The sequence below is a fragment of the Triticum aestivum genome, chromosome 6A, assembly GCF_018294505.1.
Source record: "Triticum aestivum cultivar Chinese Spring chromosome 6A, IWGSC CS RefSeq v2.1, whole genome shotgun sequence".
Taxonomy (NCBI): domain Eukaryota; kingdom Viridiplantae; phylum Streptophyta; class Magnoliopsida; order Poales; family Poaceae; genus Triticum; species Triticum aestivum.
The window spans coordinates 187,800,635-187,872,723 of record NC_057809.1 but is presented as its reverse complement, the minus strand read 5'-3'; positions in this window follow the sequence as shown (position 1 = coordinate 187,872,723).

Below are 72,089 nucleotides of genomic sequence, written 5' to 3'. Positions count from 1 at the left end.
CGTCCCCGACCGCCACTCATAAGGAAGACAATCAATAAATAAATCATGCTCCGACTTCATCACATAACGGTTCACCATACGTGCATGCTACGGGAATCACAAACTTCAACACAAGTATTCTTTAAATTCACAACTACTCAACTAGCATGACTTTAATATTATCACCTCCATATCTCAAAACAATTATCATGCTTCAATCTTTTCTTAGTATTCAACACACTCAAAAGAAAGTTTCACAAATCTTGAATACCAAGCATATTATTATTAGGCAAATTACCATGCTATTAAGAGACTCTCAAAATAATTTAAGTGAAGCATGAGAGATCAATAGTTTCTTTAAAACGAATCCACCACCGTGCTCTAAAAAGATCTAAGTGAAGCACATAGAGCAAAATTATCTAGCTCAAAAGATATAAGTGAAGCATATAGATCAAAATTATCTAGCTCAAAAGATATAAGTGAAGCACATAGAGTATTCTATCAAATTTTAATTCATGTATGGCTCTCTCAAAAAGGTGTGTACAGCAAGGATGATTGTGGCATACTAACAAACAAAGACACAAATAATACAAGATGATCCAAGCAAAACACATATCATGTTGGTGAATAAAAATATAGCTTCAAGTAAATTACCGATGGAAGTGGACGAAAGAGGGGATGCCTTCCGGGGCATCCCCAAGCTTTGACTTTTTGGTGTCCTTGGATTATCTTGGGGGTGCCATCGGCATCCCCAAGCTTAGGCTCTTGCCACTCCTTGTTCCATGATCCATCAAAAGAATTCACCCAAAACTTGAAAACTTCACAACACAAAACTCAAAATAGAAAACTCATGAGCTCCGTTAGCGAAAGAAAACAAAAGACCACTTCAAGGTACTGTAATGAACTCATTCTTTATTTATATTTCTGTTAAACCTACTGTATTCCAAATTCTCTATGTATTATAAACTATTTTACTAGCCATAGATTCATCAAAATAAGCAAACAACACACGAAAAACAGAATCTGTCAAAAACAGAACAGTCTGTTGTAATCTGTAGCTAGCGCAAGATATGGAACCCCAAAAATTCTAAATAAATTGATGTAAGTGAGGAATTTATCTATTAATCATCTGCAAAAAGAATTAACTAAATATGACTCTTAAAATAAAAATTACAGCAGTTCTCGTGAGCGCTAAAGTTTTTGTTTTCTACAGCAAGTTCAACAAGACTTTCCCCAAGTCTTCCCAACAGTTCTACTTGGCACAAACACTAATTAAACACAAAAAACACAACCAAAACAGAGGCTAAATAATTTATTTATTACTAAACAGGAGCAAAAAGCAAGGAATAAAAATAAAATTGGGTTGCCTCCCAACAAGCGCTATCATTTAACGCCCCTAGCTAGGCATAACGAGCAAGAATAGATCTAGGTATTGCCATCTTTGGTAGGCAATCCATAAGTGGCTCTCATGATAGTTTCATATGGTAATTTTATTTTCTTTCTTGGAAAGTGTTCCATGCCCTTTTTTAATGGAAATTTAAATCTAATATTCCCTTCCTTCATATCTATAATCGCACCAACCGTTCTAAGGAAAGGTCTACCAAGAATAATAGGGCAAGAAGGATTGTAGTCTATATCAAGAACAATGAAATCTACGGGCACATAATTCCTATTTGCAACAATAAGAACATCATTAATTCTTCCCATAGGTTTCTTAATAGTGGAATCCGCAAGATTCAAGTTTAGAGAGCAATCATCAAAATTACGGAAATCTAGTAAATCACGCAAAGTCATAGGAATAGTAGAGACACTAGCACCCAAATCACACAAAGCATAAAACTCATGATATTTAATTTTAATTTTAATAGTTGGTTCCCACTCATCATAGAGTTTTCTAGGGATAGAAACTTTCAACTCAAGTTTTTCTTCATAAGATTGCATCAAGGCATCAACAATATGTTCGTTGAAGGCTTTATTTCGACTATAAGCATGTGGAGAATTTAGCATGGATTGCAACAAGGAAATACAATCAATCAAAGAGCAATTTTCATAATTAAATTCCTTGAAATCCAATATAGTGGGTTTAGCAACATCTAGATTTTTATTTCTTTCAATCCCACTTTCATCAATTTCATCATTAAGATCTAAACACTCCGAATTTTTAGAACGCCTTCTAGGTAAAGGAAGATCATATTCAGTTTCATCAAGATTCATATTGCAAAATAAAGATTTAATAGGGACACATCAATAACTTTTATATCTTCATCTTGATTTTCATAGGTATTGGAAGAACACGCTTTAATAAGGGCATCTTTGGAAGCACGTATCCTACCGATTATTTCCTTGCACTCATCAATGGAAATTCTCATGGTTTTTAGAGACTCATTAATATCATGCTTAGGTGGAATAGATCTAAGTTTCAAAGCATCAACATCAAGAGAAATTCTATCAACGTTCCTAGCCAAATCATCAATCTTAAGCAACTTTTCTTCAATCATAGCATTAAAATTCTTTTGCGAAGAAATAAATTATTTAATATTAGATTCAAAATCAGAGGGCATCTTATTATAATTTCCATAAGAGTTGTTGTAGGAGTTCCCATAATTATTAGAAGGATTACTAGGATATGGCCTAGGATTAAAATTCCCTCTATAAGTGTTGTTACCAAAATTATTCCTACCAACAAAATTCACATCCATAGATTCATTGTTATTCTCAATCAAAGTAGACAAAGGCATATCATTAGGATCAGAGGAAACACTCTTAGTAGCAAATAATTTCATAAGTTCATCCATCTTTTCCTCAACACATTAATTTCTTCTATCGCATGCACCATTTTATTAGAAGTTCTTTCAGTATGCCATTGAGAATAATTAACCATAATATTATCTAGGAGTTTAGTAGCATCTCTGTCGTGGTTTTGTCACAGCAGATGTCCTCATGAAAGGACTTAGTCGTGGAGCCATCGCAACGGGTTAGCTTGAAGGGGTTAAAGCGGACACAGGGACGCAAGAGAGTTTATACTAGTTCGGCCCCTTCGATGAAGGTAAAAGCCTACGTCTAGTTGTGATGGAATTGATGGGGTTTCGATGACTAGGGAGCAAACAAGCTTCGCCTAAGTCTCGAGCTGTTGTCTGTTGTCCTGAACCGCTGCCGGGTCGTCCCCTTATATACATGGGTGACGCCTGTCGGTTCACAGACTCCCAATACCGGCTCATAGATGTGTCCGGTTTGGCCTCTACTTATTCCTAACTTACAATACAAGTTACATACCAACGTCGGTTTACGGCTACAGGCCTTGAACCGACTATGGGCCTTGAGCCCTCATCTGCCTTCTTGGGCTTTAACATAGTTAACTACTGACGAAGTTAACCCGGCCCAAATAGGCTGGTTTACGCCCAGTAGTGATATCCCCAACATTAGGCCCCAGATTGATTTGAACAGGTTCATGTCAATCCTTAGCAAAAATCTTCATCTTCAACATCTTCTTGTAGTTTGTTGAACCGCCGTGATGTCATCTTCTCCGGTCGTTGTAAACCGGCGTGACGTCACCTGTTATAAAGAAACTTATCCATGATACCTTTTTGTTTAATAGGTCTGCGACAATCGAGGCGACAGCTTCGTTTCCAACCCACGGTCCCTTGATTTTCGCGCCTGACACATGTCCCTTGCCTTATAAATAGGACCGAAGGGTCATTTCTTTTTCCCCTTCATGCCCTTCTGCTTCGTCTTCCCTGCGTCGTCCAGCTTCGGAGCTCCGCAGCCGTCGACGACCTGTGCTCCAACCTTGGCCGCTGCATCACCCTGATTGTACCAGAGCATCGCGGCGACCTTCTGCTTATTCCTTGGCTCCGGTGAGTTCTTCACCTTTTCCTCCGTAGATCCGTTCTAGGGTTTCCAAGTTCTTCAGTGTTCATCGTCTGCTTCGTACTCATATGATAGATCTTAGATGAACCTGTGAACCTTTGCTCTGTGTAGCGGTAGTTTTTAGCATCCGCCTTCACTTACATGCCTCAAGACCATAGATCTACCTGTATCTCTGCCCATTGATTCGGTACTGTTCTTTTTTGAACCTTGAATATTTTCCTTCTTTTCTGAACTTGCTTCAGATCCGTCGCTGTAGAGAAATCTTGTGAAATCTGTTTCTGTACACTTACCCATCCGCAATCTCAACTGTTTCAATGCTTAGATCCGGCGGTTTAACTTGGTGTAGAAAAAATTAACAAACCGGTATATACCATTAGTCCCCTTGTTGAACCGCCAGATGTTGTTGCTTCATAAAACTCCGGTTTAGATAGAGCTGTCTCCGGTTTAACATTGTACATACCAGTGTACTTTAATCAATGCATTCTTGAACCGGAATCACCTATCTTGTAGATTTCATCATGGCCAAGCAAGTATATGAGTGCAACTGGGTTCCTTCTCGCGTCACAGAGACTCAACTGAACAATTTAGTCCTGATCGGCGCTTTAGGCAGCAAAAACACCATCCATTGGAGGGTCCCTGGCAAAGAATGCCCTCCCACACCTCAAGAAGGAGAGGTTGTCGTTTTCGTAGATCACTTAGCCCGGGGCTTTAAGCCGCCCGGTTCTAAATTTTACCGGGATGTTTTGGCCGATTTTCAACTCCGCCCACAAGACACTGGCCCCAACTCTGTTACAAACATGTGTCACTTCCAAGTGCTCTGTGAGGTGTTCTTTCAAGAGGAGCCCACAGTTGAGTTGTTCAGAGACTGCTTCCATCTAAACCGCCGTACTGAGTTTACTGACGGTTCCAATACGGAATTGGGTGGTGTGGCGATTCAGAAAAGGAAAGAGGTCACATACCCTCACGCCAAACTGCACAGCCATCCCAAAGAGTGGAATCAAACATGGTTCTATTGCAAAGACACCTCCCCTGCTGGTGAAAATCCTTTGCCTGGCTTTCGTCCGGAGCGGCTTAGCAATACACACCCCTTTCCGCAAAGGTTGACTGCCAAGGAGAGAAGCAAATACGCTCCTCAACTGTCCAAGCTCAGAGCCTTCATGGCCAATGGTTTAACAGGGGTTGATCTCGCTCGCTGTTGGATATCGTGGAGCATACTGCCCCTTAGTCAGCGCTCCGGTTTGATGTGCGAGTATACTGGCAGTGTTGATGACCCACTGCGACATGCTAACATCCAGCTCACCGACGAAGAAATCACAGAGGCTGTGAATAAAATGCTGAATGAACCGGAACACGTCTGTGCTCGAACCGGCCTGCTTCCCTTCTGTGCCACCAACAAACCGCCAGCTGTAAGAGTTTGATTTTTCTTTTTACTGAACCTGTTATTGATATATCTGGTCATTGTTTAATATCAATGTCTGTTTAAACAGGGCGATGATCCGTTTTGGAGCAAGAAACTTTCACAGGAGAAGCCAGAAAAAACAGACAAACCGGAACGACCAACCCGGCCAAAGACTAAAGTCGTGAAACGGCCTGCTCATAAGAAGAAAACCACTGCATCTTCTGATCCGGCCCCTGATGATGATGTGGGTAATCCGGACCTTGAGGTAGAGCTTGACTCACTTGGCTTATTTTTCATGCGCCTTATTGATGATGATATTTGTCAGGATGATGCCGAAGCCAGCCATGCTGATGCTGCAGAGGTAATTACTCTCTCTTCCGATTCAGACCCTTTGCCTTCACTAAAAATCCGTCAGGCAAACCGGAAGGTTAAATTTTCTCATCCTCTTGCTTACTTGGATCCCAAATTTCTTATGAAGACCCAACAGCACGAAGCTCGCCGCACAACCCGGCACAGCGGCCAGGTAGTTACCTCCGCCGGTTTACCGAACAGTCCGGTTCGGAAACGCCGTTCAGAGGTCTCTAATTTGCTTGTCAGTGCTTGTCCTAAAGCGGGCTGTTTTCGTCAACCTCTTAATCCATCTGACTCCGATTATCAGGTTACTTCCCACTCATCCTCTGGCGAGTCATCGGCTACTCAGCTGCCACCGCTCAAAACGGTGCTTGGGTAAGCTATACTTATCATAATATTTCTGGTACATCACCTTGTAACATATGCTGTATTTGACTTTGTTATTCCTTTCAGGGCCAAGCCTAGGCCGAGCAAGAAGGCTCGCCTGGATAAAGCGGCCGAGGAGGACATCGTCCCTGAACCGGGTAAAACACCAGATCTTGAAGCGGCTATTCATGAAGATATACCCAATGATCCACCACAGCAGGATGATGATTTTATTGCTGAAGAAAGGCCTATTGATGCCTCAGGCCCTGTCAACCAGCCCACAAGCCCCATCCGGTTTGGGAGATCCACCAGTCCATCCCAGCCTGCTGACAAACCGACTGCGCCAGTGCAAACCGGTGATGCTAAGGATGATGAAGTTGTAATTACTGGTATTGGCCGTACAGAGCCCAGCAATCCTGTTGCTTTATCCAAGCATACCGCCAAAGAAGAATTTGCTGCCATGGGCAAAGGCAAGTGGAATGTTGACTTGGCGACCTATGCTGCTCTGAATGCCCAAGATCTTCATTCTGGCTATCTGAACCGGCTGTATACCAGCCGTGATTATGAAGCTGGTCTGGTGAATATGATGAAACAGAAATTTGAGGTAACTTCCCTGTGCTTTTCCCTGCTTGGACATTTCAATCTTGTTAATTCTCCTAGCCCCCCAAGGCCGGTTTAGAAACTTCATTCAAACCGGGACTTGCTAATATAAATCTCCATACTTCGGAATTTGCTGATGTAGCCCCCAAGGGCCGGTTCAACTTAGCATAGTTAAACCGGGACTTTAAGTAATTGTCATCTTTATTTGAGCAAATAGACATTAGCCCCCAAGTGCCAAGTTGAATACTTGTATTGATCTTGGGACTTTAGAATCTATTGAAAGATTTAAGATCAAATATACATTAGCCCCCAAGGGCCAAGTGCATAACTTGTTATGTGGTTGGTACTTCAATTGTTGTACTGCTTGCGGAATCATATATCTGTCTGTATGCAGGCTGAACTGAAGACAAAACAAAGCCAAGTCGCCGATCTCCGAGAAAATCTGAAATCCCAACAAGCTGAAACCTCCAAAGCAAAAGAGGAATTAACCAGCGCTTTAAGCGCCATGGAACAGCTTAAGGAGGGCTTCAAGAAGAAGCGGGCGGATTGGGCCACTGAAAAATCCGCTTTAACCAAACGAGCAGAAGATGCCGAGGCTGCACTGAAACCGGTGGTGGACGAACTGACCAGCATAAAGCGGCAAGTGCATGCCATGACCGCTGCTATCTTTGGTAAGCTGGTTTGATTCTGGATTGATTCGGCCGTCTTATAGAGCTGCCGGTTTGTTAACCCTTTGCAATATTTCAGGGACACGCATTGGTCACTTGGGGTCAGATGTGCGGAAGAAATTGAAAGCCGCCTACACATTGACCGAACAACTGTACACTGGTGCACAGCGGATCATCTCTGCTGCATCCCACAACAATCCGGCGCCCACTTTGATTCAGGACACTCTGAAGAGACTGTCGATGCTTCCTGCCCGGGTTGAAGAGCTGAAGAAATCTGCTGCTCGAACCGGTGCGATCAATGCCTTAATCCGGGCAAAAGCTTGGGTGCCGGATTTTGATCCTGTTGAAGCGGCTCAGGGCTATCCCAGCTTGAAGGAAGACGGGTCAGAGTTTAGTGAAGCGGATCTGCGAGCAATAAACCGGGAGGTGCGTCCGCTAGCTTGTCAATTGGTTGAAGAAGCAGACTTGTCTCATTATCAAGCCCAATATGACAACCAAAACAAGCGAGTAGTTGCACCAATTCCTGAAGCGGAAAATCTTATCCCTCCAATCCGTAAGCATACTTACGCTCCCGATATTGAACCGTCGTTGCTGATCCATGATGAAGCTGTCTTTCAAGCATTAATGGGAATCGACTGGACAACTGTTGATTTCCAGCCGCTGGGTAGAGAAGCTGAAGTTGAAGCGGCGCGGGATGACCCACAACCATCAGGCCAGGCTGGTGACCAAGCTTGAACCGGAAGCCGGTTTAAACTGCTTCTCCTTTGCGAAAAAACAATGATCTTATTTTGGGCACCGTGTTGCCTTGTAATAGGCTAGCCGATACTCTTGATTTTGATATGCCTTCGTGCATAATTACTGCAACTTGTTCTTCCTTTGGGTGATGAACTTTCCAAAGTATTTTCTGTAATACAAAAAATCTTAAAGCGCCACCGCGGTTGTACCGTCAGGCGGAGTATGATGTCTGCATATGTGAAATCAAAATATCTGAAATATGATCAAATCTTTGGGATACATAATACCTGCCATCGTTGGGCATGAAGTTGGCTTGGCCAATCTTGAAGCGGAGGTTTATAAACCCACACTGTTGGAGGAGATAGCAGCTCCTGTATATATATAATGCCGGTTTACCATGTAAACCGTGCCGGGTTATAATAAAACACCGTGTTACTCCGTAATAGGATGTTAAAAAAATCAAACCGGGCAAATAGTCTCCGGATTAAAAATGGACCGTGTTCCGTCAATTGACAGTTTGAACCGGTTTAAAACTTTGTCGGTTTAAAAAAACCCAAAAAAGAAAGAAATATCTATCAAAGAAAATTGTGAAGCAAAGGCAATGATAAAACCGTTTGCAAAAAGAGGCTTATTTGAGCCGATCAGATGGCGTTACCATGGTCGGACACGACCAAGCTCCCGATAGGTGTAGCTATGGTTCAAGTCAGCCAGGTCCCCAAATGAAACCGTGGCATTTATGCCGATCAAGAGGCGTGGCAATGGTTCGGGTTCGACCAAGCCCCCAAGTGATTCTGTGGCCTTAGGCCGATCAAGAGGCGTGACTGGTTCAGACTTGACCATGTCCCCAAGTGATCTGGTGGCTTTCGCCTATCAAAAGGTGTTGCATTGGTTCGGATACGACCAAGCCCCCAAGTGATATTACATGATGCTTTGAAAAGCTAACTCAAGGGGTAAACCGGAGGCCGCTTTAGAACAACTCCGTGTAACCACACATGATGTAAAAGAACAGATACCCCGCTTTAGCTGAGGTTCCGGTTTATTATATTAATCATAATATATACATCGTCGTAATATGTACATAAGTAGAGCCAATGGCTCAGGTATAGTAAGGCCGAAGATGAGCTATGTTCCACGGCCTGTTGGTCTCCTCCTCTGATGTACGTGAGTCTTTATGCTCTCGAATATCGATCAGATAGTATGACCCGTTGTGCAGATTCTTGCTGACCACGAAAGGTCCCTCCCAAGGTGGGGATAGCTTATGCATATCAGTCTGATCTTGGATGAGCCGAAGCACCAAATCTCCTTCCTGAAAGGTTCTGGTTCTGACTCGGCGACTGTGATAACGACGAAGATCCTGTTGGTAAATCGCCGAGCGGGCGGCTGCTATGTCACGTTCTTCATCCAACAGGTCCAAAGCGTCTTGCCGTGCTGTCTCGTTGTCCGCTTCAACATAAGCCGCCACACGAGGTGAGTCATGACGGATATCACTTGGGAGAACCGCCTCCGCTCCGTAGACCATGAAGAACGGCGTGTATCCTGTTGATCTGTTGGGTGTAGTATTGATGCTCCATAACACAGATGGTAACTCTTCTACCCAACAACCCGGTGTTCTCTGCAAAGGAACCATAAGCCGGGGCTTGATGCCTCTCAAGATCTCTTGATTAGCCCTTTCTGCTTGACCATTGGACTGTGGGTGTGCCACTGATGAAACGTCAAGCCGGATGTGCTCCCGTTCGCAGAACTCCTTCATGGCACCCTTGGACAAATTGGTACCATTATCTGTGATGATACTGTGTGGAAAGCCAAACCGGAAAATCACTTTTTTGATGAACTGAACCGCCGTGGCCGCATCACACTTGCTAACAGGTTCTGCCTCCACCCACTTTGTAAACTTGTCAACCGCCACCAGGAGGTGGGTCTTCTTATCTTTGGACCTTTTGAAAGGCCCAACCATATCCAGCCCCCAAGTCGCAAACGGCCAAGTAATTGGAATCATTCTCAATTCTTGAGCCGGCACATGAGCACGTCTTGAAAACTTTTGGCAACCATCACATCGTCTGACCAGATCCTCCGCATCAGCATGAGCAGTTAACCAATAGAAGCCATGGCGAAACGCTTTAGCCACCAAAGATTTTGAACCGGCGTGGTGACCACAATCTCCTTCGTGGATCTCACGCAAAATTTCACAGCCTTCTTCAGGAGACACACAGCGTTGAAACGCCCCTGATACACTGCAATGATGCAACTCGCCATTGACAATAGTCATGGACTTGGACCGCCGGATTATCTGTCGGGCCAGAGTCTCATCCTCTGGTAACTCGCCCCGGTTCATGTACGCCAGGTAAGGAAGCGTCCAATCCGGAATGACATGAAGAGCTGCCACCAATTGAGCCTCCGGATCAGGAATAGCCAAATCCGCTTCACCAGGGAGCTTGACCGACGGGTTGTGCAGCACATCCAGAAAAACATTGGGCGGGACCGGTTTGCGCTGAGAGCCCAGCCGGCTTAAAGCGTCCGCCGCTTCATTCTTCCGTCGGTCCACGTGGTCCACCTGATAGCCTTTAAAGTGACCTGCAACAATATCCACCTCACGACGATATGCTGCCATGAGTGGGTCCTTGGAATCCCAAGTGCCAGACACTTGTTGAGCCACGAGGTCCGAGTCACCGAAGCACTTAACTCGACTTAGATTCATCTCCTTAGCCATCCGGAGACCATGGAGCAAGGCTTCATACTCAGCTGCATTGTTAGTACAAGGGAACATTAAGCGGAGAACGTAACAAAACTTATCACCTCGTGGGGAAGTTAATACGACTCCAGCCCCCGAGCCTTCCAATTGCCTGGATCCGTCAAAATGGATGGTCCAATATGTGTGATCCGGCTTTTCTTCAGGTGCTTGCAGTTCCGTCCAATCATTGATGAAATCAACAAGTGCTTGAGACTTAACCGCCGTCCGAGGCACATACTTCAACCCGTGCGGCCCAAGCTCTATAGCCCACTTGGCAATCCGGCCAGTCGCTTCCCGGTTCTGGATGATATCCCCCAAGGGAGCAGAACTGACCACCGTAATGGGGTGCCCTTGGAAGTATTGCTTAAGCTTCCGGCTTGCCATAAAAACTCCATATACCAGCTTCTGCCAATGCGGATACCTTTGCTTGGACTCAATGAGTACCTCGCTGATATAATAGACCGGACGTTGAACCGGATGCTCCTTGCCTGCCTCTTTTCGCTCCACCACAATAGCCACACTGACCGCACGAGCATTAGCAGCAACATATAGCAGTAACGGCTCCTTGTCATGGGAGCGGCGAGCACAGGCGGATTGGCCAATTGCCGCTTTAAGTCCTCAAATGCTTCATCAGCAGCAGAACTCCAGACGAATTGATCCGTCTTCTTCAACATCTGATACAAAGGGATTGCCTTCTCACCAAGGCGGCTGATAAACCGGCTTAACGCGGCAATCCGGCCTGCCAGGCGTTGAACATCATTGATACACTTCGGTTTAGCCAGGGAGGTGATGGCTGTGATCTTCTCCGGATTAGCCTCGATTCCCCTGTTGGACACCAGAAAACCCAATAACTTGCCTGCCGGTACACCAAAGACACACTTGGCCGGATTAAGCATCATCTTGTACGTCCTCAGGTTATCAAAGGTTTCCTTCAAGTCGTCAACCAGAGTCTCCTTCTCCCTTGACTTAACCACGATATCATCCACGTAAGCATGTACATTACGGCCAATCTGCTTGTGAAGACAATTTTGTACACACCGTTGATAAGTTGCCTGGGCACTCTTGAGCCCAAAGGGCATAGACACATAGCAGAAGGCTCCAAAGGGAGTTATGAATGCCGTCTTCTCCTGGTCCTTAACTGCCATTTTGATCTGATGATAGCCAGAATATGCATCCAAAAAACTCAAACGCTCACAACCCGCCGTAGCATCAATAATTTGATCAATACGGGGGAGGGCAAAAGGATCTGCTGGACAAGCCTTATTAAGATCTGTGTAATCCACACACATGCGCCAGGTGCCGTTTTTCTTAAGGACCAGCACCGGATTGGCAAGCCACTCAGGGTGAAAAACTTCAACAATAAAGCCAGCTGCTAAGAGCCTGGCTACCTCTTCTCCAATCGCCTTGCGTCTTTCTTCGTTAAACCGGCGGAGGAACTGTTTCACCGGTTTGTATTTAGGATCCACATTAAGGGTGTGCTCAGCGAGTTGCCTCGGTACACCTGGCATGTCAGAGGGCTTCCATGCAAAAATGTCCCGATTCTCACGGATGAACTCGATGAGCGCGCTTTCCTATTTCGGATCCAAGTTGGCACTGATGCTGAACTGCTTGGACGAATCGCCAGGTACGAAGTCAACAAGCTTAGTTTCAGCTGCCGATTTGAACTTCAGGGCCGGATCATGCTCCGTAGTTGGCTTCTTTAATGGAGTCATGTCCGCCGGATCAACATTGTCCTTATAATACTTCAGCTCCTCGGTGGCACAAACCGACTCTGCGTAGGCCGCATCTCCTTCCTCGCACTCCAAAGCGATTTTACGGCTTCCGTGAACCGTTATTGTCCCCTTGTGACCCGGCATCTTGAGCTGCAAATACACATAACAGGGCCGTGCCATAAACTTGGCGTAGGCCGGTCGCCCAAACAGGGCGTGATATGGACTTTGGATTTTCACCACTTCAAACGTCAATGTTTCCGACCTGGAATCATGATCATCTCCAAAGGCCACTTCCAGAGCTATCTTACCAACAGGATATGCTGACTTGCCAGGTACCACACCGTGGAACACCGTATTGGACGGTTTGAGATTTTTATCTGTTAGTCCCATACGACGGAAGGTCTCATAGTACAAGATATTAATGCTGCTCCCTCCATCCATGAGCACCTTGGTGAACTTGTAACCTCCCACCTGAGGCGCCACCACCAGAGCCAACTGACCCGGATTATCAACCTGGGGAGGGTGATCCTCTCTGCTCCATATGATTGGCTGTTCAGACCAGCGTAGATAACGGGGCACGGCCGGTTCAACAGAGTTGACTGCCCGCCTCTGAACCTTCCGGTCTCGCTTGTCCAAGCTAGTGGTGAAGACATGGTACTGCCCACTATTCAACTGCTTTGGGTTGCCCTGGTAACCTGACTGTTGCTGCTGCTGGTTGTAACCACCCTGGTTGTTCTGATTATTTTGATTGTTATGTCCGCCCGGATTACCATTAAACCCTGAACCGGAATTTCCTCCACCGTAAACTGGCCCGGATCCTGAGCCACCGCCAGAGCCGTGATCACACCGGAAAGCATTATAATTCTTGAACTCCTGCATAATGAAACAATCCTTCCAAAGGTGGTTTGCTGGCACCTCCTTCGTCCCATGCTTTGGACAGGGCTGGTTCAATAGATAATTTAAGCGGTCCGGGTTAGGGTTAGGCGCTCCACTACGATTCGGCGGTTTACCCTTGCATCGCAGACCCTTGTCCTGCGCATTGGTATTAGCCACGAAGTCCATGCTGCCATCCGCTTTACGCTTGCCTCCGCTACCGTTACCTGCCGAGTGATGCTGCTAACCTTTGGAGTTGCTGTTCTTCTTTCCCTTCCCTGTCTTATCATCATCAGACTCGGGATCCTTGGTACTATCAGAATCAACATACTTTACCAAGGCAGCCATGAGGGTCCCCATGTCAGTGCAATGGCGCTTCATCCGTCCTAACTTCAGCTTTAGGGGCCCAAACCGGCAATTTCCTTCTAGGGTTATAACCGCAGTGTCAGCGTTGATGCGGTCTAATGAATGCAGAATCTGCGAGACCCGGCGCACCCAATGAGTCGTCGGTTCTCCTTCCTCCTAGACACAGGCAGCTAAGTCCACTATCGACATAGGCTGCTTACATGTATCCTTGAAGTTACTGATAAACCGGGCTCGTAATTGGGCCCATGAACTGATAGAATTGGCCGGTAAGCTTTTTAACCAAGTGCGGGCCGTTCCTTCAAGCATCATGGTGAAGTACTTCGCACATGCCGCATCATCCACATCAAGCATCTCCATGGCCATCTCATAGCTCTCCACCCATGTCTCTGGGGGTTGATCCGCCGTGTAATTTGGTACCTTGCGCGGGCCCTTGAAATCCTTGGGCAGGCGCACATTGCGTAAAGCGGGGACAAGGCAAGGCACCCCCAAAGAACTAGAAGTAGCACCGGGTTCGACCGAGATAGTTGGACGAACCGGCGTAAGCTGCCGAGCTTGATACTATGCGGCTAACTCGGCCTCCCTGCGTGCTCGGGCCCGGTCCACCACTTCCTGAGCGTTATCAGCACCACCCGCCGGGTTGTTGCCGTGGGGTGCTCCACGTCGTTCATTACTTGACACTGCCGGTTCATCCATACGCCTGCTATAGCTCCGGCTTGGACGAGGGGTCGAGTGGATCCGGTCGCGGCTGTACGAGTATGCTTCCTGTTGGACCAAAGCTGTCCTAAGAAGCTCCTTGACCCGTCGCGTCTCTACCGCCTGTGGGGAGTCACCTTCAATTGGAATGGCCTCCAACCGTGCAACAGCGGCAACGAGATTGTCCATTGGGTTGGAGTAGTGACCCGGAGGTGTTGAAACAGCCTGAGGTATAACAGTGTTTTGACGAGGCGGATTCATCAGATGGGGCTGAGCCGGCGCGCCGGTCCCCGGAACTTCCGCCCGGTTTCCCTCCAGCGGATTACTGGTTCCTGCTCCTGGGGTGTTGAAAAGGTATCTGGCCTCAAAAACCGAAGGCAAACTGGATCGGTACTTCCTCTTCATGACTTCATGCGACGCGTTCTGGTCCAACATGAGCCTGTAGGATTGTGTGTCTAAAGCGGCCCGCTCTGTGGTCATCCTGGCATTCTCAACTGCCAGGTCCGCCTTGGCCTGGGTGATCTGTTCCTTCACCTTTGCAATCTCCGCGTTGTGGACTTCCTGATCCACCGGGTTAGCTTCTGCCATAAGCACAGCCAATGCATCAAATAGATCTGATAGAACTTGAGCCGGCGAGCGTGCAGAGCTTCCTGCCCCGGCAGCTGTCGCCGCTACTGAACTGGAGGTTATTGGCGCAGCGGTCGAAGAATGAAGCGCTGCTTGTGTGCCGGCCATGAATATTCCAACTCGGTTGGGTAGATCAGAAGGGTCCGGAATACTGTCACCATCGGAACAGCCCCCAATCCGGCCATCTTGTAGCTGATATAGAGATTCGGTTTCTCCGGTTGATGACTCGTCACCGGAATAAACGACGGTCTCGCCGCGAGATTCCGACCCATCCTCATAACTTCCTCCATGGATGACTCCCACGAAGGCACGCTTCACGGCCGGTTTAACTCGGGCGGATCGCGCATGCTGAGCCGTTTCGACGAGGTCGGTGCAGATGTCCGGCTTAGGGCCCGGTTCACCGATCTTGCCGATGAAAACGTGTATGCCACCAAAGGGGGCCCGGTATCTGTACTCAACTGAGCCGGCCTCGGGGCCCCAGCCTGCATCATCGATGTAGAGCTTGCCGCGACGACTCTTAGTCATCCGGCCCACAACGTAGCCCTCGAGTCCTTCAAAGCGGCCCTCCAAGAACTTGAAACCATCATGCGATAGCCCCATGGTGGGCGCCAACTGTCGTGGTTTTGTCACAGCAGATGTCCTCATGAAAGGACTTAGTCGTGGAGCCATCGCAATGGGTTAGCTTGAAGGGGTTAAAGCGGACACAGGGACACAAGAGAGTTTATACTAGTTCGGCCCCTTCGATGAAGGTAAAAGCCTATGTCTAGTTGTGATGGAATTGATGGGGTTTCGATGACTAGGGAGCAAACAAGCTTCGCCTAAGTCTCGAGCTGTTGTCTGTTGTCCTGAACCGCTGCCGGGTCGTCCCCTTATATACACGGGTGACGCCCGTCGGTTCACAAAGTCCCAATGCCGGCTCATAGATGTGTCCGGTTTGGTCTCTACTTATTCCTAACTTACAATACAAGTTACATACCAACGTCGGTTTACGGCTACAGGCCTTGAACCGACTATGGGCCTTGAGCCCTCATCTGCCTTCTTGGGCTTTAACATAGTTAACTACTGACGAAGTTAACCCGGCCCAGATAGGCTGGTTTACGCCCAGTAGTGATATTCCCAACAATCTCCTAAAGTGATTTCCATAAAAGTGCCTCCCGCGGCCAAATCTAAAAGATTTCTAGAAGCAAAATTCAATTCGGCATAAAAATTTTGTATAATCATCCACAAATTCAAACCATGAGTAGGGCAATTACGTATCATTAGTTTCATTCTCTCCCAAGTTTGTGCAACATGTTCATGATCAAGTTGTTTAAAGTTCATTATATCGTTTCTAAGAGAGATGATCTTAGCAGGAGGAAAATACTTAGAGATAGAAGCATCTTTGCATTTGTTCCGTGAGGTAAAGACGAAAACCAAGCTTTAGCACGATCTCTAAGCGAAAAAGGAAATAGCTTCAATTTAACGACATCATTATTGACATCTTTTTTCTTTTGCATATCACATAAATCGACGAAGCTATTCAGATGAGTAGCGGCATCTTCACTAGGAAGGCCGGCGAATTGATCTTTCATAACAAGATTCAACAAAGCAGTATTAATTTCACAAGATTCAACATCGGTAAGAGGAGCAATTGGACTGCTAAGGAAATATTATTATTGGTATTAGTGAAGTCACACAATTTGGTAGTATCTTGAGCCATCGCGACAAACAAGCAATCTAACACACGGGCAAACAAAAAGAAAGCGGACAAAAAGAGGCAAACAGAGAGCGAGGATAGAGAGAGAGGGCGAATAAAACAGCAAGGGTGAATTGGGGGGAGAGGAAAACGAGAGGCAAATGGCTAATAATGTAATGCGAGAGATAGGGATTGTGATGGGTACTTGGTATATTGACTTTTTGCGTAGACTCCCCGGCAATGGCGCCAGAAATCCTTCTTGCTACGTCTTGAGCTTGCGTTGGTTTTCCCCGAAGAGGAAGGGATGATGCAGCAGAGTAGCGTAAGTATTTCCCTCAGTTTTTGAGAACCAAGGTATCAATCCAGTAGGAGCCCACGCTCAAGTCCCTCGTACCTGCACAAAGCGATAGCTACTTGCAACCAACGCGATTAGGGGTTGTCAAGCCCTTCACGGTCACTTACGAGAGTGAGATCTGATAGATAGAATATTTTTGATGTTTTTGATATAAAGATGCAAAGTAAAAAGTAAAGGCAAAGTAAAAAAGCAAAACAATATAAAAGTGATGGAGATTGATATGATGAGAATAGACCCGGGGGCCATAGGTTTCACTAGTGGCTTCTCTCAAGAGCATAAGTATTCTACGGTGGGTGAACAAATTACTATTGAGCAATTGATAGAATTGTGCATAAATTATGAGAATATCTAGGCATGATCATGTATATAGGCATCACGTCTGTGACAAGTAGATCGAAACGATTCTGCATCTACTACTATTACTCCACTCATCGACCGCTATCCAGCATGCATCTAGAGTATTAAGTTAAAAACGGAGTAATGCCTTAAGCAAGATGACATGATGTAGAGAGATAAATTCATGCAATATGAAATAAACCCCATCTTTTTATCCTCGATGACAACGATACAATACGTGCCTTGCTGCCCCTTCTGTCACTGGGTAAGGACACCGCAAGATCGAACCCAAAGCTAAGCACTTCTCCCATGGCAAGAACTACCAATCTAGTTGGCCAAACCAAACGGATAATTCAAACAGACTTGCAAAGATAACCAATCATGCATAAAAGAATTCAGAGAAGATTCAAATATTATTCATAGATAGACTTGATCATAGACCCACAATTCATCGGTCTCAACAAACACACTGCAAAAAGAAGATTACATCAAATAGATCTCCACAAGAGAGGGGGAGAACTTTGTATTGAGATTCAAAGAGAGAGAAGAATCCATCTAGCTACTAACTATGGACCGAAGGTCTGAGGTAAACTACTCACACTTCATCGGAGGGGCCAGGATGATGTAGAAGCCCTCCGTGATGACGGCCCTCTTTCGGCGGAGCTCCGGAACAGGCCCCAAGATGGGATCTCATGGATACAGAAAGTTGCGGCGGTGGAATTAGATTTTTGGCTCCTGTTCTGATCATTTGGGGGTACGTGTGTATATATAGGAGGAAGGAGTACGTCGGTGGATCACCGAGGGGCCCACGAGGCAGGGGGGCGCGCCCTAGGGGGGGCCACCCTCGTGACCACCTCTTTGGTCCCTTGCAGTAGGGTCCAAGTCTCCTGGATCACGTTCAGTGAGAAAATCACGTTTTCGAAGATTTTATTCTGTTTGGACTCCGTTTGATATTCTGTTTATCCGAAACACTGAAATAGGCAAAAACAACAATTCTGGGATGGGCCTCCGGTTAATAGGTTAGTCCCAAAAATAATATAGAAGTGGAAAATAAAGCCCAATATAGTCCAAAACAGTAGATAATATAGCATGGAGCAATCAAAAATTATAGATACGTTGGAGACATATCAGCACCATGAATAAAATGTGAACCACCATCAGTCATTGAATATCTAGGGACTCCAAACCTTGGAAAGATAACTTCTTTAAGCATTTTAATAGAAGTGTTATGATCAGCACTACTAGTTGGAATAGCTTCTACCCACTTAGTAACTTAATCAACAACAACTAAAATATGTGTATAACCATTAGAGGAAGGAAAAGGTCCCATATAGTCAAAGGCCCAAACATCAAATGGTTCAATAACAAGTGAATAATTCATAGGCATATCTTGACGTCTGCTAATATTACCAATTCTTTGACATTCATCACAAGATAAGACAAACTTACGGGCATCCTTGAAGAGAGTAGGCCAATAAAAACCAAATTGCAGTACCTTATGTGCAGTTCTATCTCCAGCATGGTGTCCTCCATAAGCTTCAGAGTGACACTTGCGTAGGATCTGTTCCTATTCATGCTCAGGTACACAACATCTAATAACACCATCTACTCCTTCTTTATAAAGATGTGGGTCATCCCAAAAGTAATGCCTCAAATCATAAAAGAACTTTTTCTTTTGCTGGTATGTGAAACTAGGTGGTATAAACTTAGCAACAATGTAATTAGCATAATCAGCATACCATGGAGCAGTATGAGAAGTATTTATGACATTTAATTGCTCATCAGGAAAGCTATCCTCAATAGGTAGTGGGTCATCAAGCACATTTTCTAACCTAGACAAGTTGTCTGCAACGGGGTTCTCAGCTCCTTTTCTATCAATAATATGTAAATCAAATTCTTGTAGCAAGAGAACCCATCTAATAAGTCTTGGTTTAGCATCTTTCTTTTCCATAAGATATTTAATAGCAGCATGATCAGTGTGAATAGTTACTTTAGAATCAACAATATAAGGTCTAAACTTATCACAAGCAAGTACGACTGCTAACAATTCTTTTTCAGTAGTAGCATAATTTCTTTGAGCATTGTCTAGAGTTTTACTAGCATATTGAATAACATTTAGTTTCTTATCAACTCTTTGTCCTAGAACAGCACCTACAACATAATCACTAGCATCACACATAATTTCAAAGGGTAAATTCCAATCAGGTGGCTGAACAATAGGTGCAGAGATCAATGCTTTCTTAAGTATTTCAAATGCTTCTACACAATCATCATCAAGGACAAATGGTATATCTTTTTGTAATAAATTAGTCGGAGGCCGAGAAATTTTTGAGAAGTCCTTAATTAACCTCCTATAAAAACTGGCATGACCAAGGAAACTTCTTATACCTTTGATGTCCTTGGGACATGGCATCTTTTCAATAGCATCAACCTTGGCTCTATCAACTTCAATACATCTTTCAGAAACTTTATGCCCCAAGATAATACCTTCATTAACCATAAAGTGGCACTTTTCCCAATTCAAGACAAGATTAGTTTCTTCACATCTCTGCAAAACTCGATCAAGGTTGCTCAAGCAATCATCAAAAGAAGATCCATAAATGGAAAAGTCATCCATGAAAACCTCACAAATCTTTTCACAAAAGTCAAAGAATATAGCCATCATGCATCTTTGAAAGGTAGCAGGTGCATTACATAAACCAAAAGGCATACGTCTATAAGAAAAAGTACCAAAAGGGCATGTAAAAGTAGTCTTTGATTGATCTTTGGTTGACACAGGTATTTGAGAGAAACCAGAATAACCATCTAGAAAGCAAAAATGTGTATGTTTGGATAATGTTTCTAGCATTTGATCGATAAAAGGTAAGGGGTAATGATCTTTTTAGTAGACTTATTTAATTTGCGGAAATATATTACCATCCTATAACCAGTAATAATTCTTTGAGGGATCAATTCATCTTCATCATTAGGGACAACAGTAATACCTCCCTTTTTAGGGACACAATGGACATGACTTACCCACTTACTATCAGCAACGGGATAAATTATACCTGCCTCAAGGAGCTTTAGTATCTCCTTTCTTACCACTTCTTTCATTTTAGGATTCAGACGGCGTTGATGATCACAAACTGGTTTAGCATCTTCTTCCAAATTAATTTTATGTTGTCATAGAGTGGGACTAATGCCCTTAAGATCATCAAGAGTATAACCAATAGCAGCACTGTGCTTCTTCAGAGTTTTCAATAATCTCTCTTCCTCATGCTCTGAAAGGATAGCACTAATAATAACAAGATATATCTTTTTCTCATCAAGATAAGCATATTTAAGAGTATCGGGTAACGGTTTAAGCTCAAACACGGGATCACCCTTGGGTGGAGGAGGATCCCCTAGGGTTTCAACAGGTAAATTGTTTTTTAGAATAGGTTCCTGTTTAAAGAATACTTCATCTAATTCCCTTCTTTCATTCATAAACATATCATTTTCATGGTCTAGCAAATATTGTTCTAAAGGATCACTAGGAGGTACGGCAATAGAAGCAAGACCAATAATTTCATCCTTACTAGGTAATTCTTCTACACGTTGTTGTCTACTAAATTTAGAAAAATTAAATTCATGATTCATAGCATCTAAACCGACAGTAACAACATCCCTTTTGCAATCTATGGTAGCATTAACAATATTTAAGAAGGGTCTACTAAATATAATGGGACAAAAACTATCTTGTGGGGAACCAAGAACAAGAAAATCAGCAGGATATTTAGTTTTCCCACACAAGACTTCGACATCTCTAACAATTCCCATTGGTGAAATAGTATCTCTATTAACAAGTTTAATTGTGACATCAATATCTTCTAACTCAGCGGGTGCAATGCCATGCATAATTTCTTTGTATAAGTCAATAGGTATTACACTAGCACTAGCACCCATATCACACAAGCCATGATAACAATGATCTCCTATTTTAACAGAAATAACAGGCATGCCTACCATAGGTCTAGGTTTATCTGTATCACGGTGTTTAGCAATTCTAGCAGTTTCATTACAGAAATAAATAACATGCCCATCTATATTATCAGACAAGAGGTCTTTAACAATAGCAATATTAGGTTCAACTTTAACTTTAGCACGGTGTTTTAATATTGCTTTTACGAACCACAGTTGAAGCTTTAGCATGATCCTTTATCCTAACGGGGAAAGGTGGTTTCTCAACATAAGAAGTAGGAACAATAGGATCATTATAAGTAATAGTCTTTTCTTCAACTTTAATGGGTGCAGCTACTTTTACTTCTATGGGAGGATGATATTTAAACCACTTCTCCTTGGGGAGATCAACATAAGCAGCAAAAGATTCACAGAAAGAAGCTACTATCTCAGAGTCAAGTCCATATTTAGTGCTAAATTTATGAAAAATATCGGTATCCATAAAAGATTTAACACAATCAAAACTAGGTGTCATACCTGACTCCTTACCATTGTCAAGGTCCCATTCTTCGGAGTTGCGTTTAATTCTTTCCAATAAATCCCATTTGAATTCAATATTCTTCATCATAAAAGAGCCAACACAAGAAGTATCAAGCATGGTGCGATTATTACCAGAAAGCCGAGCATAATTTTTTTGAATAATCATTTCTCTTGAGAGCTCATGATTGGGGCATGAATATAACATTGATTTAAGCCTCCCCCAAGCTTGAGCGATGCTTTCTCCTTCGCGAGGCCAAAAATTATATATATAATTGCGATCACGATGACCAAGATGCATAGGATAAAACTTTTGATGAAATTCCAATTTCAATCGTTTGTAGTTCCAAGACTCCATATCATCACATAGCCTATACCATGTCGATGCATCTCCCCTCAAAGATAAAGGGAAGACCTTATTCTTAACAACATCTCCGGGTACACCTGCAATCTTAAATAATCCACAAACTTCATCCACATATATTAGATGCTCATCAGGATGTTTTGTTCCGTCTCCTAAAAAAGGATTAGCTAGCAGTTTTTCTACCATACCCAAAGCAATTTCAAAGCAAGCATTGTCATTTTCAGCAGGTTCAGTAGGTTGAGGAGCAACTCTTTGCTCTACTGGTCGGGGTGAAGATACCGCGAACAAGCCCCTTAGAGGATTACTTTCCATAGTAACAAGTGACAGTAAATTTCAGCACACTATATAAATTTTTCCTTACCAAATTCCACCTACCAAAGGTGCTTCACTCCCCGGAAACGGTGCCAGAAAAGAGTCTTGATGACCCACAAGTATATGGGATCTATTGTAGTCCTTTCGATAAGTAAGAGTGTCGAACCCAATGAGGAGTAGAAGGAAATGATAAGCGGTTTCCAGCAAGGTATTCTCTGCAAGTACTGAAATAAGTGGTAACAGATAGTTTTGCGATAGGATAATTTGTAACGAGCAACAAGTAACAAAAGTAAATAAAGTGCAGCAAGGTGGCCCAATCCTTTTGTAGCAAAGGACAAGCCTGGACAAACTCTTATATGATGTAAAGCGCTCCCGAGGACACATGGGAATATCGTCAAGCTAGTTTTCATCATGATCATATGATTCACGTTCGGTACTTTGATAATTTGGTATGTGGGTGGACCGGTGCTTGGGTGCTGCCCTTACTTGGACAAGCATCCCACTTATGATTAACCTCTATTGCAAGCATCTGCAAATACAACAAAAGTATTATGGTAAACCTAACCATAGCGTGAAACATATGGATCCAAATCAGCCCCTTACGAAGCATCGCATAAACTAGGGTTTAAGCTTCTGTCACTCTAGCAACCCATCATCTACTTATTACTTCCCAATGCCTTCCTCTAGGCCCAAACAATGGTGAAGTGTCATGTAGTCGACGTTCACATAACACCACTAGAGGAGAGACAACATACATCTCATCAAAATATCGAACGAATACCAAATTCACATGACTACTAATAGCAAGACTTCTCCCATGTCCCCAGGAACAAAAGTAACTACTCACAAATCATAAACATGTTCATAATCAGAGGGGTATTAATATGCATATAGGATCAGAACATATGACCTTCCACCAATTAAACCAACTAGCATCAAATACAAGGAGTAATTAACACTACTAGCAACCTACTAGCACCAATCCCGGACTTGGAGACAAGAATTGGATACAAGAGATAAACTAGGGTTTTGAGATGAGATGGTGCTGATGAAGATGTTGATGGAGATTGCCCTCTCCCGATGAGAGGGGCATTGGTGATGACGATTGAGGGAGTCCTGGATTAGGGGGTGTTCGGATAGCCGGACTATACCTTCAGCCGGACTCCTGGACTATGAAGATACAAGATTGAAGACTTTGTCCCGTGTCCGGGAGGGACTTTCCTTGGCGTGGATGGCAAGCTTGGCGATACGGATATGTAGATCTCCTACCATTGTAACCGACTCTATGTAACCCTAACCCTATCCGGTGTCTATATAAACCGGAGGGTTTTAGTCCATAGGACAACATACACATCAACAATCATACCATAGGCTAGCTTCTAGGGTTTAGCCTCTTCGATCTCGTGGTAGATCTACTCTTGTACTACCCATATCATCAATATTAATCAAGCATGATGTAGGGTTTTACCTCCATTGAGAGGGCCCGAACCTGGGTAAAACTTCGTGTCCCTTGCCTCCTGTTACCATCCGGCCTAGACGCACAGTTCGGGACCCCCTACCCGAGATCCGCCGGTTTTGATACCGACATTGGTGCTTTCATTGAGAGTTCCTCTGTGTCGTCGCCGTCAGGCTCGATGGCTCCTACGATCATCAATAGCGATGCAGTCCAGGGTGAGACCTTCCTCCCCTGGATAAATCTTCGTCTTCGGCAGCTTTGCATTGCGGGCCAATTCACTTGGCCATCTGGAGCAGATCGAAAGCTATGCCCCTGGCCGTCAGGTCAGATTTGGAAGTTTAAACTATACGGCTGACATCCGCGGGGACTTGATCCTCGACGGATTCGAGCCACTGCTGAGCGTGCGGCACTGTCACGACGAGCATGGTCTAGCTCTGCCGCCGAATAGTGCCCTAGAGGCCGCACCCGCATCGGCTTTGACCCTTAATTCGGAGCCAACTATGTCGATTGAGGATGGGTGGTTGGACGCCGCCTCGGGGGCTGCGATCCCAACGGCGATCGAGCCGAACACCAGCCCGCACTCTGCGAGACTCGTGACTCCAAGGAGCCGGACTCCTCTCCAGACTCCGAACCCTCCGTGCCCCTGCCGATCGAATCCGATTGGGCACCGATCATGGAGTTTACTACCGCGGACATCTTTCAGCACTCGCCTTTCGGCGATATCATGAAGTCACTGAAGTCTCTCTCTTTATCAGGAGAGCCCTGGCCGGACTACGGTCAGCAAGGTTGGGGTACAGACGATGAAGAAATTCAAAGCCCACCCACCACCCACTTTGTAGCCACTGTCGACGACTTAACCGACATGCTCGACTTCGACTCCGAAGACATCAACGGTATGGACGCCGATGAAGGAGATGATGAAGAACCAGCGTCTACTAGGCCCTGGAAAGCCACCTCATCATATGACATATACATGGTGGACACCCCAAAAGAGGGAGATGGCGATGGAACAACGGAGGATGACCGCTCCAAGAAACAGCCTAGGCGCCGGCGTCAGCGGCGCCGCTCAAAATCCCGCCAAAACAAACAAGGTGATCCCCGCACGGGAGATAATAATACTCCGGAAAGCGCTGAAGAAAACCCCCTCCAGCAAGATTTAGCACAGGAGGATGGAGAAATCAGCCCTCATGAGAGAGCGGCAGACAGAGAGGTCGAGGACGATAATTATATGCCTCCCTCCGAAGACGAGGCAAGCCTCGACGATGATGAATTTGTCGTGCCAGAGGATCCCGTCGAGCAAAAGCGTTTTCAACGCAGGCTTATGGACACGGCAAGAAGCCTCACGAAAAAACAGCAACAGCTTAGAGCTGATCAAGATTTGCTAGTCAACAGATGGACTGAAGTCCTTGCGGCCGAAGAGCATAAACTCGAACGCCCCTCCAAGAGCTACCCAAAGTGCAGGTTGCTACCCCGATTAGAGGAGGAAGCACTTGATGCGGCCGACCGGCCACCTCGTGGTCGCGACAGAGAGGCCTCTCGGCCCTCCACTCAAGCTGCACCCCGTACCAAGGCACGGGAATATGCGCCAGACTTACGAGACATGTTGGAGGACAAGGCAAGGCAAACAAGATCGATCTACGGATCGCGTGGGCGTCCCACGGCTCGAGACGGTAACCGTCACGCCGGCCACAAATTCGGCGGGGCCGAACACAGTAGACAAGGCTCATTGGAGCTACGTCATGATATAGCCCAGTATAGAGGCGCCGCACACCAACTCAGCTTTACAGACGAAATAATGGATCATCAAACCCCCAAGGGTTTCAAACCTGTAAACATCGAATCATATGATGGCACAACAGATCCTGCGGTATGGATCAAGGATTATCTCCTTCATATCCACATGGCCCGCGACGATGATTTCCATGCCATCAAATACCTCCCACTCAAGCTTAATAGACCAGCTCGGCATTGGCTTAACAGCTTGCCAACAGGATCAATCAGTTGTTGGGAGGACCTGGAAGCCGAATTCCTCGACAATTTCCAGGGCACTTATGTGCGACCCCCAGACGCTGATGACCTAAGCCACGTAATTCAGCAGCTAGAGGAATCGTCCAGGCAATTTTGGACATGGTTCCTAACAAAGAAAAATCAAATAGTCGACTGTCTGGACGCTGAGGCCCTAGCAGCCTTCAAACACAATATCCGTGACGAGTGGCTGGCCCGGCACCTTGGACAGGAAAAGCCGAAATCTATGGCAGCACTCACGACACTCATGACCCGCTTTTGCGCGGGAGAAGACAGCTGGCTTGCTCGTAGCAACAATATGTCCAAGAACCCTGGTAATTCGGACACCAGGGACAGTAGTGGCAGGTCACGTCGTAACAAACAGAAGCGCCGCATTAACGGCGATAATGCTGAGGATACGACAGTTAATGCCGGATTCAGAGGCTCTAAATCCGGTCAGCGGAAAAAGATATTCAAAAGGAATCCTAGGGGCCCGTCCAGTTTGGACCGAATACTCGACCGCTCGTGCCAGATACATGGCACCCCCGAAAAGCTGGCCAATCACACCAACAGGGATTGTTGGGTGTTCAAGCAGGCAGGCAAGTTAAACGCCGAAAATGAAGACAAGGGGCTGCCTAGCAATGACGACGAGGAGCCCCGGCCGCCGAACAACAGTGGACAGAAGGGTTTTCCCCCACAAGTGCGGACGGTGAACATGATATACACAACCCACGTCCCCAAAAGGGAGCGGAAGCGCACGTTAAGGGACGTATACGCGGTAGAGCCAGTCGCCCCAAAGTTCAACCCATGGTCCTCCTACCTGATCACCTTTGATCGAAGGGACCATCCCACTAGCATTCGTCATGGCGGATTCGCCGCATTGGTTATAGACCCAATTATTGACGGAATTCATCTCACTAGAGTCCTTATGGACGGCGGCAGCAGCCTGAACTTGCTTTACTAGGATACAGTGCGGAAAATGGGCATAGATCCCTCGAGGATTAAGCCCACCAAAACAACCTTTAAAGGCGTAATACCAGGTGTAGAGGCCAACTGTACAGGCTCAGTCACACTTGAAGTGGTCTTTGGATCCCCGGATAATTTCCGAAGCGAGGAATTAATCTTCGACATAGTCCCGTTTCGCAGTGGTTATCACGCACTGCTCGGGCGAACCGCATTCGCTAAGTTCAATGCGGTACCGCATTACGCATACCTTATGCTCAAGATGCCAGGCCCTCGAGGAGTAATTACGGTCAACGGAAACACCGAACGCTCCCTCCGAACGGAGGAGCACACGGGGGCCCTTGCAGCGGAAGTACAAAGCAGCCTCTCCAGGCAGTTCCCTAGTCCGGCCACTAAACGACCGCACACCGTCAAGCGCGCCCGGAGTAACCTACAACAAGACCGCCTGGCACGATCCGAGCAGGCGTAGCAATGCGTCCCCAACCCCAACCCTTGCAAAAAGGCGACGCCAGTACTTCACGTACATAACTACGCTCTAGAGATACCATGGATGCAGGGGCGGGGCGCCATCATGGCACGCCCAAAAATACAGCTTAAACCGTACCAGGGGCTGCCGATTTTTTTAATTTTCTCTTACTTTCAGGACTCCATCCTTCGGAAGGCCTGTTCGGCAGTTCAATTGCTGCACAAACGATGCAAGAACCAGGGAAGCAGACAAGCCACGCCGCAGTACGGAACTCCCAGGTGGTCTCTATCATGATCAGTATACCTGTTCCGCATACTATTCTGCAGCTTGCCCCTGGAACGGACATGTTAACTAGTCCAATCTTCCACTTATCGCATTATTTGTATTGTTCTGCTTTGATCGCAGCCCTTTTTAATAAACAATGAATAGCTTTCGTCTATTTTTGCACTACCTTTTTTCTTCATATATGTTCCTTACCGACATGTTGCACCCGTACACGTTGGTACGGCCAAAATATGCCAGGGGCTTTAGTACCCCTCAATATGGTGTGAGAAGTCCGAACACTTTAACAAGTGCGGCACCCCGAACTTATAGCATTATATGCATCAGCTCCGAATCATGTCTTGGGTCAATAGTTGGGTTTGCCTGGCTCCTATGTTTTGGTGCCTTACGTTCTACTATATTGGCTAAGGTAGCACTAGGAGAACCACTGCGATTGTGCCCCAGTTGAGCTGGGTCGAGCACCTCAGTGGAGAAAGCTAAAACTGACTGTCATGATGAAGCGAGAGCTGGTCGCTGTTCGAGAGGTTTTTCGAGTCCCTAAAGACTTATGCCGCTTAGGGCGAGGAGCCGGCTCTGTCCAGCCAAGGCGTGGATAGCGCCCCGAACTCGGTCTTCCGAATACTAGGGGCTTCGCCGAAATTTAAAATTATAGAATTCTATGGCTAAGTGAGAGTGTTCACGCATTATAGTCTGATTGCCTTGTTCGTTGGGCTGAGCGCCTCCCTCGAAGGACCCAAACATGGGAAAAAGAGCGCTCAGATTTATCCCCGAACACCCCAGCACTAGCGGCACGGGGGCAGAAGCTGACGACTCGCCATCTCTCAGAATTGATAAACAGCCGCACAGAAGGTAATATTTTAAATTCCAACAACATTGCTTAGCCCATATAAACAAGTTTTCAGCGCACAGGACAAAACGAGCAAGTTTCACTCAAAAATTACATCCCTAGAACATTCATCCGCCACAAGGCAGGCACCCTTCAGAACATCCTTATAGTAATTCTCGGGCTTGCGATGCTCTTTCCCCGGTGGTGGCCCGTCCTTCACCAGCTTCTCAGCATCCAGCTTGCCCCAGTGCACCTTAGCACGGGCAAGGGCCCTACGGGCACCTTCAATGTAGACAGAGCGCTTGATGACTTCGAGCCTTGGACAAGCCTCCACCTGAAAGTGCGTTATATCGACTAGAGGCGGGGGGTGAATAGGCGATTTTTATGAAAGTCTTCAAAACATGGAAGTTACGAAGACAAATGATAGAAATAAACCTATTACCATGCAGCAGAAGGTAGACTACACTAGGCAAACCATAGTCAAGTATTCAATGGAGTGAAAGCACAATGACTAATAGCAGCAATGTAGTAAGGATCAGGTAGGAAGATATTATGAAGCCAAATAGAACACGCAATCACTTAGTGAAGACAAAAGATAGTGCAATCATACAATGACTTCACAAGGACCAACAGTAAGTAAAGGGAAGGGAAGGATGAAACCAGTGACTCGTTGAAGACAATGATTTGTTGGACCAGTTCCAGTTGCTGTGACAACTGTACGTCTGGTTAGGGCGGCTAGGTATTTAAACCTGAGGACACATAGTCCCGGACACCCAGTCCTGAACAAGCAGCTCAGGACACCCAGTCCTCACCGTATTCCCCTTGAGCTAAGGTCACACAGACCTCGCCCAATCACTCTGGTAAGTCTTCAAGATAGACTCCCAAACCTTCATAGAATTCGTTCACCGGGAATCCACAATGTATCTTGGATGCTCAGAACGCGACGCCTAACCGACTGGAGGATTCACAATCCTTAAGTGTAATAAGTCTTCAGATCACACAGACAAGAAGACTTAAGTGATGCCTCACACTCTTAGGTTCTGGGTGGTTAGGGCTTTATCCTCGCAAGGAATTCTCTCTCAAAGGCTTCGAGGTGGGTTGCTCTCAAATGACAAAAGCCGTACTCTAACTCTGAGCAGCCAACCATTTATGGTTGTAGGGGGTGGGCTATTTATAGCCACTAGGCAACCCGACCTGATTTGTCCGAAATGACCCTGGGTCACTAAGGAACTGACACGTGTTCCAACGGTCAGATTTCAAACTCACACGGCAGCTTTACTTGGGCTACAAGCAAAGCTGACTTGTCCGACTCTGGACAAGTTTCGCTCTCGTAGTCTTCACTCGAAGACATAGGTTTTGGTTAAGCATCACTTCAGTCATTCTGACTGGTTCACTTGGACCCCACTTAACAGTACGGTGGTTCCTATGACTCAACAAAGAAGAAAAAGAACCAAGAAAGATCTAAGTCTTCGAGCTCCATAGGCTTCATGCGATGTCTTCTCTTGTCATAGTCTTCAATGTGAATATCTTCATATACCACCTTTGACATCAATGTCTTCATACATTTTTAGGGGTCATCTCTGGTAGGAAAACCGAATCAATGAGGGACTTCTACCTGTGTTATCCTGCAATTCTCACAAACACATTAGTCCCTCAACTAGGTTTGTCGTCAATACTCCAAAACCAACTAGGGGTGGCACTAGATGCACTTACAATCTCCCCCTTTTTGGTGATTGATGACAAACTAGTTGAAGTTTTCAACGGGGAATATAATATGTGAAATTGTAAAGGATAAGGAATTGTCTTCATAAGTTGCAAGGGCTCCCCCTGAAGATGTGCATATAAGTAATTTGCTTTTGGAATGCAAATGCACATGGCAGGTTGTACTTGTGGAGATCCTCTTCAACTTATGATGACAATTCATTATGCATGTGAAGGTATGTGAAGATAATGACATGCATAATGGAAAATGGACGTCTGCAAAATGATCTAAGTGCGGAATTTATCGTCGCACATGCGGAATTTATCATCGCATCACAAAGTGGCAAATAAGTAGCAGACGACCATCGAGTTTAAGTGTTACAACTCAAAGAACCAAATGTATCAAAACGAGAGTTGTAAACACGAAGCAAAATATAAAGTACCCGCCCATATGGACCCGCTTGAAGACTATCAAACTCATATGCTTCTCCCCCTTTTGTCAGTAAGGACCAAAAAGGTTTGAAGACATAGAGCATCTACTCGTTCCCATGAAGAGTAGGTGAAGCAGCAGGGTCGTCGGTGGTGTTCGGCGGTGCAGAAGAACTTGGAGCAGTGTCGAAGCGTGCTGAAGGAGGTGGCGGTGAAGTGGCATCGTCTTCATCGTCGATCACTCTGGCATTCATAGTTGCAGCAGAGGAAGAGAACTCAGAGTCTTCAAGAGATGGAGTGCGTCATAGCACTGCCCTTCGAGGAGGTGTGGAGTCAAACTTGAAGCGTTCAGAGAAGCCATCCTCTTGAAGATCATCTTTAGAGCACATCAGCGTCAGCCCTTTCCATGTGCGTCGAGAGGTTTCATGGGCAACAAAAGCATTCTTGGTGGCAAGATTGCGAATGCGGTTGACATCCACCAAGAGGCTTTGCATTTGACGCTTCAGCCAGTCATGATGCCTATCCTGTTTCTGATGAAGAGCCACCAGAAGCTCTCGGTCATTAAGAACATGAGTGCGCTTCTTGGGTCGTTGGGCAGTTGTGCTGTCGGTGGCTTCAGTAAGAGCAGGATGTGGTGCACGTGTAGTTCCAGCCAAAGGATACACACGAGTGACTGCTTCAACTCCTTCAATGTTCTGAGAAAAACTTTGATGCTCCGCATTCTGAAGACTTAGAGGTTCCTTGGCAGGCTCAGGATAGATGGCTTCAATAGACATATCCACATCAGGCAGAAAGATCCGATGATTGCGAGCAGATGGCTGATATGAGATAGCGGAGTGAAGTTTGATCAGCCGCATTACCCATGGGGCGTAGAACTTCAAGCCAAAAAGATCAGAGCCTGATGCAGCAAGTTGGCGAATGAAGAAGTCCTGTGCATTGAAGCATTTGCCATGAAGAATATAGAAGACCAAAGTCTTCATTGCACCTTCCAGCTTGGCATGTGGAGAGTGTCCTTTGATGGGCCAGAGAGTTCGCCTTATGATGTGATAAATAGTCCTTGGCAGATACTCTAGGTCTTCAACAAAGAACTCTTTGGGATATGCAGCATCTTGGGGCAATGGCTTCATCATACTGAGCATCTGACTCATGTTAGGTTCAGGCTTCTGAAAGATGCTCTCCACAGCTTCACTGTGAAGTTGACAGCCAGATTCGTAGAGATCGCCAGGAGTGGGTAGACCAGTGAGCTCAATGATGTCAAAGGCTTTGGCTTCGTGATGAACGTTTCCTGTCATCCACTCCAGGACCCAAGTCTTCGGATCTCTGTTGTACCCGCGGATGTGAAGTGTGGCATAGAATTGGAGCAGCAACTCTTCATTCCAATGCTCTTGATCGGTGACGAACGGCAGCAATCCAACCTCTTTGAAGCAATCCAGAGCTTCTTCCAGACAGGGCAGACCAGCTATTGCTTCAATGTCAAGACGCTTGTGTGGGAAGATGCGACCTTGATTGTATAGAATGCAGGAGTAATAGCTTCGCTGCGGATAGCTCCAGAACCGATCAGATGATATTCTTTCCCTTGAGTAGGGGTTCCTGGAGCTATTGAAGAATGTGTTGTCTGCTCTGAAGCCATTGACATTGAAGGATCCAGGTGCTGATGCAGGACCTGGAAACCTGGGCAATCTTGGGATTGGCTTCTGTACCTGAGGCCTGTGCTCAACATGATAGTCGAACTGAGGACCGGCAGCAGGCGCAGGAACAGAAGCAGTGGGATCAGTGGCTTCGCTGACTTCTGGTGCTTGGGTTGGTGAAGGCTCCACATTAGCTTCAGCCATGACAGCGTCAGTGGCTTCATTGGTGTTGGTGGTGGCAGCCTCAAGATTTTCAACCTCCACTTGACGAGCTGGAGGGTCGGTCACAGTCACGTTCTCCTCGAGAACAGCTTCTTGGTGGGACAGGGGAGTAGCAGCTTGTGGGGCTTCTTCTTCATCGGCTGATGCAGCCGGAATGTCTTCAGCAGCTTTAGCTTCAGACTCAGAGACTGGAGGCCTTGGTCCTTTGCGAAGCCTGCGCAACGCTGGCGACGCCTGTGGAGTTGGAGTTGGCTGGGCCTCAAAGTCTTCTTCCTCTTGTGGGCGATCAGCCCATGAAGCATCCTGAGCAATTGGCGTCAGAGGACGACCAATGCTGATGAGTTCGCTGTGCGTTAGCACAGGCGATGATACCTGTTGGTGCTCGAGCTGAGGAAGGACTGCATCATCTTCAACATGGTCATGGTGACCAATGTCTTCAGCAGCGATGGGATCAGCTGCTGGAAAGTCTTCAGCTTCATGAGCCTCTGTGAAAGCAGGCTCATGGACAGTCAGTTGACGTTCTTGCGGTTCAGCGTCAGGGTGAACCATGGAGATGGGTTCAACAATCAAGGGCTCTGTGGGAGCAGCCCGTTCCTTCTTGGTCTTCCTCTTCTTCTTGGAGGGGGCAGTAGCAGAGGCTTCAGGATGTTTCCTCTTCCTGGCTTCAGCCTCAGCAGTCCTCGTCTTCTTCAGCTCTGAAGCGGTTGACCGGGCCTTTGGCTTCGAGCCAGTCATGCTAGTTGGGAAGACAATGGGATCTGCTTCCTGCCTTGGTGCGTTGGGTTCGGCCACAATGGGCTTCTTCTTCTGCTTAGCAGCCATCCTGGGATCAATGCCCGGACGCCCAAGGGCCTTGCGCTTCTCAGCCTCGTTGTAGCCTTGCACACACTTGTCAGCCAGGCTCTTCATGCGCTCCCGAGAACCCTGAGCTTCTGCGCGTTTCTTGAGAAAGGCTTCTTTGAGCTCGTGCAGCATAATCTTGAAGTTTTTCACCTCTTGCACGCTGAGCTTGGCCATATGCTTCTTGAACTGAGCCTTTTCATAGTCAATCTTTTGCTTCAGTTCGACGATGCGCTGAGCGAGAGCTAGCTCTGAAGCAATGGCGCCATGGAAGGCGACACTGAGGCCAATGGGTAGTTGCAGATCTTCGAAGCTGATGTTGGGCGTGTCAAACCACTCATCAATGAAGTTGTGGATGATTGTCACGTCAAAGAGAGGCAGATCATTGAAGATTTCTGCTTCTTCTTTGCTCTTGATGAGTTGCTCTGCAAGATCTTCATCACTGACAGATCAGTGACATCGTTGCGCAGAATGGCAGCAGCTGTCAGCTCTTGGCCGGTGTGTGGCAGAGGCATCTTGACCTTCTGGGGCTTGGAGATGCGTGACAAATCTTCAGACTGCACACTGTCTTCAGGAGGTGCAGTTGCCAATGGCTTCGCTCGTGAGATTTTTGGTGCAGAGGCAGGCTTGGAAGCTTTTGGCTGCTTCAGTTTCTTTGGCTTCGGCACTGCAGGCGCTTCATCTGATTCAGCGTCATCTGCAGGCTCATTCACGGCAGTCCCTTGAACCACGATATGGGTGATGAGACCTTCAAGGTTGTAGAAGGGCCCAAGAAGATTGGGTTCAGCTTCGCGAGTTCCATCGGCACGGGGAGCAGAGGGACCAGGGTTGAAGTCTAATCCCAAAGACTTCTTGTTCTGCTTCGCTGAGTTCTTGGCAAACTGGAAGTTGCGCTTAGAACAGATTGTCGTCACGGCACCATAGTAGTGACGATGGGTGTGCATCTGCAGGCTGTGGCCCACGCACCATGCAGGGATAGAAGCCTTGTTCAATGGCTTCTTCTCTGGACCTGGGTTGAAGATTCTTGTATAGGATGTCTCCCCACGGTCGCTTGATGGCATTTTTCTCAGCATATTCTTGGGTCACAAACCGGTATTTGAACCATTGTTCTGCCCAATATCTTCGAATCCACTGGATTCGGGTCTTGCGCTGATTATAATCCTCTTCAGGATCTGTCTTGTAAAGTTCTGAGAGGTCATCATGCAGATCTCTTGATGTTCCGCCACGATGTTGCCTGACTCCCTTCCTAGCAGATTTCTCTGAAGCCATGAATTTTAAACTGGAAGGCTTCAATATGTTCAAAGGCTTCAAAGGTTTTCGCTTGCTGGACAAACAGGAACTGGCTTCGGGAGAATTTATATGATGCTGTAAGAATTCTGCAAATGAATGCAGACTATGAGAACCAAGGGATTCTCCCACGGACATGTACCTGTGACAGCATTAAGGTGCGAGGGAAGGGGAAGAGGTCATATGCATTCTCAGAAGATTTTGAAGATAAATCAGTTTAGAAGACATTGACCTCATCGTGCGAAGACATTCACTCATAGATAAGGAGTTGGTTCCAGATTTGTACGAATCCATGGATCAGTACAAGTGAGGAATCTAACTACTTTGTGAAGTACAAGTGAATATACTAGGCATATTATGAGATGCAGTATGTAAGAGATCCAACTTGTGTGAACAGAAACTGCTTGTGGTAGAAAGTGACGAAGCTATAGGATCAAAGGGGCTGTAAAAAGGAAGTTTTATTTACCACACGAAGAACTGCTAGACGGAGTGGAAGAGGAGGCCGAGCAGTTCGATCGTCCATGCCCTAACTTGGCGACGGAGGACACCTACGGCGACGGCGGAGAAGACGATGTCCGCGGTCGGCGTGAAGACGGCGTCGGAGAGGTTGCGGCAGCGAAGCGCTTCGTCGCCGGCGTCGTCGAGGGCTAGCGGTGGCGCTAGGGTTCGTGCGAGAGTGGAAGAAGAGATAATGACTGCTGTGAGGCGTGTATTTATAGGTACAGGGGCGGCACTGCGTTATTACATAGGTGCCCCTGGCGATTCACATCTGAGGAACACGTGGCCATCATGCAGCATATCGGGGGTTGTTCCACATCCCACGCACGCCTGGATTGTCGGGTGGTCGTTCCCACTTCTCCGGGTTTCAGGTGAAGGAATGAGCATTGAAAACGGACTTAATGTTTGTCTCTGTATCTTCTGCTGACAAGGACGCAGAGAAGACATTCGACAGTTTCAATAGAATGCATATGACTTGGAGAGATAGAGTTTGAGATAGAAAGCATAGAGAGGTTAGGGTCCGATCACATTCACTTAGTTCAAAAGATTCAACAAGAAGACATAGCTATAAGTGAATGCTGTAGAGGACAGAACACTAGTATATATATATATATATATTCAACATAGTGAAGATAATCATGAAGACATGTTGAAATTGAAGCCAAACCAAATGTGAAGACATAGCAAATGTAACGCCATGAGTGAAACACTTCGAACAGAACCTTTGGTGGTGGCGTTACCCACCGTATAGGAAGTATTAGACCCAGACACGGCGCACAATTATCGTGGCGCTCCAAAGTCAAATTCCACATTAATGTATTCACACTTAGAATGTATGTCTTCATTGATTGAAGATATACTTTACTTCGTGTGTTGCACATCTAAGTCATCAATATGCATAAGTGTTAGGATGTGTGCCTGATCACAGGACATTTGAGGATTCCAAGATATTTAGCTCACACCGTAACTTGCAAAATCTCTTCTCATCCAAGGGCTTGGTGAAGATATCTGCCAATTGCTCTTCAGTGTTGACGTGTATGATATCAATATCTTCCTTCACAACATGATCTCTGAGAAAGTGATGACGAATTTCAATGTGCTTTGTCTTCGAGTGCTGAACTGGGTTGTTGGCAATCTTGATGGCGCTTTCGTTGTCGCAGTAGAGTGGCACTTGCTTCAGATGAATGCCATAGTCCTTGAGTGTTTGCTTCATCCACAGAAGCTGAGCGCAGCAAGATCCAGCAGCAATGTATTCAGATTCAGCAGTGGAGAGAGATACACAGTTCTGCTTCTTTGAAGACCAACATACAAGTGATCGTCCCAGAAAATGACATGTGCCTGATGTAGACTTGCGATCCACCTTGTCACCAGCATAATCAGCATCCGAGAATCCAACCAGATCAAACTCTGAGCCCTTTGGATACCATAATCCTAGAGTTGGGGTGTGAGCCAAATATCGAAGAATTCGCTTCACAGCTAAGTGATGCGACTCCTTTGGTGCCGCTTGGAATCGAGCACACATGCAAACACTAAGCATAATATCTGGCCTAGATGCACATAGATAAAGTAAAGAACCAATCATGGAGCGGTATACCTTTTGATCGAACTCTTTACCATTGTCGTCGGGACCCAGATGATGTTTGGCTGGCATTGGCGTCGTGAAGCCTTTGCAGTCTTGCATACCGAACTTCTTCAGGCAATCTTTGAGATACTTCTCTTGAGATATGAAGATGCCGTTGCGTTGCTGTCGTATTTGAAGACCGAGGAAGAACTTCAGCTCTCCCATCATGGACATCTGATATTGCTCTTGCATCATATATCCAAACTCTTCACTGTACTTCTGATTGGTGCAGCCGAAGATGATGTCATCCACATATATTTGGCACACAAACAGTTCACCATCATATGTCTTCGTGAAGAGAGTGGGGTCGAGGGAACCAGGTATGAAGCCTTTGCTCTTCAGGAAGTATTTGAGTGTGTCATACCAAGCCCGAGGGGCTTGTTTGAGGCCATACAGTGCCTTGTTGAGCTTGTATACCATGTCAGGATGTTTTGGATCTTCAAAGCCAGGCGGTTGTGCAACATACACTTCTTCTTCAATCTTGCCATTGAGAAAGGCGCTCTTCACATCCATTTGATATAGAAGTATGTTATGATGATTTGCATAGGCCAGCAGTATGCGTATGGCTTCAAGTCTAGCCACAGGAGCAAATGTTTCATCGAAGTCAATGCCTTCCACTTGAGTATATCCTTGAGCAACGAGACGAGCTTTGTTTCTGACAACTTGACCATGCTCATCTTGCTTGTTGCGGTATATCCATTTGGTGCCTATTATGTTGTGCTTCCGAGGATCAGGACGCTTAACCAGTTCCCATACATTATTCAGCTCAAACTGTTGAAGCTCTTCTTGCATAGCTTGAATCCATTCAGGTTCCATGAAGGCTTCTTCAACTTTCTTGGGTTCTGTTATTGAGACGAATGCGAAGTGCCCACAGAAATTTGCTAGCTGAGTTGCCCTTGAACGAGTGAGCGGACCAGGTGCATTGATGCTATCAATTATTCTCTCAATCTGCACTTCATTGGCAACACGAGGATGTACAGGGCGAAGGTTTTGCTCTTGCTGATCATTGTCATTGTTAGTGGGATTGTCTTCAGGCTGAGCATTGTCTTCAGGTTGATCAGGTGCGGAGATGATAAGTTCCTCTTCAGGTTGAGCTTCAGAGGGTATGATTTCTCCAGTTCCCATTAGCTTGATTGATTCGCTGGATGGAACTTCATCTAGCACATTTGGCAGGTGCTCTCTTTGTGAACCGTTAGTCTCATCAAACCGCACATCCACTGTTTCAACCACTTTATAATGAAAGAGATTGAAGACTCTGTAGGAGTGCGAATCCTTTCCATATCCAAGCATAAAACCCTCATGTGCTTTTGGTGCAAATTTTGAAGTGTGATGTGGATCCTTGATCCAGCACCTGGCGCCAAATACTCTGAAGTAACTGACATTTGGCTTCTTGCCAGTAAGGAGCTCATAAGATGTCTTGTTCAGAAGCTTGTGAAGATAAACACGATTGATTGTATGGCATGCAGTATCAATGGCTTCAGGCCAGAATTTTCTTGGAGTCTTGTATTCATCAAGCATCGTTCGGGCCATCTCAATGAGTGTTCTGTTCTTGCGTTCGACGACGCCATTCTGCTGTGGCGTGTACGGAGCTGAGAATTCATGTGTGATGCCCAAAGTATCAAGATATGTATCAAGGCCAGTGTTCTTGAATTCAGTGCCATTGTCACTTCTGATGTGCTTTATCTTGGCGCCATAGTTGTTCATTGCTCGATTGGCGAAGCGTCTGAAGACATCCTGCACTTCAGTCTTGTAGAGGATTATGTGCACCCAAGTATATCTAGAATAATCATCAACAATGACAAAGCCATAGAGACAAGCAGTAGTAGTAAGAGTTGAGTAATGAGTGGGACCGAAAAGATCCATGTGGAGCAGTTCGAAGGGTCGAGTGGTTGTCATGATTGTCTTCGAGGGATGTTTGGCCCTCGTCATCTTTCCTGCTTCACAGGCACCGCATAAGTGATCTTTCTTGAACTTGACGCCCTCGATGCCTATGACATGCTTCTTCTTTGCAAGGGTGTGGAGGTTCCTCATGCCAGCATGCCCTAGCCTCCGATGCCAGAGCCAGCATTCTGAAGCTTTTGCTAGAAGACATACGGCAAGCTGTGGTCCTGCTGAGAAATCTACCACGTACAAATCATCTTTCCGATACCCTTCAAACACTAGAGACTTGTCAGATTCCATTAGAACAAGGCAGCGATATTTTCCAAACATTACGATCATGTTCAAATCGCAAAGCATTGAGACAGACATTAAGTTGAAGCCAAGGGATTCAACAAGCATGACTTTATCCATGTGTTGATCCTTTGAGATTGCAACTCTACCTAGACCCAATACCTTACTTTTACCAGTGTCAGCAAATGTGATGTGACTCTTGTCGGATGGACGTAAGGTTGAGTCCATAAGAAGGCTTCTTTTGCCAGTCATGTGATTGGTACACCCACTATCAATAATCCATTCTGAAGACGCTGGTGTCGTACCCTACAGTGCAGTTAGGGGGATAGGCTTCACGAAGAGAATTGTGAAGCAAAAACATTTGACGAACCAGTGGGTTATGAAAGCTTAGATCCAGATTAGGACTAATAGGGAGAGTAGCAAGCGATTCAGGAACGAAGTACATAGTAAGACCATTCGGGCATTTGATCTTGCGCCCTACAAGATGTTTAAGGTCCCCAGCAATAGCGTCAGACGATTTTGGTTTTCTGCTGGAGACCTTTCCCTGCAAAAGAGAGTTAAGCTTTCTTAGCCACCCACATCTTCAAGGGTGGCTTAGAAGCAATAAGTCTAAGTGCAGCATCTGAGAACTTTGGCTTTGGAGCCCTAGCAAACAGTCTTGCAGGCGGACAATAGTACTCATAAGAATAAGTAGAATAGTTCTTGGTCTTATGAACATGGCGGTTTGATGAACCGCGCTCATATTCATAGGCCTGAGTATGGTTTCCCTGCAAAACATTTGCGTTAGTGCGACTCAGGTGAGTCCTCTGTCTGTATGAAGCCTTTGGACCGTATGAAGCCTGTGGTCTGGGGTTTGTCTTCTTCACGTGTGGTGTCATGATGACATTCACAGGAAGATTCTCCAGACACTTTTTCGGAACCCAGATCTTCTTCATAGGCGGTCCATTCCTGCAGTTAGTACCAATGTACCTGGCAAACACTTCACCATTCTGATTCTTAAACAGTTTATAGTTTGCATCAAAGGATTCATCAATGACAATGGGGTTTGCACAAGTGAAGCCAGATAGAGTGGATGGATCTGCTGAAGATTCCTTTGCAGCAACCCATGTGGTTTTGGGGTACTGCTCAGGTTTCCAGTAAGAGCCATCAGCATTCATTTTCCTTACGAACCCAACACCCTCTTTCCTCGGGTTTCGGTTCAAGATCTGCTTTTTGAGGACATCACATAGTGTCTGATGCCCTTTAAGACTTTTGTACATCCCTGTTTCAAGCAATGTCTTCAACCTAGCATTCTCATCAGCAATAGCAGTGGTATCCTCAGCAGAGGGGTTAGTTTCCACATCAACAGTTGAAGATATTGCAACAGTAGCAGCAGTAGAACATTCAGCAACAGAAGTAGTATTATCACGCTCAATGCATTTAAGACATGGTGGTTCAAATCCTTCCTGAGCGGAACTGATCTGTTTGGCGCGAAGTGACTCATTTTCCTTTTGAAGATCTTCATGAGCCGCTCTCAATTTCTCAAGATCTTGCTTCCTTTGAAGATAATCATAGGAAAGCTTTTCATGAGTTGTTGAGAGCGTTTCATGACGACTTTCAAGTTCCTCATACTTAACGTGAAGATTTTTTATGTCTTCAATTAAGGACTCAGATCGAGTCATTTCAGCGCCTAACAGATCATCGCTTTTGTCTAACAGTTTTTGAATATGTTCCATGGCTTTCTGTTGTTCAGTTGCAATTTTAGCAAGTGTTTTGTAGCTGGGTTTTGAACCACAATCAGAGTCATCGTCACTAGATGTTTGATAGTGAGTAGTGCGTGTGTTTACCTTGGCACCGCGTGCCATGAAGCAGTAGGTAGGAGCGGAGTAGTCCTTGTCATTTGCATCGGTGTCGGTGATGAAGTCATTGTCTTCAGTGTTGAAGATGGACTTGGCAACGTATGCTGTAGCCAGACTTGCGACGCCAGAATCGGACTCCTCCTCAGACTCCACCTCCGCCTCCTCAGAAGCGGACTCCTCCTCTGAATCCATTTCCTTGCCAACAAACGCACGTGCCTTGCCAGATGAGCTCTTCTTGTGTGATGAAGACTTTGAGGAAGACTTGGAAGAAGACTTTGAGTATTTCTTCTTCTTCTTGTCGTCAGAGTCATATTCCTTGCTCTTCTTCTTCTTTTTGTTCTCATTGTCCCACTGCGGACACTCAGAGATGAAGTGGCCAGGTTTCTTGCACTTGTGACATGTTTTCTTCTTGTAGTCATGAGCAGAAGCTTCATCATTCCTTGAGCTTGATCGTGAAGACTTTCTGAAACCTTTCTTCTTGGTGAATTTTTGGAACTTCTTCACAAGCATAGCAAGTTCCCTTCCAATGTCTTCAGGATCATCAGAACTGCTGTCAGATTCTTCTTCAGATGAGGAGACAGCTTTTGCCTTCAAGGCACGAGTTCGCCCATAGTTTGGACCGTAGATATCTCTTTTCTCAGAAAGCTGAAACTCATGTGTGTTGAGCCTCTCAAGTATGTCAGACGGATCGAGTGTCTTGAAATCAGGACGTTCTTGAATCATCAGGGCTAGGGTGTCAAACGAACTGTCAAGTGATCTCAGTAGTGTCTTGACGACTTCATGCTTGGTGATCTCAGTAGCGCCAAGGGCTTGAAGCTCATTCGTGATGTCAGTGAGTCGATCAAATGTGAGCTGGACATTCTCATTGTCATTTCTCTTGAAGCGGTTGAAGAGGTTGCGAAGGACACTGATTCTCTGATCTCTCTGGGTTGAGACGCCTTCGTTGACCTTGGAGAGCCAGTCCCAGACTAGCTTAGATGTTTCCAAAGCACTCACGCGGCCATACTGTCCTTTGGTCAGATGACCACAGATGATATTCTTGGCAGTAGAGTCCAGTTGAACGAACTTCTTGACGTCAGCAGCAGTGACACCTTCTCCAGCCTTGGGAACGCCGTTCTTGACGACATACCATAGGTCGACGTCAATGGCTTCAAGATGCATGCGCATCTTATTCTTCCAGTAGGGATATTCAGTTCCATCGAAGACGGGGCACGCAGCGGAGACTTTGATTATCCCTGCAGTCGACATCGCTAAAACTCCAGGTGGTTAAACCGAATCACACAAAACAAGGGAGTACCTTGCTCTGATACCAATTGAAAGTGCGTTATATCGACTAGAGGGGGGGTGAATAGGCGATTTTTATGAAAGTCTTCAAAACGTGGAAGTTATGAAGACAAACGATAGAAATAAACCTATTACCATGCAGCGGAAGGTAGACTACACTAGGCAAACCATAGTCAAGTATTCAATGGAGTGAAAGCACAATGACTAATAGCAGCAATGTAGTAAGGATCAGGTAGGAAGATATTATGAAGCCAAACAGAACACGCAGTCACTCAGTGAAGACAAAAGATAGTGCAATCATACAATGACTTCACAAGGACCAACAGTAAGTAAAGGGAAGGGAAGGATGAAACCAGTGACTCGTTGAAGACAATGATTTGTTGGACCAGTTCCAGTTGCTGTGACAACTGTACGTCTGGTTAGGGCGGCTAGGTATTTAAACCTGAGGACACACAGTCCCGGACACCCAGTCCTGAACACGCAGCTCAGGACACCCAGTCCTCACCGTATTCCCCTTGAGCTAAGGTCACACAGACCTCGCCCAATCACTCTGGTAAGTCTTCAAGGTAGACTCCCAAACCTTCACAGACTTCGTTCACCGGCAATCCACAATGTCTCTTGGATGCTCAGAACGCGACGCCTAACCGGCTGGAGGATTCACAGTCCTCAAGTGTAATAAGTCTTCAGATCACACAGACAAGAAGACTTAAGTGATGCCTAACACTCTTAGGCTCTGGGTGGTTAGGGCTTTATCCTCGCAAGGAATTCTCTCTCAAAGGCTTCGAGGTGGGTTGCTCTCAAACGACAAAAGCCGTACTCTAACTCTGAGCAGCCAACCATTTATGGTTGTAGGGGGTGGGCTATTTATAGCCACTAGGCAACCCGACCTGATTTGTCCGAAATGACCCTGGGTCACTAAGGAACTGACACGTGTTCCAACGGTCAGATTTCAAACTCACGCGGCAGCTTTACTTGGGCTACAAGCAAAGCTGACTTGTCCGACTCTGGACAAGTTTCGCTCTCATAGTCTTCACTCGAAGACATAGGTTTTGGTTAAGCATCACTTCAGTCATTCTGACTGGTTCACTTGGACCCCACTTAACAGTACGGTGGTTCCTATGACTCAACAAAGAAGAAACAGAACTAAGTCTTCGAGCTCCATAGGCTTCATGCGATGTCTTCTCTTGTCATAGTCTTCAATGTGAGTATCTTCACATACCACCTTTGACATCAATGTCTTCATACATTTTTAGGGGTCATCTCTGGTAGGAAAACCGAATCAATGAGGGACTTCTACCTGTCTTATCCTGCAATTCTCACAAACACATTAGTCCCTCAACTAGGTTTGTCGTCTATACTCCAAAACCAACTAGGGGTGGCACTAGATGCACTTACACCACCAACCGCCCGAAATAGCTCCCAGGCAGAGCCCCTCCAGGCCACAGCCAAACAATGAGGCCCTTCATGGCCTGTTCGGCCGACTTGTGGAGCTTGACCAGTTGTTTCAGCTGGTTGCTTAGGGGCACGGGGTGTCCAGCCTCAGCATACTGAGACCAGAACACCTTCTCTGTCGAGCTGCCCTCCTCGGCTCGATAGAATGCGGCGGCATCGGACACACTCCGGGGAAGATCTGCGAACGCTGCTGGAGAGCTCCGGATTCGTGTAAGTAACAAGTAACTCACGTTTATGTGTTTGCTTTGCATAAAGAAGGCCTTACCCGCCGCTATCTTCTTCACCTCATCCAACTCCTGGAGGGTATTCTGGGATTCGGCCTTGGCAGATTTGGCATTTTCAATAGCCATCGCGAGCTCGGACGCTCGCGTCTTTGAGTCAAGCTCCAAACTCTCATGTTTTTCCATGAGAGCCTGGAGCTCTTGCCGCACCTTGCCAATCTCGGCCTCATACTTCTCTCGCTCGGTGCGCTCTGAGGCCGCCCTCTTCTCGGCCTCGACCAGCGCCTGCTTAAGGGTCGCCACTTTAGACGTGGCCCCTAAAATAGCCACGACAATCCTGTCATTCTTTGCAATTGCACCTTTTTATATATATTTAAAAACAAGGTATTTCTTACCTTCATTGTCCTCGAGCTGCTTCTTGGCACGCTCGAGCTCTTGCTCGGACCGCTCGAGGTTCTGCTTTAGCATGTCCACTTCCGCAGTCAGTGCGGCGGACGCAAGCTGGGAAGCCTACATATGCATATTGACTCATTTTTGTTAGACTCCTACGAATTCTATTTGATCCTCTATTCGGCTTTTCTTCCCGAATGCCAAACAGAGCATCAGGGGCTACTGTCTATGCGGTACTATTATTTACACATTGTTTACTTACCTCAAAGCCTGTCAAAAGGCTAATACAAGCTTTAGTCAGCCCGCTCTTGGCGGACTGAACCTTCTGGACCACCGCACTCATAATAGCGCGGTGCTCCTCGTCGATGGAGGCGCCTTGGAGCGCCTCCAACATATTGTCCGACGCCCCCGGTTGGACGGGGGCCGCTGGTTGGAAGGAGGTCCCCCGCCGAACTCTGGAACCTTTGAAGGTTCCGGAGCGGTGTCCGGCCTAGAGCCGGACTTGGAGCCCCGGGGGGTTTCATCCCCTTTACTCCTGGAGTCCGGGAGGTCGCCTTGCGGTGCCTCCAGGACCACCTCCTCCCGGCTTGGAACCTGTTGGGACAACACTTCGGTGTCGTCCGTAGGGCGGGGGGAGGAAGCCGTCGGAAGCGAGTTCACATCCGACGAGTCCAGTGAGCCGCTCGACGACGCGTCGAGCCGGTCTTTGGGTGGGCCGCATAAACATATTCGACGTAAGGGAAATCTGTGCAATAAACGAATACTATGAATTACTCTGGTATCCGGATACTTACGATTTTGCCAGGGGCTTGGCCCTGGGCTGCCACTCCTCTCCACCGCCGTCGGCGTCGGTGGAGCAGTCCGGAGGAAGGGTTTTCCCCTTCTTGGACCCTCCGGCCTCCCCCGAAAGGGCAGCCTTCCTTTTCTTCTCTCCCCCCACTGGTGGGGGAGAGGTCTCTTCTTCTTCCTCCTCGTCTTCACGGGAGGAGTGCGCCTCGGAACTGTCGGATGATGGATCCGACACCTCCTGGCGCCGGGCACTCTTTCGAGTCCCCGCAGCCTTTTTTGCGGCCTTCTTCTCCGGCACCACATAGGGTGCCGGAACCAGCAGCTTCGCTAAGCGAGCGTCCGCTGGGCCTTCGGGCAAAGGAGCCGGACAGTTGATCTATTCGGACGTCACCTGCCAATCCTGTCAAAGGTAAGGGAGCTTAGATCCCGCATGGAGTCGAACTATGAAGAACTGATACCCTGTAAAAGGAAAAAAATAGCTTATCACGAGAGCATGACGCTGCACACTGAATCCGCGATCCTCGGTAGCAGATGCGGGAGCCTCGGCACCCTTGAAAAGCACCTTCCAGGCATCTTCGTATGTCGTGTCGAAGAGCCTGCTCAGAGTTTGGTGCCGCGCTGGGTCGAACTCCCACAGGTTGAAAGCCCGTTGTTGACACGGGAGGATCAAGTGGATGAGCATAACCTGGACTACGTTGACAAGTTTGAGCTTCTTGTCCACCAGGGTTTGGACGCATGTTTGGAGTCCGGTCAGCTCTCCCTTCTTACCCCACGACAGGCCCGTCTCCTTCCAGGAGGTGAGCCGCATAGGGGGTCCGGATCGAAACTCAGGGGGTGCGACCCATTCGGCGTCGCGCGGCTCGGTGATGTAAAACCACCCTGATTGCCACCCCTTTAGGGTCTCCACAAAGGAGCCCTCGAGCCAGAGGACGTTGGCCATCTTGCCCACCATGGCAACTCCGCACTCCGCCTGGTTGTCGCGCACCACCTTCGGCTTGACGTTGAAAGTCTTGAGCCATAGGCCGAAATGGGGGCGGATGCGGAGGAAGGCCTCGCACACGACGATAAACGCCGAGATGTTGAGGACGAAGTTCGGGGCCATATCATGGAAATCCAGGCCGTGGTAGAACATGAGCCCCCGGACAAATGGGTGGAGAGGGAAGCCCAGTCCGCGGAGGAAATGGGGGAGGAACACCACCCTCTCATGGGGCCTAGGGGTGGGGATGAGCTGCCCCTTTTCAGGGGGCCGGTACGCGATGTCGTTAGACAGGTATCCGGCCTTCCTCAGCTTTTTGATGTGTCCCTCCGTGACGGAGGAGACCATCCACTTGCCTCCCGCTCCGGACATGGCTGGAGGAGGTTGAGGTGGGGAGTGCGGACTTGGGCACTGGAGCTCGAGTGCGCAAGAATGGATAAGCGAAGGAGGAAGAAGGCGTAGGTGAAAAGGTGGATCCTTATCCCCTTATATAGGACGCGCAACTACATGTCCCCACCAGCCTGGTAAAACTCGCTTATCTCCAAGCGCTGTAATAAATGGCGCAGTTGGGTTACCCACGCCCGTATTGATGAGAATCCCGGGATAAGGGGACACGATCTCTGCTTTAACAAGACGTGCCAAGGAAACCGCCTCGCATAACACGCGGAGGTGGGATAATGAAACGACTCGGATAAAGGCTTGGCCGTGGTGTGTCACGCTACGGAGTACATCAGCAGATTAGATTGGTGTAAATATTATTATCTCTATGGCAATATGTGGAAACTTATTTTGCAGAGCCGGACACTATCTTTGTGTTCAAAATGTTCTATGAAGTACTTGGAGGAGGAACCCGCGTTGCAATGCCGAAGACAATCTGCGCGCTGGACTCGTCGTCATTGAAGCCTGGTTCAGGGGCTACTGAGGGAGTCCTGGATTAGGGGGTGTTCGGATAGCCGGACTATACCTTCAGCCGGACTCCTAGACTATGAAGATACAACATTGAAGACTTTGTCCCGTGTCCGGGAGGGACTTTCCTTGGCGTGGAAGGCAAGCTTGGCGATACGGATATGTAGATCTCCTACCATTGTAACCGACTCTATGTAACCCTAACCCTATCCGGTGTCTATATAAACCGGAGGGTTTTGGTCCGTAGGACAACATACACATCAACAATCATACCATAGGCTAGCTTCTAGGGTTTAGCCTCTTCGATCTCGTGGTAGATCTACTCTTGTACTACCCATATCATCAATATTAATCAAGCAGGACGTAGGGTTTTACCTCCATCAAGAGGACCCAAACCTGGGTAAAACTTCGTGTCCCTCGCCTCCTGTTACCATCCGGCCTAGACGCACAGTTCGGGACTCCCTACCCAAGATCCGCCGGTTTTGACGCCGACAACGATGGCGATGATTTCCCCCTCCGAGAGGGAAGTTTCCCCGGCAGAACAGCCTCGCCAGAACCCTAGATTGGCTCCGCCAAGGTTCCGCCTCATGGCGGCAGAGTTTCGTCCGAGAAGATGGCTTATGATTATTTTTGCATCGGAAGAGCCCATATAGCAGAAGATGGTCACCGGGGGGCCACCAGGGGGCCCACGAGGTAGGGGGCGCGCCCAGGGGGGTAGGGCGCGCCCCAACCCTCGTGGGCAGGGTGTGGCCCCCTGGTGAAGTTATTGCGCTCAATGTTTTTCATATATTTGGAAAATATCATCCGTGAAGTTTCAGGACTTTTGGAGCTGTGCAAAATAGGTCTCTAATATTTGCTCCTTTTCCAGCTAGAATCCCAGCTGCCGGCATTCTCCCTCTTTATGTAAACCTTGTAAAATAAGAGAGAATAAGCATAAGTATTGTGACATAATGTGTAATAACAGCCCATAATGCAATAAATATTGATATAAAAGCATGATGCAAAATGGACGTATCAATACTTTAGAGATTGTCGCTTGATTCAAAAAGGGAAACTATTAAGGGATCAAATTTATATGTTGCATTGGTATGCTCGGCAACTATGCTTGAGATATGATTATACTTGTTGCTCTAGGATGAAGGCTCCACACTGATACGTCCATTTTGCATCATGCTTTTATATCGATATTTATTGCATTATGGGATGTTATTACACGTTATGTCATAATACTTATGCCTATTCTCTCTTATTTTACAAGGTTTACATAAAGAGGGAGAATGCCGGCAGCTAGGATTCTGGGATGGAAAAGGAGCAAATATTAGAGACCTATTCTGCATAACTCCAAAAGTCCTGAAACTTCACGGAAGACGTTTTCAGAATATATAAAAAATACTGAGCGCAAGAAGTTCGCCAGGGGGCCACACCCTGCCCACGAGGGTGGGGGCGCACCGTACCCCCCTGGGCGCGCCCCCTACCTCGTGGGCCCCCTGGTGGCCCTCCGATGGCCATCTTCTGCTATATGAAGTCTTTTGATGAGGAAAAAAATCATAAGCCATCTTCTCGGACAAAACTCTGCCGCCACGAGGCGGAACCTTGGCGGAACTAATCTAGGGCTCCGACGGAGCTGTTCTGCCGGGGAAACTTCCCTCCGGGAGGGGGAAATCATCGCCATCGTCATCACCAACGCTCCTCTCATCGGAGAGGGCAATCTCCATCAACATCTTCACCAGCACCATCTCCTCTCAAAACCCTAGTTCATCTCTTGTATCCAATTCTTGTCTCCAAGTCCGGGATTGGTACTAGTAGGTTGCTAGTAGTGTTAATTACTCCTTGTAGTTGATGCTAGTTGGTTTATTTGGTGGAAGATCATATGTTCTACTCCTATATGCATATTAATACCCCTCTGATTATGAACATGAATATCCTTTGTGAGTAGTTACGTTTGTTCCTGAGGACATGGGAGAAGTCTTGCTATTAGTAGTCATGTGAATTTGGTATTTGTTCGTTATTTTGATGAGATGTATGTTGTTTCTCCTCTAGTGGTGTTATGTGAACGTCGACTACATAACACTTCACCATTGTTTGGGCCTAGAGGAAGGCATTGGGAAGTAATAAGTAGATGATGGGTTGCTAGAGTGACAGAAGCTTAAACCCTAGTTTATGCGTTGCTTTATAAGGGGCTGATTTGGATCCATATGTTTCATGCTATGGTTAGATTTACCTTAATACTTTTGTTGTAGTTGCGGATACTTGCAATAGAGGTTAATCATAAGTGGGATGCTTGTCCAAGTAAGGACAGTACCCAAGCACCATTCCACCCACATACCAAATTATCAAAGTACCAAATGCGAATCATATGAACATGATGAAAACTAGCTTGACGATATTCCCATGTGTCCTCGGGAGCGCTTTTCTCTATATAAGAGTTTGTCCAGGCTTGTCCTTTGCTACAAAAAGGATTGGTCCACCTTGCTGCACTTTATTTACTTTTGTTACTTGTTGCTCGTTACAAATTATCCTATCACAAAACTATCTGCTACCACTTATTTTAGTACTTGCAGAGAATACCTTGCTGGAAACCGCTTATCATTTCCTTCTACTCCTCGTTGGGTTCGACTCTTTTCTGGCGCCGTTGTCAGGGAGTGAAGCGCCTTTGGTAGGTGGAATTTGGTAAGGAAAAATTTATATAGTGTGCTGAAATTTACTGTCACTTGTTAGTATGGAAAGTAATCCTATGAGGGGCTTGTTCGGGGTATCTTCACCCCAACCAGTAGAGAAAAGAGTTGCTCCTCAACCTACTGAACCTACTGAAAATGAAAATGGCTACTTTGAAATTCCTTCGGGTATGATAGAAAAACTGCTAGCTAATCCTTTTGCAGGAGACGGAACATCGCATCCTGATGAGCACCTAATATATGTGGATGAAGTTTGTGGATTATTTAATCTTGCAGGTGTACCCGGAGATGTTATTAAGAAGAAGGACTTCCCTTTATCTTTGATGGAAGATGCATTGACATGGTATAGGCTATGTGATGATACGGGGTCATGGAACTACAAACGATTGAAATTGGAATTTCATCAAAAGTTTTATCCTATGCATCTTGTTCATCGTGATCGCAATTATATATATAATTTTTGGCCTCGCGAAGGAGAAAGCATCTCTCAAGCTTGGGGGAGGCTTAAATCAATGTTATATTCATGCCCCAATCATGAGCTCTTAAGAGAGATGATTATTCAAAATTTATATGCTCGGCTTTCTGATAACAATCGCACCATGCTCGATACTTCTTGTGCTGGATCTTTTATGAGGAAGACTATTGAATTCAAATGGGATTTATTGGAAAGAATTAAACGCAACTCTGAAGATTGGGACCTCGCCGAAGGTAAGGAGTCAGGTATGACACCTAAGTTTGATTGCGTTAAATCTTTGATCGATACCGATGTTTTCTATAAATTTAGCACTAAATATGGACTTGACTCTGAGATTGTAGCTTCTTTCTGTGAATCTTTTGCTAATTATGTTGATCTCCCCAAGGAGAAGTGGTTTAAATATCATCCTCCCATAGAAGTAAAAGTAGCTGCACCTATTAAAGTTGAAGAAAAAACTATCACTTATAATGATCCTATTGTTCCTACTTCTTATGTTGAGAAACCACCTTTCCCTGTTAGGATAAAAGATCATGCTAAAGCTTCAACTGTGGTTCGTAAAAGCAATATTAGAACTTATACACCTCCTGAGCAAATTAAAGTTGAACCTAATATTGCTATTGTTAAAGATCTCTTGTCTGATAATATTGCTGGGCATGTTATTCATTTCCGTGATGAGACTGCTAGAATTGCTAAACCTTGTGCTAAAGATAAACCTAGATCTTTGGTAGGCATGCCTGTTATTTCTGTTAAAATAGGAGATGAATGTTATCATGGCTTATGTGATATGGGTGCTAGTGCTAGTGCAATACCTTTTGACTTATATAAAGAAATTATGCATGACATTGCACCCGCTGAGTTAGAAGATATTGATGTCACAATTAAACTTGCCAATAGAGATACTATGTCACCAATGGGAATTGTTAGAGACGTTGAAGTCTTGTGTGGGAAAACTAAATATCCTGCTGATTTTCTTGTTCTTGGTTCCCCACGAGATAGCTTTTGTCCCATTATATTTGGTAGACCCTTCTTAAAGACTGTTAATGCTAAGATAGATTGCAAAAAGGATGTTGTTACTATCGGTTTAGATGATATGTCTCATGAATTTAATTTCTCTAAAGTTAGTAGACAACACCGTGAAGGGAATTACCTATTAAGGATGAAATTATTGGTCTTGCTTCTATTGTCGTACCTCCTAGTGATCCTTTAGAACAATATTTGCTAGACCATGAAAATGATATGTCTATGAATGAAAGAAAGGAAATAGATTAAGTATTCTTTAAACAGGAACCTATTCTGAAACACAATTTGCCTGTTGAAATCCTAGGGGATCCTCCTCCACCCAATGGTGATCCCGTGTTTGAGCTTAAACCGTTGCCTGATACTCTTAAATATGCTTATCTTGATGAGAAAAAGATATATCATGTTATTATTAGTGCTAACCTTTCAGAGCATGAGGAAGAGAGATTATTGAAAACTCTGAAGAAGCACAGTGCTGCTATTGGGTATACTCTTGATGATCTTAAGGGCATTAGTCCCACTCCATGTCAACATAAAATAAATTTGGAAGAAAATGCTAAACCAGTTCGTGATCATCAACGATGGCTGAATCCTAAAATGAAAGAAGTGGTAAGAAAGGAAATACTAAAGCTCCTTGAGGCAGGTATAATCTATCTCGTTGGTGATAGTCAGTGGGTAAGTCATGTCCATTATGTCCCTAAGAAGGGAGGTATTACTGCCGTTCCTAATGATAAAGATGAATTGATTCCTCAAAGAATTATTACAGGTTATAGGATGGTAATTGATTTCCGCAAATTAAATAAGGCCACTAAAAAGGATCATTACGCCTTACCTTTTATCGATCAAATGCTAGAAAGATTATCCAAACATACACATTTTTGCTTTCTAGATGGTTATTCTGGTTTCTCTCAAATACCTGTGTCAGCCAAGGATCAATCAAAGACTACTTTTACTTGCCCTTTTGGTACTTTTTCTTATAGACGTATGCCTTTTGGTTTATGTAATGCACCTGCTACCTTTCAAAGATGCATGATGGCTATATTCTCTGACTTTTGTGAAAAGATTTGTGAGATTTTCATGGACGATTTCTCCGTCTATGGATCTTCTTTTGATGATTGCTTGAGCAACCTTGATCGAGTTTTGCAGAGATGTGAAGAAACTAATCTTGTCTTATATTGGGAAAAGTGCCAATTTATGGTTAATGAAGGTATCGTCTTGGGGCATAAAGTTTCTGAAAGAGGTATTGAAGTTGATAAAGCCAAGGTTGATGCTATTGAAAAGATACCATGTCCCAAGGACATCAAAGGTATAAGAAATTTCCTTGGTCACGCCGGATTTTATAGGAGGTTCATTAAGGACTTCTCAAAAATTTCTCGGCCTCTGACTAATTTATTACAAAAAGATATACCATTTGTCTTTGATGATGATTGTGTAGAAGCATTTGAAATACTTAAGAAAGCATTGATCTCTGCACCTATTGTTCAGCCACCTGATTGGAATTTACCCTTTAAAATTATGTGTGATGCTAGTGATTATGCTGTAGGTGTTGTTCTAGGGCAAAGAGTTGATAAGAAATTAAACGTTATTCAATATGCTAGTAAAACTCTAGACAATGCTCAAAGAAATTATGCTACTACTGAAAAAGAATTGTTAGCAGTAGTACTTGTTTGTGACAAGTTTAGACCTTATATTGTTGATTCTAAAGTAACTATTCACACTGATCATGCTGCTGTTAAATATCTTATGGAAAAGAAAGATTGTAAACCTAGACTTATTAGATGGGTTCTCTTGCTACAAGAATTTGATTTACATATTGTTGACAGAAAAGGAGCTGAGAACCCCGTTGCAGACAACTTGTCTAGGTTACAAAATGTGCTTGATGACCCACTACCTATTGATGATAGCTTTACTGAAGAGCAACTAAGTGTCATAAATGCTTCTCAGACTGCTCCATGGTATGCTGATTATGCTAATTACATTGTTGCCAAATTAATACTACCTAGTTTCACATACCAGCAAAAGAAAAAGTTCTTCTGTGATTTGAGGCATTACTTTTGGGATGACCCACATCTTTATAAAGAAGGAGTAGATGGTGTTATTAGACATTGTGTACATGAGCGTGAACAGGAATAGATCCTACGTAAGTGTCACTCCGAAGATTATGGAGGACACCATGCTGGAGATAGAACTGCACATAAGGTATTGCAATCTAGTTTTTATTGGCCTACTCTCTTCAAGGATGCCCGTAAGTTTGTCTTATCTTGTGATGAATGTCAAAGAATTGGTAATATTAGTAGACGTCAAGAAATGCCTATGAACTATTCACTCGTTATTGAACCATTTGATGTTTGGGGCTTTGACTATATGGGACCTTTTCCTGCCTCTAATGGATATACACATATTTTAGTTGTTGTTGATTACGTTACTAAGTGGGTAGAAGCTATTCCAACTAGTAGTGCTGATCATAACACTTATATTAAAATGCTTAAAGAAGTTATTTTTCCAAGATTTGGAGTCCCTAGATATTTAATGACTGATGGTGGTTCACATTTTATTCATGGTGCTTTCCGTAAAATGCTTGCCAAATATGATGTTAATCATACAATTGCATCTCCTTATCACCCACAGTCTAGTGGTCAAGTAGAATTGAGTAATAGAGGACTCAAATTAATTTTGCAAAATACTGTCAATAGGTCTAGAAAGAATTGGTCCAAGAAACTTAATGATGCATTATGTACCTATAGAACTGCATATAAAAATCCTATGGGTATGTCTCCGTATAAAATGTTTATGGAGAAGCATGTCACTTACCTCTCAAACTAGAACACAAGGCATATTGGGCTATTAAAGAGCTCAATTATGATTTTAAACTTGCCGGTGAGAAGAGGTTATTTGATATTAGCTCACTCGATGAATGGAGAACCCAAGCCTACAAAAATGCCAAGTTGTTTAAAGAAAAAGTTAAAAGATGGCATGATAAAAGGATACAAAAGCATGAGTTTAATGTAGGTGATTATGTATTGCTATACAACTCTCGTTTACGATTTTTTGCAGGAAAACTTCTCTCTAAATGGAAGGTCCTTACGATATCGAGGAGGTCTATCGTTCCGGTGCCATAAAAATCAACAACTTTGAAGGAAAAAATCCGAAGGTGGTGAACGGTCGAATAATCAAACATTATATCTCAGGTAATCCCATAAATGTTGAAACAAATGTTATTGAAATTGTAACCCCGGAGGAATACATAAGGGACACTTACCGGAACGTCTGAGACTCCGAAAAGGAATAGGTATGTGGTACGGTAAGTAAACCGACTCCAAAACAGTTTTTAAGGTAATATTTTTCCGTTTTGGAATATTTAGAAAAATAGAAAAATAAGAAGCAGTCCGGGAAGGACACGAGGCCTCCACGAGGGTGGAGGGTGCGTCCTACCCTACTGGGCGCACCCCCTACCTCGTGGGCACCTCGTGCGCTTTCCGGACTCCGTTTTCTTACATGATACGTATTTTGGTCGGTAAAAATTCATTATATAATCTCCCGGGGGTTTTGACTCCTGTATCACGCAAATATTCTCTGTTTTTGTTTTGAGTTGTCCTGCTGCAGATTAGAGCAACATGTCTGATAACCCACAAGTATAGGGGATCGCAACAGTTTTCGAGGGTAGAGTATTCAACCCAAATTTATTGATTCGACACAAGGGGAGCCAAAGAATATTCTCAAGTATTAGCAGCTGAGTTGTCAATTCAACCACACCTGGAAACTTAATATCTGCAGCAATGTGTTTAGTAGCAAGGTAATATGATAGTAGTGATAACGGTAGAAAAAGGTAATGGTAATAAAAGTAATGTTTTTGGTATTTTGTAGTGATGATAGCAATAGCAACGGAAAAGTAAATAAGCGAAGAACAATATATGGAAAGTTCGTAGGCAATGGATCGGTGATGGAGAATTATGCCGGATGCGGTTCATCATGTAACAGTCATAACCTAGGGTGACACAGAACTAGCTCTAGTTCATTGATATAATGTAGGCATGTATTCCGAATATAGTCATACGTGCTTATGGAAAAGAACTTGCATAACATCTTTTGACCTACCCTCCCGTGGCAGCGGGGTCCTTACAGAAACTAAGGGATATTAAGGCCTCCTTTTAATAGAGAACCGGAACAAAGCATTAACACATAGTGAATACATGAACTCCTCAAACTAAGGTCATCACCGGTAAGTATCCCGATTATTGTCACTACAGGGTTAACGTATCATAACACATAATAGGTGACTATAGACTTGCAAGATAGGATCAAGAACTCTCATATATTGATGAAAACATAATAGGTTCAGATCTGAAATCATGTCACTCGGGCCCTAGTGACAAGCATTAAGCATAGCAAAGTCATAGCAACATCAATCTCAGAACATAGTGGACACTAGGGATCAAACCCTAACAAAACTAACTCGATTACATGATAGATCCCATCCAACCCATCACCGTCTAGCAAGCCTACGATGGAATTACTCACGCACGGCGGTGAGCATCATGAAATTGGTGATGGAGGATGGTTGATGATGACGATGGCGATGGATTCCCCTCTCCGGAGCCCCGAACGGACTCCAGATCAGCCCTCCCGAGAGGTTTTAGGGCTTGGCGGCGGCTCCGTATCATAAAATGCGATGATTTCTTCTCTCTGATTTTTCTCTCCCCGAAACACAATATATGGAGTTGGAATTGGAGTCGGAGAGGCAACAGGGGGGCCACGAGGTAGGGGGCGCGCCCTAGAGGGGCAGGCGCGCCCCCACCCTCGTGGACAGGTGGTGGGCCCCCTGTCCTTCATCTTTTGCAGGTATTTTTCATATTATCTGAAAAGTTTCTCTGTGAAGTTTTAGGTCATTCCGAGAACATTTGCTCCTGCACATAAATAACACCATGGTAATTCTGCTGAAAACAGCGTCAGTCCGGGTTAGTTCCATTCAAATCATGCAAGTTAGAGTCCAAAACAAGGGCAAAAGTGTTTGGAAAAGTAGATACGACGGAGACGTATAAACTACCCCAAGCTTAAATCTTTGCTTGTCCTCAAGCAATTCAGTTGATAAACTGAAAGTGATAAAGAAAAACTTTTACAAACTCTGTTTGCTCTTGTTGTTGTAAATATGTAAAGCCAGCATTCAAGTTTTCAGCAAAGATTATAACTAACCACATTTGCAATAACGCATAGGTCTCAAGTTTACTCATATCAATAGCATAATCAACTAGCGAGCCATAATAATAAATCTCAGATGACAACACTTTCTCAAAACAATCATAATATGATATAACAAGATGGTATCTCGCTAGCACTTTCTGAGACTGCAAAACATAAATGCAGAGCACCTTTAAAGACCAATGACTGACTAGACATTGTAATTCATGGTAAAAGAGATCCAGTCAAGTCATACTCAATGTAAATTAATAGTAATGAATGCAAATGACAGCGGTGCTCTCCAACTGGTGCTTTTTAATAAGAGGGTGATGACTCAGCATAAAAGTAAATAGATAGGCCCTTCGCACAGGGAAGCAGGGATTTGTAGAGGTGCCAGAGCTCGGTTTTGAAACAAAGGTGAATAATATTTTGAGCGGTATACTTTCATTGTCAACATAACAACCATGAGATGGCGATATCTTCCATGCTACACACATTATAGGAGGTACCCAAACAGAATGGTAAAGTTTATACTCCCCCTTCCACCAACAAGCATCAATCCATGGCTTGCTCAAAACAACGAGTGCCTCCAACTAACAAGAGTCCCTGGGGGAGTTTTGTTTGCAATTATTTTGATTTAGTTTGCATAAAGCATGGGACTGGCATCCCGGTGACCAGCCATTTATCTCATGAGTGAGGAGCGGAGTCCACTCCTCTTGAGAATAACCCGCCTAACATGGAAGATACAGACATCCCTAGTTGATACATGAGCTATTCGAGCATACAAAACAGGATATTTATTTGAAGGTTTAGAGTTTGGCACATACTTGGAACGGCAGGTAGATACCGTATATAGGTAGGTATAGTGGACTCATGTGGAATAACTTTGGGGTTTAAGGGATTGGATGCACAAGCAGTATTCCCTCTTAGTACAGGTGAAGGCTAGCAAAAGACTAGGAAGCGACCAGCTAGAGAGCGACAACAGTCACGAACATGCATTAAAATTAATCAACACTGAATGCAAGCATGAGTAGGATATAATCCACCATGAACATAAATATCGTGAAGGCTATGTTGATTTTGTTTCAACTACATGCGTGAACATGCGCCAAGTCAAGTCACTTAAATCATTCAGAGGAGGATACCACCCTATCATACAACATCATAACCATCTCAATAGCATGTTGCCACGCAAGGTAAACCATTATAACTCATAGCTAATCAAGCATGGCACAAGAAACTATGATCTCTAGTTGTCATTGCAAACATGTTTATTCATAATAGGCTGAATCAGGAACGATGAACTAATCATATTTACAAAAACAAAAGAGGTCGAGTTCATACCAGCTTTTCTCATCTCAGCCAGTCCATCATATATCATCATAATTGCCTTTCACTTGCACAACCGAACGATGTGAATAATAATAATAGTGCACGTGCATTGGACTAAGCTGGAATCTGCAGGCATTCAATAAATAGGAGAAGACAAGGCAATATGGGCTCTTTTGTCAGATCAACAATAATGCATATAAGAGCCACTTCAACAATTTAATTATGGTCTTCTCCTATCGACCCCCAAAGAAAAGAAAAGAAATAAAACTATTTACACGGGAAAGCTCCCTACAAGCAAAAGAAGAACATGAAATCTTTTTCGGTTTTCTTTTTAATTACTACTACAAGCATGGAAAGTAAACTAACTAAAAGCTACAAGTAATTTTTTTGGTTTTTCTTAAGGTTAATTAAACACACAAGAAGAAAGCATAAAAAGGAAAATAAACTAGCATGGATGATACAATGAAAAAGTATGAGCACCGACATCTAGCAATGAGTGTGTGAACATAAATGTAATATCGGTGGGAAATACGTACTCCCCCAAGCTTAGGAGTTTGGCCTAAGTTGGTCTATGGACACGGCTGGCCCGGTGGATGTAGCGACCAGACCTCAAACAGTCTGATCTCTGTGCTCCGGTGTCATCCCTGGATCAGTAATGCTGACACCACACAGTACTCGTAGGATTTATAGCAGAGTAGCAATCACACACTTATTACATCAAGTGTCTCATAAGAGAACTTATTACAATAAACATGGCTTAAGGCCATCTAATAACGATAACAGCGGAAGGCTTGGAAGATAAGTGAGTCCATCAACTCCAACGGCATCACTAGGTATAGAACCACGACCTAAAACTCCTTAATCGTCATATGAAAATTCTGCAACATTAACGTTGCAGCCCGAAACGGGTCAGCACATGGAATATGCTGGCAATGTAACACATAGAGAGTAATGGAATGAAACAGCTATACTATATGCATATTTGGCTGGTGGAAAGCTCTATGGTTACATTTTTGCGTAAAGCCAATTTTTCCCTACTTCAAAGGAATAAATTTATTTAACTATTATGGTAGTTGTTAAACATTGAGAATGGTTTGACAGCATTCTCAATCCCAATTAAGCATCATCATTAAACAAAACCAACAAAATTAATTTAGAGTAACATGTTGAGATTCACATGATAATCCAGGTACTAGATACTCAAAACGTCCATAACTGGGGACACGGCTAACCATGATTAGTTTATTACACTCTGCAGAGGTTTGCGCACTTTTCCCCACAAGACTCGATCGCCTCCGTTTGGTTTCTTGCACTACATGGCGTTTGAGAAACGGATGACCGAGACATAGTCTTTCAGAAGCGCTAGCACCTTACGATCGGGTAGACCGTACCACCTACATCCCCTACATCTGCTAGTCTACCACTGTAAGAGTTCGCACGACTTAGTCAACTATGCTAGAGCCCATAATAGCTTGTGGCTGCACACGGAAGTTTCTAGTATGAATAGTCTCATGATCCCTTTAAGCCTGGGTGGCGGTCCAAAAGAAAACAGGCAAGTCCTGAAATACCCAAGTGCCTCAATCCACCCAGATGTGTGTTTAAGTTGCCACCTTAGGTAAACCATTAATTAACAAAACTCACATCTATCATGGATATCACTCACCCAATCCACGTCTACTAGCATAGCATGGCATAATAAGCAACCATAGAAGTAACTCCCAAAGGTTTGATAATAAACAGGTAATAGGTACTACCTCATCTACTTCCCATCCCACAATTTAATTAGATCCTAACCATGCAATGTGTGAGGATTGATCTAATGCAATAAAACTGGGTAGCAGAAAAGGTATAATCAAAGTGTTACTTGCCTTGCTGATGATCCGCGAAACCTAGATATTCGAAGTAACAAGCGGCGCACTCCGGGTATTCTATCGCAGACAAACAAACACGCATACAATAAGTACCCATCTAATGCATGGGTAAAACTCAAATAAGAGATCTAACCAGAAGGTTCAACTTAAGAACTCCGGTTGGCAAAAAGAATCAAATCGAACGAAGCAACGAAAGTCAAACGGCGAAAGAAAACAACTTTGTTCTACAAATATGGATCTAGGGCAAATTTTATAGTAGCAAAATCTTGTTTAATTTGGTTAAACGGATAGAGGGTTTTGAGACGAAACTCTAGGCGCTTGAATCGCCTGATTCCGATAAACGAGCGAAAAGTTATACTAAAACGAAAATCGGATCATGAATCGCGATCAGAAAAATTGCGGATTTAATCCGAGAAAAAGAAAAATGACGAACGTTCGCTAGAACGAACGAACGGACGAATGCTCGCTATTTAAATAAACCGGAAAAACCGATCTATTTAAAAAACCAAATCTAAAAAACCCGATGGTTTTTCGAAAAAAAATGGTGGCACAGAAAACGAGGCGGCGGCGAACCTCGACAAGCGTGCGAGCGGGGTGGCGGCTCCGGCGAGGCGGCGCGTCGGCGGGGCGGCGAGGCGGCGCGGCGGCGCTAGTGGGGCGGCGGCAGCGGGCGCAGGTGCGAGGCGGGGCTGGGGCTAGGGTTTCCCCCCGGGGCTAGGCCAGCTTATAAAGGCCACCTCGGGCCGGAGTCCTAGTCGGACACGGCCCGTAGGTCGGTTCGTTTTTTTATATTACGCGCAGAAGAAAAAATAAAAAGAAATACTAAACGGACTCCAAAAATTCCGAAATAAATTTTCACGGGCTTCTAAAATCAAACCGCACAAGGTGAACATTTATTTGGGACCTAAGTGCAATTTTGAAAAACGCACATTTTTCCTAAATTCAAATAAAACACCGAAAAACTCCAAAATAAAATCTTATTTGATTTTACTATTAAATCCTTAATATTTCTCTATTTTGGGAAAGTCATTTTATTCCCTCTCTCATATTTTTGTAATAATTGATGATAAAATAAATAAAATCAAATGATCATATTCTCAAAATTTGAGAAAACTCAAATATGAAAATAACGAAATCCCCAACTCTCTCCGTGGGTCATTGAGTTGCGTAGAATTTCTAGGATCAACCAAAATGCAAAATAAAATATGGTATGCAATGATGATCTAACGTATAACATTCCAAATTGAAATTTTGGGATGTTACAAACCTACCCCCCTTAAGATGAATCTCGCCCTCGAGATTCGGGTTGGCTAGAAAATAGGTGAGGGTGGTCCTTGAGCAAATCTTCCTCTCATTCCCAGGTGGCTTCATCCTCTGTGTGGTGGCTCCACTGAACTTTGCAAAACTTGATAACCTTGCTGCGAGTAACTCGGCTGGCAAACTCGAGAATCTTAATTGGTTTCTCCTCGTAGGTCAAATCGTTATCCAACTGAATAGTTTCCAATGGCACTGTGTCTCTCAAAGGTATGTCAGCCATCTCCGCGTGACATTTCTTTAACTGAGAAACGTGGAACACATCATGAACTCCTGACAATCCTTCGGGCAATTCCAACTTGTAGGCCACTTCTCCCATACGCTCCAAAACTCGATATGGTCCTACAAATTGTGGCGCTAACTTCCCTTTAACTCCAAAACGCTTTGTTCCCCGAAGTGGAGATACTCGAAGATAAGCTCTATCTCTGACTTCGTAAACTGCCTCCTTGCGTTTAGAATCTGCATAACTTTTCTGTCTGGACTGGGCTACCTTGAGCCTATCGCGAATCAACTTCACCTTCTGTTCAGACTCTTTAATCAAGTCAGGTCCAAACAACTGGCGGTCTCCAACTTCGTCCCATGACAACGGTGTCCTGCACCTCCTTCCGTACAAAGCTTCGAAAGGGGCCATCTTTAAACTGGTTTGGTAACTGTTGTTGTAAGAGAACTCTGCATATGGCAAATTATCGTCCCAACTAGATCCGTAATCTAGCGCACAAGCTCTCAGCATATCCTCCAAAATCTGATTGACTCTCTCGGTCTGTCCATCTGTCTGTGGATGAAAAGTTGTACTGAATTCTAGCCTGGTTCCTAAAGTTTCGTGCAACTGCTTCCAGAACTTTGAGGTAAACTGGGTTCCTCTATCTGATACGATACTCCTTTGAACTCCATGCAAACATACGATCCTGGTCATGTATATCTTTGCCAACTTAGCACTGGTGTAAGTGGTCTTTACTGGGATGAAATGAGCTACTTTCGTCAATCGATCAACTACGACCCAAATTGAGTCATAGCCTGAACGAGTCCTGGGCAATCCCGTGATAAAATCCATGCCTAGCTTATCCCACTTCCATTCGGGTATTGGCAATGGTTGTAACAATCCTGCTGGCTTCTAATGCTCTACCTTTACTCTCTGACATACATCACAAACTGCTACATACTCCGCAATATCCTTCTTCATTCCGGTCCACCAGAAAATATCCTTCAAATCCAAATACATCTTGGTATTTCCTGGGTGAATTGAATACGGTGAATCGTGTGCCTCTTGCAAAATCAACTTCCTGATCTCCGGGTCATTGGGCACGTAAACGCGGTCTTCAAACCATAGGGTATCGTGTTCATCCTCACGAAATCCTTTAGCTTTTCCTTTGCTCAGTTTCTCCTTTATAGCGGCAATCTCTTTGTCAGTCTTCTGAGCTTCCCTGATTCTATCCATCAAAGTTGACTGAATCTCCAATGCTGCTACATAGCCTCTCGGAACTATTTCCAAACATAGTTCACGAAGATTTTCTGCTAACTCCTTGGGTATTTCTCCCGTCATTAACATATTGACATGGCTCTTACGGCTTAATGCGTCAGCTACTACATTAGCCTTTCCGGGATGATAATGCAATCTCATATCATAATCCTTGATGAGCTCCAACCATCTCCTTTGTCTGAGATTCAACTCCTTCTGTGTGAAAATGTACTTCAAACTCTTATGATCCGTGTACACCTCACAATGGTTTCCAATGAGGAAATGCCTCCATGTTTTCAAAGCATGCACTACGGCTGCTAACTCCAAATCATGCGTGGCATAATTCAACTCATGAGGCTTCAGTTGTCTTGAGGCATATGAAATAACTCTCCCTTCCTGCATAAGCACTGCTCCAAGTCCTCGACGTGAAGCGTCGCAATACACCTCATAATATTTGGTCTGGTCTGGCAAAATCAACACTGGTGAGGTAACCAAGAGTTTCTTCAACTCCTGTAAACTAGCCTCACATTCCTCCGTCCATATGAACTTGGTATCTTTCTTCAACAACTCAGTCATAGGCTTCGCAATCTTTGAGAAATTCTCAATAAATCTCCGGTAGTATCCTGCGAGTCCAAGAAAACTCCGGATCTCTCCAACTGTTGTTGGGGCTTCCCACTTGGTCACGGTATCAACTTTAGTGGGATCTACTGCTATACCTTCTCCAGATATAACGTGTCCGAGGAATCCTACTTCCTTCAACCAAAACTCACATTTGCTGAACTTGGCATATAATTGATGTTCTCTGAGCTTTCCAAGTACCAAACGCAAATGCTCCTTATGCTCCTCTTCATTCTTCGAATAAACCAGGATATCATCAATGAACACTATGACGAACTTATCCAAGAACTCCATAAACACTTTGTTCATCATGTTCATAAAATAGGCAGGTGCGTTAGTCAGACCAAATGACATAACGGTATACTCGTACAGCCCATACCTAGTGGTAAAAGCTGTCTTCGGAATATCCTGTTCTCGAATCTTCAACTGGTGGTATCCTGATCGCAGATCGATCTTGGAAAATACCTTAGCTCCTTGCAATCGATCAAACAGATCATTGATCATTGGTAGTGGGTACTTGTTCTTGATCGTTACTTCATTCAATCCTCGATAATCAACAACCATCCTTAACGATCCATCCTTCTTCTCCACTAGAAGTACTGGCGATCCCCAAGGCGAAGAACTTGGGCGAATATATCCCTTATCCAGTAACTCCTTAATCTGCTTCTTAATTTCCACCAAATCCTTTGCTGGCATCCTATATGGTCTCTTTGATATTGGCCCTGTGCCTGGCAATAGCTCAATCAAAAACTCAATATCTCTATCCGGTGGCATGCCTGGCAACTCCTCTGGAAATACTTCAGGGAAATCCCTTACCACTGGTACTTCCTCCTGCACAACTCCTGTTAGGCAATTTACTTGAGTCCTCTTTGGCACATGCCGGGATACATACTTGATCCTTCTCCCTTCTGGGGTGGTAAGCAAAATTGACTTACTAGCACATTCAATATTCCCTTCATACTTTGATAACCAATCCATGCCTAATATCACATCCAATCCTTGAGATTCCAATACTATTAGGTCTGAGGGAAAAACATAGTTACCAATCCTTAATGGTAACCGATCACACCATAGACTAGCCACATACTCTGCTCCAGGCGAGGTTACTAACATGGGTGACCTAAGGGCTTGGGTTGATAGGTTATACTTATCCACAAATCCCCTTGAGATGTATGAATGCGATGCACCAGTATCAAAAAGAACGAGTGCAGTAAATGACTTAACCAAAAACTTACCTATTACTGCATCGGGCTGAGCTTCAACCTCCTCCACGCTAACGTGGTTCACCTGTCCCCTGTTGAAAGGGTTCGGCTTCTTCCCAGAACTTCCATTGCCATTTTGGCCTTCAGGACATTCATTGGCATAATGTCCGGTCTTCTGACACTTAAAGCAAGTGACTTGGCTCAGGTCCTTCTTGGCTGGGGTTGATGGGTTGGTGCGATTCTGGCCGTTGCTTCCTCCATTGCCATTTCCATTCTTGGTGCCATTGTGATTGTGCGAGCTACCTCCTCCATGGGTATGCTGAAAATGTCCTCTCGGTCTAGGGGTAAAACGTGGCTTCTGCTGAGCTCCTGAATTGTACTTTCCTTGTCCATACTTCCTCTTGCGATTCTCAATTTGCTACTGCTTTCCTTCAATCATAAGAGCACGGTCTACCAACTCCTGATAGTTGTTAAAGGTTGCTACCATCAACTGCATGCTCAACTCATCATTTAGTCCTTCCAGAAACTTCTCCTGCTTAGCTGCATCCGTAGCGACGTCATCTGGGGCATAACGTGCTAACTTACTAAAGTCCTCCACATACTGGCCAACTGTCCGTCCTCCTTGGCGCAAGTTGCGAAACTCATGCTTCTTCATGGCCATAGCTCCTGCTGAAACATGTGCAGTACGAAAAGCCTGCTGAAACTGGTCCCATGTGACAGTGTCGACTAGGAAAGTGGCGGTGAAATTCTCCCACCATGATGTTGCGGGTCCTTCTAGCTGATGTGCGGCAAACTTCACCTTCTCCGCATCTGTGCATCCTGCTGTGGTCAACTCCCTAGCTGTCTTGCGGAGCCAATCATCTGCTACTATCGGCTCGGTGCTACTGGAAAACACCGGCGGATTCAGCCTAAGAAAACGGGCTAAGTGGTCAACAGGTGGTGGTGGTGGTGGGTTGTTGTTGTTGTTCCCCTGATTCTGATTCTGGACTAGCAACTGCATCAATGTGTTCTACTGCTAGATCAACTGGGTGAGCTCCGATGGAAAGGCAAATCCGGGGTCACATCTCGGAGGCATCTGAGGGTTTAGAAAAGATGAGATGTAAGAATAGAGGGGGGGTCTAAAGAGAAAACACTACCCATATGCACATGAGGCAAAAGCAAACAATTCACTTCAATCAATCAAACAAGGGCATATAATCAATCTAACTATCGCAAAAGTGCTCGGACTACTATATTTACATGGTGGACTTCTACTACTGATGAGGTGGTCTACTAGAAATAATCTTCGGTTGAAGACTCCATAATATCTGCTCCAGCTTCATCAACATAGTCATCATCGCTACTATCTGGTTCCGAGTCGGTGTCGTCGATGATGATGTAGTCTTCTGGGCTAATCTCCTTGGGTTCTTCGTCTTCATCTACTGGCGTAGGGCCTCCCATAAATATTCCAATCTACTTGATCAGGTCGTCATTCTTCTCCACCAATACTTCAATTTCTTCTTCATAATCTTCACGTGTAGCCTTGAGTTCTTCCTCTAGTTCCTTGATTCTTGTCTTAGCCTTCTTCAGATCTATCATGTCGGCGCACATCTGGTTCTCCTATCATCGAATGTGCTGGTTTAACTCCTGGATAAAAGTTGCAATTGATCTATCCTTCCTGGTGCTGATCATCTCCCAGTGTTCATCTCGGCACCCACAAATCTGGTAGATAGTATCCTTGAGATCATTGCGGTAGACTTCTCCAATGCGTCCCATGGCGATGTGAGCCGCCATGCTCTTTCCTAGACTCCAAGTTGGTGCATCAAAAGAAAACTCTATGGGCTCAGTGACTGGCATGAACGTTCTTCCTGGAACTTGAACATGAATCATCCAGCGCTCTTCTTCACGTAAAGTGGCGTTGTAGGTTCCGGTGAAGCTTGGTACTCCTATGTTCAGGTATCTAGTGACTTCCTTCAAGTGACGTCCAAAGGGTGTATCTTCATCCGATTGTGTGAACTTGTTCCTTGCATCTGCCATCCTAAATGAGTAGAAAAGATGAGAAGTCAGAAGGGAAGAGAGTGAAAAGTGATCTAGGTCTTTAGCTTAGTGGTCGTGTCCTACAGTCAGCGTGTGCTCTGATAACATCTCTGTAGCGACCAGACCTCAAACAGTCTGATCTCTGTGCTCCGGTGTCATCCCTGGATCAGTAATGCTGACACCACACAATACTCGGAGGATTTATAGCAGAGTAGCAATCACACACTTATTACATCGAGTGTCTCAAAAGAGAACTTATTACAATAAATATGGCTTAAGGCCATCTAATAATGATAACAACGGAAGGCTTGGAAGATAAGTGAGTCCATCAACTCCAACGGCATCACTCAGTATAGACCACGACCTAAAACTCCTTAATCATCGTATGAAAATTCTGCAACATTAACGTTGCAGCCCGAAACGGGTCAGCACATGGAATATGCTGGCAATGTAACACATAGAGAGTAATGGAATGAAACAGCTATACTATATGCATATTTGGCTGGTGGAAAGCTCTATGGTTACAGTTTTGCGTAAAGCCAATTTTTCCCTACTTCAAAGGAATAAATTTATTTAACTATCATGGTAGTTGTTAAACATTGAGAATGGTTGACAGCATTCTCAATCCCAATTAAGCATCATCATTAAACAAACCCAACAAAATTAATTTAGAGTAACATGTTGAGATTCACATGATAATCCAGGTACTAGATACTCAAGATGTCCATAACCGGGGACACGGCTAACCATGATTAGTTTATTACACTCTGCAGAGGTTTGCGCACTTTTCCCCACAAGACTCGATCGCCTCCGTTTGGTTTCTCGCACTACATGGTGTTTGAGAAACGGATGACCGAGACATAGTCTTTCAGAAGCGCTAGCACCTTACGATCGGGTAGACCGTACCACCTACATCCCCTACATCTGCTAGTCTACCACTGTAAGAGTTCGCACAACTTAGTCAACTATGCTAGAGCCCATAATAGCTTGTGGCTGCACACGGAAGTTTCTAGTATGAATAGTCTCATGATCCCTTTGAGCCTGGGTGGCGGTCCAAAAGAAAACAGGCAAGTCCTGGAATACCCAGGTGCCTCAGTCCACCCAGATGTGTGTTTAAGTAGCCACCTTAGGTAAAGCATTAATTAACAAAACTCACATCTGTCATGGATATCACTCACCCAATCCACGTCTACTAGCATAGCATGGCATAATAAGCAAACGTAGAAGTAACTCCCAAAGGTTGGATAATAAACAGGTAATAGGTACTACCTCATCTACTTCCCATCCCACAATTTAATTAGATCCTAACCATGCAATGTGTGAGGATTGATCTAATGCAATAAAACTGGGTAGTAGAAAAGGTATAATCAAAGTGTTACTTGCCTTGCTGATGATCCGCAAAACCTAGAGATTCGAAGTAACAAGCGGCGCACTCCGGGTATTCTATCGCAGAGAAACAAAAAAGCATACAATAAGTACTCATCTAATGCACGGGTAAAACTCAAATAAGAGATCTAACCAGAAGGTTCAACTTAAGACCTCCGGTTGGCAAAAAGAATCAAATCGAACGAAGCAACGAAAGTCAAACGGCGAAAGAAAACAACTTCGTTCTACAAATCTGGATCTACAGAAAATTTTACAGTACCAAAATCTTGTTTAAGTTGGTTAACGGATAGAGGGTTTCGAGACGAAACTCTAGGCGCTTGAATCGCCTGATTCCGATAAATGAGCGAAAAGTTATACTAAAACGAAAATCGGATCAGGAATCGCGATCAGAAAAATCATGGATTTAATCCGAGAAAAATAAAAACAACGAACGTTCGCTAGAACGAACGAATGGACGAACGCTCGCTATTTAAATAAACCGGAAAAACCGATCTATTTAAAAAAACTGAATCTAAAAAACCGACGAAAAACCGACGGTTTTTTAAAAAAACGGCGGCACGGGAAACGAGGCGACGGCGAACCTCAACGAGCGTGCGGGCGGGGCGGCGGCTCCGGCGAGGCGGCGCGTCGGCGGGGCGGCGGGGTGGCAAGGCGGCGGGGGGCGAAGGTGTGGGGCGGGGCTGGGGCTAGGGTTTCCCCCCGGGGCTGGGCCGGCTTATAAAGGCCACCTCGGGCCGGAGTCCTAGTCGGACATGGCCCGTAGGTCGGTTCGTTTTTTATATATTACACGCAGAAGAAAAATAAAAAGAAATACCAAACGGACTCCAAAAATTCTGAAATAAATTTTCACAGGCTTCTAAAATCAAGCCGCACAAGGTGAACATTTATTTGGGACCTAAATGCAATTGTGAAAAACACACATTTTTCCTAAATTCAAATAAAACATCAAAAACTCCGAAATAAAATCTTATTTGATTTTACTATTAAATCCTCAATATTCTCTATTTTGGGAAAGTCATTTTATTCCCTCTCTCATATTTTTGTAATAGAAATAATTGACGATAAAATAAATAAAATCAAATGATCCTATTCTCAAAATTTGAGAAAACTCAAATAGGAAAATAACGAAATCCCCAACTCTCTCAGTGGGTCATTGAGTTGCGTAGAATTTCTAGGATCAACCAAAATGCAAAATAAAATATGGTATGCAATGATGATCTAACATATAACATTCCAAATTGAAAATTTGGGATGTTACAGTGGATATCCATAATAGTAGTTGGGGTCGTACTGAGAAGAAGAGGAAGACTCCGATTGCCACTGGCTGACAATCATCTCCGGATCCCACTGGTAATTAGACTGTCGTGAAGGATCAACTTGTGGTTCTGGCTCTGGCTCCATGGCTGGTGCAGGGTTCCGGTAGGCGTGAATAGCCTTCAATGGAACAAGGTATGTGCCTGAAGATAAATCAAACAAAGAAGGAGCAGGCAGGGTAATAGTCTCAGGATGATGTTTATTAAAGAACAATTGATATTTAAGCTCTCCTTCCCTATTCTTAACAATAAAATCATGTGCCACCATACTTTTATAATCTAGATAAACACGAGACAACACTTTTTCTTCCTTCTCATAATGCCTAATAGGTATGTTATAATGTGCAGCTAGGCGTGAAGCATAGATGCCTCCAAAGATGGGGCCCTTGGTACGGTTCAGACTTAACCGTTTGGCAATAATGCCGCCCATACTAACAGAGTTATCACCATATAAACCATGGAGCAAAATAATAATATCAGGGATACTAAGGCTTCCACGGTTTCCGCGACCAATTAAGCAACGACTAGCAATTAATGCAAAATAACGTAAAAATAGGAAAATGTATGCTAGTGATTCGTGCATCGCAAACCTTCCTTGTTTACCCTACAGTGATAGTATCAATAAACCCCTCCACATCATCGCGATGTGGTTCTTCTGTCTTGCCCTCAAAAGGGACTAAGCAAACCCTACAAAAATCATAAAGTGACATCTCCTTATGCTCATCATATAAATAAAACTCCACCGTAGGTGGTGAGCTCCTAGAATGGAAATGAAAGTTTTGCACAAAGATATTTGTGAGTAAGAGATACTGATCGCATTGGTCGTGGAGGAAAGCGGTAAGGCCTGCATTCTTAGCCAATTCATGAAAATCTTCATAAATCTCGGTTGCTCTCAAGAAATCCTCGGAAGGTCATTCACAGCGCGAACCTCCGCGGTGCGAGGCAGATTATACTTAGGCTTCGGTGCCTTTTCCTTCGAGATTTGGCTCGATGAGCCCCTCAAAAGTCTCCTCATCATTTTCTGAAAAATTCTGAAATTTTTAGTAACTTCAAAATAAAAGTAAACCAAACTCAATAATATTGATAGCAACTACTCCTACAAGTGCCTAGAACCCATATCATGAATCAAAACTACTTTTGACCATATAAATTTGACATGCAAGCTCAAGAACAGGGTCACCTAAGCTGCAAAAATTTGCAATGAATAAAGCACTAGAACAAAAACTAATTTGACCAATGGAGGAGTCACATACCAAGGAACAATCTCCCCAAGCAGTTTTGTGAGAGGTGCTTTGAGCAAGGAGATCGAAAATGGCAGCAAAACGAGCTTGGACTCGGGTTTGAGCTGGTTATTCGTGTTTGGGGAGGAAGAAGAAGTGTATGGGTGCAGGAATAAGTGGAGGAGGGCCTCTGTGGGCCCACGAGGCAGGGGACGCCCAGGGGGGTAGGGCGCGCCCTCCACCCTCGTGGGCAGGTGGTTGACCCCCCCGGTGTGTTCTTAGTGCCAAATATTATCAAATATTCTAGAAAAAAATCATATTTAAATTTTAGGGCATTTGGAGAACTTCTATTTTCGAGGTATTTTTATATTGCACGGATAATCAGATAACAGACAGAAAAATATTTGTTTTTATTTTATTTAATATAAATAATAGAAAGTAAAAGTGGGGTACAGAAGGTTGTGCCTTCTAGTTTCATCCATCTCATGATCATCAAAAGGAATCCACTAACAAGGTTGATCAAGTCTTGTTAACGAACTCATTCTGAATAACATGGAACCGGAGAAATTTCGAATAACACTATGTTACCACAACGGGGATATGCACATCCCCAACAATAAGAATATCATATTTCTTCTTGACAGTAGGAAGAGAAAATTCAAAACCTCCAAATATAATCGATGGCATTTTTCCAATAGAGTTGATACTATGAACTTGACGTTGTTTCCTCGGAAAGTGTACCGTATGCTCATTACCTGTCAGGACCCCGACTCGATGTCACATCGATCTAGCCGGTAACACCTCATATTACTTTGCGGCCTCACGCACGGTATCCCCACGGGTGTCGCCTTACCTTTGCCCGGGACCGTTTGCGCCTTTTGGCTCACGTATATGATAGTGTCGCTAGCATCCATATGATAAGGAGCCCGGGCTGACATGACTAGTCGTAAACCCAAAGTGGCACAGACTTACAGGGACAGGCATCCATGACCCAGCTTCGAACGTGTCGGTCATCAGCAAGTGGGTCCGGGCTGTAGCACTGGGCTAGCAGGACTCCGGTAAACCGGGCTGTAGCGGGCTAACAGGACTCCGGTACTCAAAGCGTGACATTTCCCCAAAGGGACAGACACGGGAACGAAGAAGGACACATGCCGGCCAGCCTAAGTGTTCCGGAGCAGTAGCAAGCTACCATGGCTCAGTGGAAACACTAGGAGGCATTTCCCGGTAAGAGAGGCTACTAAAGATAAACAACTAGATGGTCAGATCCCACACATACCAAGCATTTCAATAACATACACACAATATGCTCGATATGTGCAATACAACATGACATCACAAAATGACTCTACGACTCAAGTATTTATTCATTAGGCTCCGAGGAGCGAGACATTACAAACATGGGTCTCACGACCCAACAATCAGAGCATACAAGTCAAAGCACAAGCGGAAGCTATCATGTCTGAGTACAGACATCTATAAATGAAAAAAGGCTGAGAAGCCTGACTATCTATCAGATCCTGCCGAGGGCACAAGATCGTAGCTGAGGTATCAAGCTAAACGTCGAAGTCCAAGCGGAACTACTAGTGAGACTGAAGTCTCTCTGCAAAACATAAAATAGGCAAACGTGAGTACAAATGTACCCAGCAAGACTTACATCAGATCTATCTACATATGCATCATTATCAACAAAGGGGATGGTGGAGTTTGACTGCAGCAAGCCAGCTTTGACTCGGTGGCTAACCTGAACTACGACTGCAATGCAACTTTTGAGGTGGCGCACACGAGTCCACATATTCACCATATCAATACACCACTATGGATCCGCTCCCGTCTCCCTACGAGAACGCCATCCATAGCACTCACGCTTATCTTGCGTATTTTAGAGTATCCACTTTCACTTGTCTATGAACTGATATAAGCAACCCAGAGGTCCTTTTCCGTGGACACGGCTATTCGAATAGATTAGGTTAACCCTGCAGGGGTGTACTTCTTCACACACGCTCTCACCACTTACCGCCGTTTACACGACATGTACTCGGCAACCTTCAAGCGGAAGCCCAACGTGGGTGTCGGCCACGGCCTACCTAAACACCTAAGTCTCTAGTCCAGGTTTATCGCCTATTCGGGTTCCATCCATGAGGAGATCCGGCCGGAGTTTCGCTCACAGCCCCAAACGATGTGTACAGGGTTCCGTGACACCAAACGGGTGCCCGGTTTACCCGGCCACGTGCCTACTGCATCACAGCCCACCCCTACGGTCAGCACTGTGCACGGCCTCCAGCATACTACAAACACCAGAAACTA